General features: G+C 35.4%; 5 protein-coding genes, 2 non-coding genes and 1 pseudogene across 17 annotated transcripts; 7 read left to right on the top strand and 1 right to left on the bottom strand.

Moving 5' to 3' along the window:
* The first annotated feature begins 321 nt into the window (after nucleotides 1–321).
* LOC112774490 (transcription factor bHLH162-like) lies at nucleotides 322–1,412 on the top strand. The gene is made up of 2 exons (XM_029297387.2): nucleotides 322–663; nucleotides 1,151–1,412. The coding sequence occupies exons 1-2, from the start codon at nucleotides 433–435 to the stop codon at nucleotides 1,319–1,321; spliced, it is 402 nt and encodes a 133-aa protein (XP_029153220.1). The 5' UTR covers nucleotides 322–432; the 3' UTR covers nucleotides 1,322–1,412.
* A 22,127-nt stretch (nucleotides 1,413–23,539) lies between these two features.
* On the top strand, nucleotides 23,540–25,021 carry LOC112769856 (early nodulin-like protein 15). Its single transcript, XM_025814315.3, has 2 exons — nucleotides 23,540–23,892; nucleotides 24,540–25,021. Exons 1-2 carry the CDS (start codon nucleotides 23,562–23,564, stop codon nucleotides 24,959–24,961), a joined length of 753 nt encoding a protein of 250 aa, XP_025670100.1. The 5' UTR covers nucleotides 23,540–23,561; the 3' UTR covers nucleotides 24,962–25,021.
* Nucleotides 25,022–33,437: 8,416 nt separating this feature from the next.
* LOC112793572 (small nucleolar RNA R32/R81/Z41) lies at nucleotides 33,438–33,542 on the top strand. Its single transcript, XR_003198267.1, has one exon. It is a non-coding gene; the product is annotated as a small nucleolar RNA R32/R81/Z41 (small nucleolar RNA).
* A 111-nt stretch (nucleotides 33,543–33,653) lies between these two features.
* LOC112793589 (small nucleolar RNA snoR8a) lies at nucleotides 33,654–33,744 on the top strand. The gene has a single exon (XR_003198287.1). It is a non-coding gene; the product is annotated as a small nucleolar RNA snoR8a (small nucleolar RNA).
* Nucleotides 33,745–35,400: 1,656 nt separating this feature from the next.
* Nucleotides 35,401–39,142, top strand: LOC112789811 (probable amino acid permease 7; annotated as a pseudogene).
* Nucleotides 39,143–40,325: 1,183 nt separating this feature from the next.
* LOC112789810 (uncharacterized) lies at nucleotides 40,326–45,563 on the top strand. 11 transcript variants are annotated; one of them, XM_072232558.1, is made up of 8 exons: nucleotides 40,380–40,640; nucleotides 40,741–40,781; nucleotides 41,016–41,056; nucleotides 42,183–42,431; nucleotides 42,896–43,849; nucleotides 43,930–44,117; nucleotides 44,705–44,862; nucleotides 45,210–45,563. In XM_072232558.1, exons 6-8 carry the CDS (start codon nucleotides 43,946–43,948, stop codon nucleotides 45,315–45,317), a joined length of 438 nt encoding a protein of 145 aa, XP_072088659.1. In that variant the 5' UTR covers nucleotides 40,380–40,640; nucleotides 40,741–40,781; nucleotides 41,016–41,056; nucleotides 42,183–42,431; nucleotides 42,896–43,849; nucleotides 43,930–43,945; the 3' UTR covers nucleotides 45,318–45,563. The 11 variants fall into 11 exon arrangements, with proteins under 11 accessions (XP_072088658.1, XP_025687647.1, XP_025687646.1 ...); XM_072232557.1 differs by having other exon boundaries at nucleotides 40,326–40,781; nucleotides 43,785–43,849; XM_025831863.3 differs by lacking the exon at nucleotides 40,741–40,781 and having other exon boundaries at nucleotides 40,357–40,640; nucleotides 43,785–43,849.
* A 668-nt stretch (nucleotides 45,564–46,231) lies between these two features.
* Nucleotides 46,232–49,211, top strand: LOC112789809 (probable amino acid permease 7). The gene is made up of 6 exons (XM_029296481.2): nucleotides 46,232–46,481; nucleotides 46,939–47,032; nucleotides 47,113–47,327; nucleotides 47,417–47,550; nucleotides 47,624–47,851; nucleotides 48,704–49,211. Exons 1-6 carry the CDS (start codon nucleotides 46,403–46,405, stop codon nucleotides 48,977–48,979), a joined length of 1,026 nt encoding a protein of 341 aa, XP_029152314.1. The 5' UTR covers nucleotides 46,232–46,402; the 3' UTR covers nucleotides 48,980–49,211.
* Nucleotides 49,212–50,280: 1,069 nt separating this feature from the next.
* LOC140183329 (acylamino-acid-releasing enzyme 2-like) lies at nucleotides 50,281–50,607 on the bottom strand. The gene has a single exon (XM_072231664.1). It carries the CDS (start codon nucleotides 50,605–50,607, stop codon nucleotides 50,281–50,283), a length of 327 nt encoding a protein of 108 aa, XP_072087765.1.
* Between the last annotated feature and the right edge of the window lie 21,482 nt (nucleotides 50,608–72,089).

Raw genomic sequence — 72,089 nt, 5'->3', positions numbered from 1 at the left:
GGATGCTCTACTCCAAACTCAACTCTCTTCTCTCTATGGACCACAACTCCATTAGTCTCAAGGTATATTCTCTGTCTCTTTCTCTTCTCTCTAGCTACTAATTTTATTTAAAGAAGTGTTAAGAAATCAACAAATTTTATGATTTATAATATATATTAATTAATTATTATTAATATTTTTAATAATGTAAAATTATATTTAATAATATAAAATTATTAATTTTTTTTACTGATTAAATACACATCAAATTTTAATAAAAATATTAATTTTTAGACTTTATTTTTATTTATAATAATCATTATTATAAAATAAATGTAAAAGGAAGCGCTGCCATTGGCTGATCGATCAAGTGGATAAGGCCATAAACTATATAAAAAATTTAGAGGAGAAGGTGAAGATGGCTAAGGAGAAGAGAGAGAGAGCTTGTTAGGAATGGGAAGAAACAGGACACGTGGCGCTGGCGGCCTTCGTGATCTCTCGAAACCGCCACAGCTAATGGTTCATGAAATGGGTTCATATCTTCAAATTGTAATGACATGTGGATTAGATTCCCAGTTCATATTCTCTGAAATCATTCGTATTCTGAATGAAGAGAACATTGATGTCAAGAGTGTCAAATCCTCACTCGTCGAAAATTCCATGCACCATGTTGTTCATGCAGAGGTATACTTACATACATTTATACAAACTGTAGAATTATTTTGGGTTTATTTGTATATTTTGACTATTTTAAATTAATTAGATTTTAACATAAGTGCTTCTAATAAATCCGAAATTAAATCTTATTAATTAAGGGGTAGATATTGCTGGTTAAGAATTTTACAACAAGAAATGTATTAAAATTTTATTTTATTTATCCCGGACCAAACATTCTTTTTAATAACCTTTAATTAATTAATTAATTCGCATAATATATAAAAATTCTTAAAATATAATACCACTAATTTGTTTTCCAAGATAGGACCAAACCTGAAATCATTTTTATTTTTGCCAAATAATTTAAACTCTCTATTAGCTTGATGTTCTTGATGTTATGTTACGTAGCAATACACATGGTCCTTATTAAATAACTAGAGAAATTCTTTTAATGCTTTTTAGTTTCTCTTTATAAACTACTTAATTGATTAATTATTTGTGGACTTTTGTGCAGATTTCACAATTTTTGCTTCAGTTGGGTGCAACTAAAGTAAGTGAGAGATTGAAAAGGTTTGTGAATGAACCAACCAGTGAAATTGAATTACAATCTGATCATCAGTTATTGGATTTTGAGATTGATACTGATGAATTAGCGGAGCTTCTAGATTTTTTAGAAGAGAAATGATGAGGAGAATACTTTTTATTAACATTGGCCAAGACCGTGTTAATACTTTATTTTTATGTTATTAGAATTTAGAATTTAAGATTTATAAAAATATTTTATTGATCAAATATTGACAAAATTAAAAATAATTTTTTTAGTTACCTAACATGTTTTTCTTAGAATAAGCAATGATTTGCTCTGATTATGTTTTTGCATAATGGGATTGTTTTGGTTGAAGAACGAAAACTTTTACTAAATTTGTGAAGAATATGCATGTATATTACCCTTCCATAACGTCTAATGAGATAAAGAGAAAAAAAAGAGGAAAAGAGAGAACGTGAAAAAAAATAGTTGGGTAAAATTTAATTTTAAAATAAATTGGTTAAAATCAACTTATTATAAATAGTTGGTTTTTTATTTAGTTGGACTTTATTCAATTCTTCTAAATAAAAATACATGAAAAGACAAGATTTGTGCATGGTTAGATTATGTTTCAAGTATAAAATAAATTTAAACAGATATGTATTTATCTACTCAACAATGTATTCCTTAACAAATTTCTTTGTTTATATACAGAGTGTATTAAGTATTCTTAAGTTTTTTTTAAATTAATTTGAGTTAGTTGAGTAGTCAACTCGTTTGTTTGCAACAAATTTTTAAATGAAATTCAGATCCATAATAAATTAATTTTTGACCTATCAAAATATTCTTAAATTTTTTAAATTCAATAATCACTTCATGATATATAACTCTTACTTAAGCAGAAGAAAGAGAAAGAAGAAAAATTATAAGGAGCTAAGATTTAGTGACAGATTACTATATTTACATGATCTTCACTTCGTCATCATTCCGTAAGTATATTATAATTATGTGTTTTAATTAAGTCTCGACATTCATACGTCATAGAATAATAATGCACATAAATACAAAAAAGGACAAATTAAAGACACAAAATTTTCTTAAACATTGTATCTGATCAAACTTAATTAGGAAAAAGTGAATACAACTTTTTTTCGGCTTCCTTAGCTTGTTTCTGGATTTGTATATGTTTGCTGTAAGAATCGCGGTTAATTAACCGCCTAATTAGTTAATTAATAATGTTTAAATTAAGTTTTAAAAATTTAGAATGAGAATTTGAGAATTTAAATATGATTTTTGGACTCAACAGATTTTTCTGAGTCAGAAAATGTATTTTCTATGAAAAATAAAAAAAATTGCGAATCAGCAGTTGAACCGGTTGAACTAGTTCAAGTCTGCTCGGTACTGCGCAAAAAAAAATTGAAAGCAGTCAAAAACCTTAGAAAAATATTAAAAATGAAAAACCGGACATTAATTTTAAAGGTTTGGCCCGAAGTTGAGCAGACAGGTTAAAAACACTAACAAGTTAGATCGGATCCAAGTTGAGCACAAACCCAACATATATATAGGTTCATTTAATGAACCCACTTCACACAAACATTTGAAACATAGCACCACCAGCTGATAAGAGAAGAAGGAGAAGAAGCTCCATTATCACTATTCACATAGAGCTTCACAAGCTCATATCTTAAGCTACAGAACTCCGATCGCAGCACTGTTTGCGGCTACGCGTTCCTTGTGAAGAGCTCTACAAAACCCATCCACGAAACTAGTGAGGTAACCACGAAATCTTTTCAGTTCTTCTAATCAAAATTTTGAAAATTTAGGGCTTTTGATTAAGTGAAATTTTGTGATTTTGGGTGTTTAGGTGCACTCTAGCCATTGATTGGCATTGGATTTGGCATCCGAATCTGTTGAATAAGGTGAGTTGTTCTTGAATCCTTGTGAAATTTTAATTATGATGAGTCCTAGGTTGATTAGTGATGATTTGTGTGTATATAGCTTGATTACTGTGAGTTTGGAACCTATTGGAACTTGTTGGTTCTTGTTGGAGTGGAAGTGGAGGCTTGCTTGTGGTTGAAAACTTGAGTTGTGCTCATTTTGGGGTTTTGGTTCATATTGGAAATCGGCCAATGTATGGTTTCGGTTTCATCTATGTAGTATATAATATTCATGGACACTTAAACTAGTGACCTATAGGATAAGTTTGATTTGATGTGGTTGTTGATGATGGTTGGTTGATGAGGTATGATGAATTGAATTTGTTAATGTTGATAATGAGAATTTATAGTGATGGAATGATGATTGGTGAATGTGTTGATGGAGGATTAATTTTAATATTAAATATAATTGATGTTGATGGTTGAGAATAGTGAAATGTGATGAAAAATTGTATAAATGGTAAATTGTGACACAAGAGGGTAGATTGTGCTATAAATGAAAGTTTGATATTGATTTAGTTGGATGTGGCTTGAGAATTTGGAAAATTGAGTACTTGTGGAATTTGCTAAAAAGGGGATTTTGGTGAACTTTGTCTGATCATAACTCATGCCTCAGTTTTCAAAATTTATTGAAATTTGTTTAAAATTAAAGTCCATTGAAAACTCTTCAAATTGATATAAAGTTTGTAAAATTTGGATTTTTGTGGAGGAAGTTATGATCATTCAAACTTTGTTGTAAAAATTTGAAATTCTGCAGAGTTGCAGAATTTTGTGATTTATGGTATGTGCGCACGCACAGCCTTGTGCGCACGCACAGCCTTGTGCGCACGCACAACCTTGTGAAATTTTAGACCTGTGCGCACGCACAGACCTGTGCGTACACACACACAGGGGAAGGCTTACAGTTCACAGTGCAAACACAGCTTGTGCGCACACATACCCAATGAGGATTTACAACCTGTGCGTACGCACAGCCCTGTGCGCACGCACACGTTGGAAAGGTCTATTGAGTGCGCTAGCACAGCTTATGCGAGCGAACAGGATTGTGAAATTTTGTACCTGTGCGTACACACACCTCTATGCGTACGCACACTTTTTAAAACTTCTCCTGGGCGTGCGCACTTTCATCCCTGTGCGTGCGCACACGCCCTGTTTCTCAAATTTAAACTTTGTTTTTCACTATTTTACCTTCCTAACAAGATTGTAAGCTTCTGTGACACCATTTTAAGACCCTTGGACATATTTTTGGGTATGAGAACACGGTAAAGAACCTCAGAGATTTAGTTGATGTTATTTTGAAAAATTAGAAAATGGAGGCTTAGGTTTTGGGTGTATGATGCGTGAGCATCTTTCCTATCTTTTCCTAGTGAATTTGCATCTAATTTGTTGAGTTTAAAAAATAATTAATTATCTTTTAGCCAATATGGATGCTACTTTGGGTCTTTTGCAATTTTGTTTATTTTAGGTAGCATTCGACTGGATTTGATGGAGTTTCTACAGCACAAGAATCAAAGGAGATGGCAGCGAGGAGCGACGCGTACGCGTGACTTGGAGCTTTTCATGGAGACGCGTGCGCGTGTTTGACGCGTACGCGTGAATTGAAGAATTGCACAGCGACGCGTACACGTGACCAACGCGTCCGCGTGACTTGCGGAAAAGACCATCGACGCGTACGCGTGACTGACACGTACGCGTGACATGCGCCACGTGCAGAAAACGCAGAAACCGCTGGGAGGTGATTTCTGGGCCCCGTTTTAGCACCCAAGTTAGGCGCAGATCCAGTAAAGCCAAGTGGTCCCCACGTTACAAGACACGGAGTAATTAGTTAATTCTGATTTAAATTCAAATTTGATTTTAAATCTTATCTATTAGGAAAAGATATTATCTTAATTTTAGATATTAGATTTTAAATTAATTAGGATTAGTTTTAAAAAGGGGAGACTTCTCTTCTATTATGACATTCTATTAGGGGGATTCCTTAGGGAACTCTGTACATTTAGACACGGTACTTTTTTACCAGAACCCTTATTTTTCTTCTCTGAACCATGAGCAACTAATCCTCCATTGTTAAGGTTAGGAGCTCTGTCTATTTGTATGGATTTATTCGTTTGATCTTTCTACTTTAATCCATGTTTAGATTTATATTTCAATAATTGTTTTCGCTCTTTATTTTATGAATATTGGGTGGAACGGAAGTATGACCCATGTTCTAATTGAGTTCTTGTAAAACTTGGAAAAACTCTTTACTTGAACAACAGCTTGAAAACATATTATACTGAATTTCTAATTGTTTGTATTTAACGGGATACGTGACATATAATCCCCTTATTTTTTGATAATTAGGATTTTTTTGGCATATAAACTAGAAATTGATCATCACCCTCTAATTGGTATTAATTGACCAAGGAATTGGCAGTTGATGAATTTTAGAGGAGACTAGGAAGGTCTAAGAAATTAGGGTCTAGTCACATATAGTTTGCCATGAAATTAAATATTGCATGATTAAAATAGTTAGTAAGAAAAATAAATCCAGAAAAATAGATAACTCTGAAACCTTAACTGCTTTCTCAATTATTTTATTCCCAACTCATCGCTGCTTGCTTTCTGAAACTCTTAATTTACTGTTTAATGCTTTTTGAATACCAAAACACTCTTTTCTGCTTGTCTAACTAATCCTATCAAACGCTATTATTGCTTAATCCATCAATCCTCGTGGGATCGACCCTTACTCATGTAAGGTATTACTTGGTACGACCCGGTGCACTTGCCAGTTAGTGGTGTGGGTTGTAAAATACCACACCAGTGTATTGAGAATGGTTTGATGGCGTGTGAAGGTAGACTGGTATGTGAAATGAGAACTATTGAACTGTTGAGTTCGGAACTGAAATGTGAATTGACAGTGGTTGAGATGAGTCAAGGACTCTGAATGAGATGATGGATCCATGTTATACTGAAAATGTTTTCTGAAAACCACTGATGTACTCCTTTATACTAAGATTATGAGACGTTATGCGCTTGGCAGGGACGGTGGTTAATCCCGCCTGTCGAGGTAGCGGCAGCGGCGTAAGGACAGTGGTTAATCCCACTTACGTTGAGATGTGAGGTCTGTGGTAAGAGTATCCCGCTCGCATCCCTTCGGATTAATAGAGTGTGCAGGCACAAAATTCTGAACGGTGATTTGAGCACCATATCTTGGGGGTTCCCAAATGATGATTCCGAAGGACGACATCTCCATGGAGATGTGTCGGGTTGGCAGTTGAACCGACAATGTGATATCACAGCCAATAGGACAAGTATTCATCATATGTATTTTCTATCTGTTTGTTTGCTTTTCCGACTTGTTATTGTATGCCTAATTGAATAACATGTCTAATTGCTTACTTGAATTACTTGCCTTATATGCTTCTACTTGTGTTTTACTTGCATTGAAATTATCTGTGTTTTTTGCTGGGATTGAGGAGGTTAGGAAGGCGGTGGCGATGGGATCGCATGGAGGATATGTTGGTGAAGGCTGTGGGACTGTAAACCCCGGTTAAATTAGTTAATAAATTAGTTTTTAATAAGGAGGATTAGAAATGTGAATATTATATTAAATTAGGATAGAGCTCATCGAAACGAGAATTTTGACACCAATTTCGAAGAAAACGGTCCAAAATTAGACCGAACGGGCCGAACCGGTTGAACCGGGTCCGAACCGGGCTGTCGGTCCAACCGGACCCACACTTTTAATGAGCCCGAAAGCCCTTCTTCTCCATTTCACCAGCTGCAGCGTGAAAATGCCCAGGGAGGAGAAAAACACTCCCGAACCTTTACGGTAACCTTCCAGCCCTCGTAATTTCTCCGTCCGAGCTCCGATTGCCGCACCGTTTGCGGTCACGCGTCCACCGCGTCGAGCTCTACATTTCTACCGGAACAATTTCACTGGTAACTTGTTTAATCACTCTCAGCTTCATCTTCCCCCAATTTTCGAATTTTAAGTGGGAATATTGAATTTCTTTGATTTCTGATGTTTTAGGATCCAATTAGCTTGAGAGAAACGTTCACTCTTGCTTATGTGAAGCTTGGGTAAGGTGAGGATACGATAATTATATTTTATTTTCATTGAATTTGAGCTTTGAGTATTAAATTATATATATATATATGTGTTATGAATGTGTATTAGGTTGTGAATAAATAATTGGAGCTTGAAATTGTGAATACTGGAACTTGGAGGAAGCGGATTAGTTGAGTTTTGAGGGGCTGTCTTGGTTTTGAATAAATAGCTTTGGTCGTTACGTGGAAATCGGCTAAGGTATGGTTTAGGTTTCTTGCATTTAATATATAATGTTCTGTGAAAACTTAGGCTAGACGGCCATAGGATAAGTTGGAATGCAGGTGTATGTTTAATGTTTAGTAATTTATCGATGAATACATTTGGTTGAAGTTTATTGGATAATTAGTTATTAATCTTGGATGGTGAATATTATTGTTGATGAACAAGGTTGGTTTAGTGCTAATGATTTGGTGAATTATTGATTTGAGATATTTTGTGTTAGAAGCCTAGGATTAGTGAACTATGATCCTTAGTTGAATTTTGGTTGTTGGATTTAAATATTGTATGAATATAATTGCTAATCTGAAGTAGATTTATTGTGGTGACTGTTATGATGATGAGGAAGGGTATGTTGAATTGAAAAGAAAGCATGTTTGGACCCGAAAAGGGTGGCAAAGTCCAAGTTTTAGAGGAGATGCTGTCAAAATTTTATAAAAATTAGAGATTTTGTTTATATGATTATCTAAAAAGATTTAGATTCAAAGGTTATATGATTTGATTTAGAGTTATAAGAAAATGAGCATGTTTTAAGTTTGATTCATTTAGAAAAGAATGAATTATGTTTTGAATTGGAACTATTGATAGACGGAATGGGAGGTGTGATAATGAAGGATAAGGATTGAATATGATTGACGTATAATGATGAATGAGAAGCAATTGAGAATGATGTGGATGTTGATGAATTATAATTGAATTATTTATATGGCTTATGAATTTGAATAATCTGAGATACGAGATTCCCTGGGTTAAGTGCCGTGGCTTGCCACCACGTGTACCAGGTTGAAAACTCGATACTCTGTTGACCCTACGATGTAAGTGTGACCGGACACTATATAAATTCTCAGGAATGTTACCCCCATTGAGCAATATTGATTATTTGAGAAAAAGCTATGCATAGACTCTTGGGGATGCACGTCGGGGGACAGTCTAAGTACAATTCAGACTTGTCGGGTTGGCTGGATAACCGACAGATGAGCCTCATCAGCCATAGGACAGGCATGCATCATATGCATATTACTTGAATTACTTGCTTGTGCTTTAATTGGGTGTGTCTAAATGTACTTGCCATGTTAAATGTGTATTTGTTACCTGCAGTATTTGTAACCTTCTTGTGCTTGCTTTTATCTATTTATTTGTCTGTGAAAATGCATGATGGAATTGGAGGTATGGAGGAATGGCAGTATGAGACTTAGATTTTAAGGTTAAGTTAAGTTAGGTTTAAATGTTCTTAGAAAACCACCTTCTATGGCTTATGTTTAATACTTTAAGCTCTATAATCTGAGTGTCGGTGTTCTAGGATTGCCTCTGGCATTCCCAGGACCTTATATATTATGTGTGTGGCACCTTTACCATACTGAGAACCTCCGGTTCTCATTCCATACTATGTTGTTGTTTTTCAGATGCAGGTCGAGAGGCATCTCGTTAGGCGTCTGGACTTTTGAAGCGGAGTGGTTACTGGGATATTTTGTTATGCTATGGTGATATATATGTACTTAGCTTTCTCTCCGCATGACTTATTCTTTTTGATCCTCTTAGAGGTTTATGGAGAGGCAGGATTGTGTATATGTACTTTTGGGTTTGGATATGTATGTATATATGTGTAAATACTCTCCGGCCAGTCTTGACTTCGCAGGCTGAGTTAGGAGCTTGTTATTTTGTATCCTTGGTATTCTACTCCTACTTCTGTTATCTTGTGTTTAATAGTTATGGTTTTCTTAGCACACAGGTTAACTCGTTCCTTGAGCGTTGCGCTTTTATTTCGCGATTTTTGTTTCCTCTATTCTTCAAGGCTCTTAGCATATTATAATTCTTCTGCTATTATATGTACTTATTTTATTCAGAGGTCGTAATACCACACCACCTCTGTTTTACGACTTAAGCGTAATACTTAGTGTGGTAGGGTGTTACATTATGGTATCAGAGCAGTTCGTTCCTATAGAGCCTGAAAGACGGACTGATTGTGCTTCTGTGCATTCTCTGTATATGTGTTTATGTGCTATTAGGATATCTGACTGATATATATATGGCATAAACGTTTGTGAGCATGCATTTGGAACTTAAAGCATTAGACCTGCGATATTGAGACTGATCAACTTAATATCACTTGTTTGGTGTGTATAGGGACTAGATGTCGACTCGCGGACGCGGTCGAGGGCGAGGTAGAGGTAGGACAGGCACCGTTACTCCTGCTCCCATAGGGACTAATCCAGTAGACTTTATGGCTGCCCTAGGAAATATGGCTGCAGCTATGCAGGCGACAGCCGAGGCACTGGGGAATCAGATAAATCAGGGAAATCATGGGAACAATAATGATGAGGGCGGTCCAATGACACTTGCTACATTTCTGAAAGTTCACCCTCCGACTTTTAGGGGAACCTCAAATCCCACTGACGCAGATAATTGGATTCAGGCTATGGAAAGGGCGTTACAGGCACAACAGGTTCCTGAAGAGCAATGGGTTGAATTTGGAACTTATCAGTTGCAAGGTGAAGCTCAGTATTGGTGGCAGGGAACACGACGTATCCTGCATCCTGATGGTGCTGCGATTCCTTGGGAGGTTTTCTGGACAGAGTTCTATAAGAAATATTTTCCTAATTCAGCCCGAAATGCCAAGGAACTTGAATTAATGCAGTTAAAGCAGGGACAGATGACTGTTGCTGAGTATACTAGTAAGTTTGAGGAGTTGTGTCGCTTTTCTCGTATCTGTCAAGGTGCGCCTGAAGATTTTGCTGAATGGAAGTGTATTAAATATGAAGGAGGTCTTCGGAGTGATATTCTGAGCTTCGTTGTCCCAATGGAGATCAGGGTATTTTCTGAATTGGTGAATAAGAGTAGGGTGGCTGAGGATTGTGTGAGGAAGGTGGCAGCAGAGAAAGGAAGTTTGAGGGTGCCTTTTCAGAGGCCTTCTGGGAGGAACTTTGCTCCGAGAGGTAGAAATTTCAAGCGTGGAGGTTTTGTTCCGCAGCAGACTCAGGATCAAGGTAATTATAGAAGGCCGAATACCAATGCTAGTCAAGGAAAAAGGTTTGGGAAGCAGCCACAGCAAGATCTGAACTGTCAGAAGTGCGGAAGGTATCACCCTGGAGTTCCGTGCAGATTCGGACTTGGAGTATGCTATTCTTGTGGACAGCCCGGGCATATGGCCACCAATTGCCCAGAGAAGAAGAAGTATGAGACTGGTAGGGTGCAGCAGCCAGGGAGAGTATACACCACTTCTACAATTGGTGCTGAGGGATCTGAGACACTGATTAGAGGTAATTGTAAAATGGCTGGTAAAATCTTAAATGCTTTATTTGATTCAGGAGCAAGTCATTCATTTATTGCATTTGAAAAGGCCCATGAGTTAAGATTGAGAATGGTGGTTTTAGGTTATGATTTGAAAGTATATAATGCTACCCATGAAGCTATGGTGACTAGGATAGGATGTCCACAAGTTTCCTTTCGAGTACAACAGCGTGAATTTGTGCATGATTTGATTTGTTTGCCTATGACTGGTCTTGATCTCATTTTGGGATTGGATTGGTTATCCAAGAATCATGTTTTGCTTGATTGTTCTGAGAAGTCAGTACAGTTTATGCCGGAAGGGTCAGAAGCACCGGTTGTGGTGAATAGTTACTATTTAAATTCTATGATAGTAACCTGTTCTGGAACTGAATGTCAGGGTATTATGTTATTAACTACGGGAGTATCAGGTGATGATCAGAGTTTAGAGCAGATTCCGGTTGTATGTGAATTTCCATATGTGTTTCCGGATGATATTAATGAATTCCCACCTAACCGAGAGGTTGAATTTGCAATCGAGTTGGTACCTGGATCCGGTCCAATTTCGATTACTCCTTATAGGATGTCACCTTTAGAAATGGCTGAATTGAAAGCTCAGCTGGAAGATTTGTTGGGTAAGCATTTTATCCGACCAAGTGTTTCTCCGTGGGGAGCGCCAGTGTTACTGGTAAAGAAGAAGGATGGGAGTATGCGGCTGTGTGTCGACTATCTGCAATTGAATAAAATCACTGTGAAGAATAAATATCCGTTGCCTAGAATCGATGATCTAATGGATCAGTTACAGGGTGCCGGTGTGTTTTCTAAGATTGATCTGCGATCCGGTTATCATCAGATAAGGGTTAGAGACGAGGATATTCCGAAAACCGCTTTCAGAACCCGTTATGGTCATTATGAATATACAGTAATGTCTTTTGAGTTAACTAATGCCTCGACAGTATTTATGGATTATATGAACAGGATTTTCCGACCGTATCTGGACAAGTTTGTTATTGTCTTCATTGATGACATTCTTGTTTATTCTAAGACTGAAGAGGAACATACTGATCACTTGCGAACTGTGCTGCAAATTCTGAGAGACAGGAAGTTGTACGCTAAGTTATCTAAATGCGAGTTCTGGAAGAGTGAGGTGAAGTTTCTCGGCCACGTGGTGAGTAAGCAGGGAATAATTGTGGATCCTGCTAAGGTTGAAGCAGTGATGAATTGGGAGCGACCAACTTCAGTGACAGAGATCAGGAGTTTCTTAGGTTTGGCGGGATATTATCGCAGATTCATTAAGAAATTTTCACAGCTCGCTTTACCTTTAACTAAATTGACTAGGAAGGATACGCCTTTTATCTGGACTCCAGAGTGTGAGGAGAGTTTTCAAGAATTGAAGCACAGATTGACTACTGCACCCGTATTGGTATTGCCCAAACCAAGTGAACCATTTGAAGTGTATTGTGATGCATCTCTGAAGGGTTTAGGGTGCGTTCTGATGCAGCACCAGAATGTTGAGGCGTACGCCTCACGGCAGTTAAGGCCGCATAAGATGAACTATCTGACACATGATTTAGAACTTGCTGTTGTTGTGTTTGCTTTAAAGATCTGGAGGCACTACCTCTATGGCGTTAAGTTTCATGTTTTCTTAGACCATAAGAGTTTGAAGTATCTTTTTGAGCAGAAAGAGTTAAATATGCGTCAGAGGAGGTGGATGGAGCTTCTGAAAGATTATGATTTTGAATTGAATTATCATCCAGGAAAAGCGAATGTTGTGGCGGACGCTTTGAGTCGGAAGTCTTTATATGCAGCTTGGATGATGCTACAGGAGGAAGAATTACTAAGGGCATTTCATGATTTGAATTTGGGAATTAGAGAAGAATCTGGAATCCTGTGTTTGAGTCAGTTGCAGATTTCAAGTGATTTTAAATTAGAACTTTTGAAGGCTCATCGAGATACTGAAGCGTTACGTAAGGTATTACCAGCAGTTGAACAGGAAAAACAGTGGAGAGTGTCAAAAGGTCAGGATGGTTTATGGAGGTTCAAGAATCGGATTATTGTGCCTAATATTGGAGACCTGCGACAAAGTATCTTGAAGGAAGCTCATAAGAGTGGGTTCTCAATTCATCCAGGGAGTACTAAAATGTATCAGGATTTGAAAGCGATGTTCTGGTGGCCAGGGATGAAGAATGATGTGGCATTACATGTATCTAAATGTTTAACATGTCAGAGGGTTAAGATTGAGCATTAGAGACCATCAGGAACCCTTCAGCCTTTAGAGATTCCACAATGGAAATGGGAGAGTATCGCAATGGATTTTGTGATAGGTTTGCCTAGAACCCGATCTGGTTGTGATGCTATTTGGGTGGTTGTGGATCGACTGACAAAATCAGCTCACTTTCTTCCTATCCGAATAAGTTGTTCAATGGAAGAATCAGCTCGAATGTATATTAAAGAGATTGTCAGGTTGCATGGTGTGCCTTCTACCATTATATCTGACAGGGATCCTCGCTTTACATCAAGGTTTTGGGGAGCTTTTCAGCGTGCATTTGGAACTCAGCTAAGCTTGAGTACTGCGTATCACCCTCAGATAGATGGTCAGTCAGAAAGAACTATTCAGACCTTGGAGGATATGCTAAGGACTTGTGTTTTGGACCAGCCTGCGAGCTGGGATCGGTATATGCCATTAATTGAATTTGCTTATAATAATAGCTATCATGCGAGCATCGGAATGGCTCCATATGAGGCTCTGTATGGCAGAAAATGTCAGTCTCCACTGTGTTGGTATGAAACTGGAGAAAGAAGTTTGTTAGGGCCTGAGATGATAGCTGAAACTACTGAACAGATAAAGAAAATTCGTAGTCGAATGCTTATAGCCCAAAGTCGCCAGAAGAGCTATGCTGATCAGAGGCGAAAGCCTTTGGAGTTTGAAGAAGGAGAACATGTCTTTTTGAAAGTTACACCAACCACTGGAGTGGGAAAAGCTATTAAGACTAAGAAACTGAATCCCCGTTATATTGGACCGTTTGAGATTCTGAAGAGAATTGGACCAATGGCTTATAGAATTGCCTTACCGCCGTACCTTTCGAATTTGCACGATGTATTTCATGTATCACAGCTTCGGAAGTATACTCCTGATGCAAGTCATGTTCTAGAACCAGAACCAATCCAAGTGAGAGAAGATCTAACACTCCCAGTAATTCCGGTGAGGATTGATGACACCAGTGTTAAACGATTACGAGGAAGGGAAGTATCATTGGTAAAAGTAGCTTGGAGACGAACTGGTATCGAGGAACATACCTGGGAACTCGAATCAGATATGCGAAAGGACTATCCACATCTATTTTCAGGTAACTAGATTTGAATTTTGAGGGCAAAATTCTTTATTAGGTGGGTAGGATGTAAACCCCGGTTAAATTAGTTAATAAATTAGTTTTTAATAAGGAGGATTAGAAATGTGAATATTATATTAAATTAGGATAGAGCTCATCGAAACGAGAATTTTGACACCAATTTCGAAAAAAACGGTCCAAAATTAGACCGAACGGGCCGAACCGGTTGAACCGGGTCCGAACCGGGCTGTCGGTCCAACCGGACCCACACTTTTAATGAGCCCGAAAGCCCTTCTTCTCCATTTCACCAGCTGCAGCGTGAAAATGCCCAGGGAGGAGAAAAACACTCCCGAACCTTTACGGTAACCTTCCAGCCCTCGTAATTTCTCCGTCCGAGCTCCGATTGCCGCACCGTTTGCGGTCACGCGTCCACCGCGTCGAGCTCTACATTTCTACCGGAACAATTTCACTGGTAACTTGTTTAATCACTCTCAGCTTCATCTTCCCCCAATTTTCGAATTTTAAGTGGGAATATTGAATTTCTTTGATTTCTGATGTTTTAGGATCCAATTAGCTTGAGAGAAACGTTCACTCTTGCTTATGTGAAGCTTGGGTAAGGTGAGGATACGATAATTCTATTTTATTTTCATTGAATTTGAGCTTTGAGTATTAAATTATATATATATGTGTTATGAATGTGTATTAGGTTGTGAATAAATAATTGGAGCTTGAAATTGTGAATACTGGAACTTGGAGGAAGCGGATTAGTTGAGTTTTGAGGGGCTGTCTTGGTTTTGAATAAATAGCTTTGGTCGTTACGTGGAAATCGGCTAAGGTATGGTTTAGGTTTCTTGCATTTAATATATAATGTTCTGTGAAAACTTAGGCTAGACGGCCATAGGATAAGTTGGAATGCAGGTGTATGTTTAATGTTTAGTAATTTATCGATGAATACATTTGGTTGAAGTTTATTGGATAATTAGTTATTAATCTTGGATGGTGAATATTATTGTTGATGAACATGGTTGGTTTAGTGCTAATGATTTGGTGAATTATTGATTTGAGATATTTTGTGTTAGAAGCCTAGGATTAGTGAACTATGATCCTTAGTTGAATTTTGGTTGTTGGATTTGAATATTGTATGAATATAATTGCTAATCTGAAGTAGATTTATTGTGGTGACTGTTATGATGATGAGGAAGGATATGTTGAATTGAAAAGAAAGCAGGTTTGGACCCGAAAAGGGTGGCAACGTCCAAGTTTTAGAGGAGATGCTGTCAAAATTTTATAAAAATTAGAGATTTTGTTTATATGATTATCTAAAAAGATTTAGATTCAAATGTTATATGATTTGATTTAGAGTTATAAGAAAATGAGCATGTTTTAAGTTTGATTCATTTAGAAAAGAATGAATTATGTTTTGAATTGGAACTATTGATAGACGGAGTGGGAGGTGTGATAATGAAGGATAAGGATTGAATATGATTGACGTATAATGATGAATGAGAAGCAATTGAGAATGATGTGGATGTTGATGAATTATAATTGAATTATTTATATGGCTTATGAATTTGAATGATCTGAGATACGAGATTCCCTGGGTTAAGTGCCGTGGCTTGCCACCACGTGTACCAGGTTGAAAACTCGATACTCTGTTGACCCTACGATGTAAGTGTGACCGGGCACTATATAAATTCCCGGGAATGTTACCCCCATTGAGCAATATTGATTATTTGAGAAAAAGCTATGCATAGACTCTTGGGGATGCACGTCGGGGGACAGTCTAAGTACAATTCAGACTTGTCGGGTTGGCTGGATAACCGACAGATGAGCCTCATCAGCCATAGGACAGGCATGCATCATATGCATATTACTTGAATTACTTGCTTGTGCTTTAATTGGGTGTGTCTAAATGTACTTGCCATGTTAAATGTGTATTTGTTACCTGCAGTATTTGTAACCTTCTTGTGCTTGCTTTTATCTGTTTATTTGTCTGTGAAAATGCATGATGGAATTGGAGGTATGGAGGAATGGCAGTATGAGACTTAGATTTTAAGGTTAAGTTAAGTTAGGTTTAAATGTTCTTAGAAAACCACCTTCTATGGCTTATGTTTAATACTTTAAGCTCTATAATCTGAGTGTCGGTGTTCTAGGATTGCCTCTGGCATTCCCAGGACCTTATATATTATGTGTGTGGCACCTTTACCATACTGAGAACCTCCGGTTCTCATTCCATACTATGTTGTTGTTTTTCAGATGCAGGTCGAAAGGCATCTCGTTAGGCGTCTGGACTTTTGAAGCGGAGTGGTTATTCTTTTTGATCCTCTTAGAGGTTTATGGAGAGGCAGGATTGTGTATATGTACTTTTGGGTTTGGATATATATGTATATATGTGTAAATATTCTCCGGCCAGTCTTGACTTCGCAGGCTGAGTTAGGAGCTTGTTATTTTGTATCCTTGGTATTCTACTCCTACTTCTGTTATCTTGTGTTTAATAGTTATGGTTTTCTTAGCACGCAGGTTAACTCGTTCCTTGAGTGTTGCGCTTTTATTTCGCGATTTTTGTTTCCTCTATTCTTCAAGGCTCCTAGAATACTATAATTCTTCTGCTATTATATGTACTTATTTTATTCAGAGGTCGTAATACCACACCACCTCTGTTTTACGACTTAAGCGTAATACTTAGTGTGGTAGGGTGTTACAGGGACAGCGGAGAACTGTAAGACTAGAAAATCCCTTAAGTTAGATTACCCTTTATATGTTGTTAAGGTTTTAAGTTATGTTAAGGTTTTATATATGCCTTACTGTTTTAGTTATGCCTTGAGAGGAATTTTGTGATGGATATGAAGTCTAGGATTGCCTTTGGCATCCCGAGGTCTTATATCTTACATCACTGGGCACTGTTACTATACTGAAAACTTCCGGTTCTCATACCATATTCTGTTGTTATTTTTCAGATGCAGGTCGCAGCCCACCTCGGTGAGTTGTTTTGGATGGTGACAGAAGCAGAGGATCCTGTTACTCTTGGAGTCTTTTTGATTTATTTTGTACATGTCTCTCATCTTTTGTATTTTGCTTTTGCCTAGAGGCTTGTATTGAGAGAGAAAAACTTGTATAAGTTATTTTAACCTTTAAATTCTGTTTTGTCTGTATATATGGTAGCCGGCTTAAACTCCACGAGCCGTGGCTAGATTCGTATACTATTATATACTTAGCTTTTGTTATATTACATCTGTTTCTTGTACTTTAAGTTAGAAGCTTCGCGAGTATGTTTTGTGCTTTTAAATCCTGTTTTTGAGCTATATCCTTCATCGGGCTTCTAGATTATATTAATTCTTTCTATATATTATATGTATGAGTTTAGAACTGTCATAATCTTTGATTGACCTTTGCTTTACAACGCGAGGTAAAGCTTAGGCAAATTAGGGTGTTACATTTGTCCAGCCATTGCCTTAACTTTATATATATATATATATATATATATATATATATATATATATATATATATATATTGGTGACTTGCCTTAACTAATATATAATACTACGACTAGGTATCCATTTAAAATTATCTATTTTATGGCTATTTTTTTTACAAAAATTTAAATAAAAAATAGAGAAAAATAAATAGGTCTTTGACCTTTTGATCTGCAGACATTTAAGTCTTTTGAGAATTTGAAAATACATTTAAGTCCTAGATTAATAAAACAAAATCTAAACCTTTTTTAATATTTAAAATTTAAATTCAAAAATTTCAAAAATTAGTTTGTTTAAAACTAAGTTAAAAAATTAAAATTATAATCCAGACATATTTGAAATCACGAAAAACAACATCAAAATCAAATTTAACAAAAAAAATTCAAATCCTAAACTCTAAATTCTAAATCCTAAACAATAAAATCCTAAATTCTAAACAGTAAACAATAAAAACTTAAATCATAAATTCTAAAGTCCAAAAACTTTAAACTTTAAATCCTAAATCTCAAACTATAAACTCTAAAATCCAAAACAACAAAATCCTAAACCTTATAAATAAAATTCTAAATGTTAAATCCTAAAATGCTAAAACCCACGATTGATTAATAAGCTGCCTTTTAGGGTTTCAGTTGTACTCTACTAGGGTTTGCAGAAGCTATTAGCTTCTGAGTGTTTTTCACATTTTTCAACATTTTTTCTATAGAGTTTAATCATGACAGCACCTACTATGTCTAGTAGTCAGAGAGGAAATGAGGATATTAATGAAGAAGAATAGATCATTCACTTTGGAGATGAAGAAGTGAAAGAAGGGCTGCAAATTTGTTCGTACAGTCTGATCGGGCGTCTATTGGCTGATCGCCAATTTAGTTCAAGTACGCTAGAAGCTGTATTATATTCCATTTGGAGACAATCGGAGGATTTTAAGGTGAAAGATTATGGAGGGAATCCCTTCCAGATCTTCTTTGGCAATGAACTGGATTTAATTAGGGTGAAGAAAACTGCCCTATGGACATTCAAAAGCTATATCTTGAATCTTATGAGGTGGCATGAGGATATTCAAATTTCTAAAGGTGAATTTTCTCATGTACTTATTTGGATTCAAATATGGGATTTGTCGGAGTACTGCAAAACTAAGGAACTTGGGAGGAAGGTAGGTAAAATGATCGGGGAGGTGATTGACATTGGTTTCTTCTTTGTGAAGGGCATTGAAGAGAGGATTATCAAAATTCAGATTAATATAAATGTCACTAAACCACTATAGAGGATGTTGAAGAATGCGAGAAAAAATAAAAAAATGATTGAATTGCAAATCAAATATAAGAGAATTGAAATTTTCTGCAATTACTATGGTCATCTGGTCGTGAGATTCGAAACTGCTATAGATAACTGGAAGACTTGGCTAAGGGTTAGATGAAGGAGGAGAGATAGGGGTTTTGGCTAAAATCAGAGAAATTTGGAAGAAGAATGGATGGAGAAAATGAGAATAATAATTCAAATGTTCCCCAACGAACTGCTGGGTGGGCTAATCGTCCAAAAAAGCCAACATCAATAAGTTTTATTAAGGCGCTTGTTGGAATATCAGTACAAGAGAAAGAGTAGGAATGAAGCCTTGAACAACAGCACATAATCACAAGGGGTGATTTAGGAGGTTCGGAGGTAGCTAGTAGGGTCGTTTTGGAAGATCAAACAAACGTTCAAGCTTTGCAGGTGTTCGGGGGATTTATTATGGGAGTTAAAGAGGGGGAGAAGCAAGGCAACAAAAGTAAACAAAGGTGAAGGTTGTGGTAGGATTAGAGAAGGGGGGTTGAATCTATGCCTTCCTTTTAGTTGCTGTTATGACCTTTTAAAACAAACTTTCAATTCTGATTCTATTTGTACTCAGCAGCGGAAATTTATGAGACAATTTATTTTTGTCTCATGAATATCAGAAAACAGAACACAGCAGAGAAGAGAAAAGCTAACACCAGCATGTATCATGGTTCGGTTGCCTTGTGCAATGCAACCTACGTCCAGTCTCCTCCACAATTATGGAAGAATTTTACTATAGTTAAAAGTATTACATACACAAATTCCACAAGATTGACCCAATCCTTTCACACTCAAGTTCTAACCTAACTTGACATTGGCAATGCTAATACCTAACTCTTCACTTTTAGTGCTAACTCAACTAAGAAAGGGATACCTCACTGGTACAAGATACAAGACATAGACATGCCTAAAGAAATATGAAAATAACTCTAGACTTTTCTCTCAAGTGTATCTCTCAGCCTTTTTTTCAGTCTTAGCTTTTACTTGAGCTTTCTCACTTATGCCTTTTCTCACAAGAAACTACAGAAAGATAAACATAGAAAAGTACATCACAATCTGTAAAATATGAAAGAGATTGACTTCATCAATAGCCTCTTTGCTATGTGAAAAACCAGCTTTGCAAACTTCTGATTTAGTTCTTTAGTATTGGTCGAATGCTTCTTTGATAGAAATCATTATCCAAGTAGAGGAACTTCTTCACAGAACACAACTCACCAAACTCTGGTTTTCTCTCCTTGGTTCTGAATGAGCAGAAGGTCTTCTTTTATCTCCTTGCATGTTGCTGAGTTCTTCTTCTAAGGTCAACTCCTTGAGTACTGAGCTTCACCAACCCAGCCGTTCACTTTTTCTCATTAAACATCAAAGTAGAAACTTTGCTTCTGACTTCTCCATCTTAGCCGAAAGCCATAAAACAGCAACCACACAAGTCTTTCAATGGTAACCCGAATCTAAACCATTGAGAAGCTACTTGGTCCCCAAGAATCACTTGTGACCGTAGATACACAGCAGATTAGGGCAGAAAATAACTTTGCCTTGTATTCTATTTTCGGGCTTGCAGAGAGTTAGGAAGAAGAAAAGAAGATCTGATGCATGCAAGAGGAAATGGGTTACCTTTAACCTAAGCTTGATTTAGTTTGAACTTGCTGATTTGACCTCTGCCTTTCAAGCTTAATCTCTCTCTCTCTTGTTTCTTTGGTAATTTGCTTAAGGAAGAAGCTCTTTCTCTTTCTTCTGTGATTTGACTGAGACAGAGAAGTGTTCGTTGCTTTTGGTTGAATCACATGGAAGGAGTTTGAACTGAGTGAAGTACTAGGGCTTGGGTCGGATTACTTCATTTTGCCCATTTTGATTTTTCCAGCCTTGTTTCCTTATGGGCTTCGTTTATATTATTGACCCACCAGCCTTGCTATATTATTTTCATTCCAATTGGGCTGCTAAACTAAGTTTTGGTTTGCAACATATTTATAAATAATTAGTAACGTACAATTATTAATTAATCAACACTAATTTTATCTTGCCCAATAATGTTTGTCATCACTAATTTATTTAGTTAATTTCTTAACTCAACAAAAGGCTTAAGCAATTGGCTAGAAGAAGCAGATATTGTAATTCTTTAACGGGAATCAAAAGGAGGTCGGGAGATACAGAGAGTAGTGTAGAATCAAAGAAGCAATGCCACGACGAACCATCATGTGTTGAAAGGGAAAGGGTGCCACCCAACAATTGGCACCCAAGGATCCATAAAGATGATGGTGTGGAATTGTTGGGGTCTTAGGAAGTCCTTGACAATTCACAGTATCAAAGGCTGCGTTTGTTTATAGGGACGGGACACTAAAATAGGGACACTACACTGAGACACAAATCATGTTTGACATATGTGACTTAGACAGAGATATTATGTCCAGAGATATTAAATTGGTGTATTTTGTGTCCTTCTCTCCTTCTCTTTTTCTGAGTGTCTACTTCTCTATCCGAGTCCCTGCTTCTCTCTCTTTCTGAAGGTGTGAGTGAGAAGAAGAACATAACGGGGTTGCGATGGAGATGATGATACCGAGGGTATAATTGTTTGAAGGAGGGTTTTAAAATCAAGTTAAACTTAGGGACGAATGCAAAAAAAGGATTGGAGATGAATAAAATTTTTGGCCTAAATCTTAAGGATCAAAATCATATTTAACCGTATATGTAATTACAACCTGGATCAGTGAATATAATTTGATGGGGGATTTGATAGATGTGATGCATTTTAAATGATTTTACAGCAAAAGACAATCGTATTGTAACTTGTAGCTTAAAAGGATTATTTTTTATGAAAAATAAAAAAGTACATTCTTCTTCTACAAAGTAATCAAGAAAGAATAACAAATTAAAAAAATTAAATAAAATATTTTGATTCTTAAACCTATACTCAAACTATAATAAAAAATCACTATATATAACCTTTAGTAGCATGCAATTAATTATAAAAATTAATTATTGATATCAATATCAATTTGATACTATATGATACACACGTGCATTAGAGTAAATATTAATAAAACTATTAACAATTTTGCTCATATTTATATCTAATTATATTTTATCAAAAATTATATTTAATAATTAAAAATTAAAATAATTGGCAATTAGTATAATTAGAATGATTGATAATTAGTATAATTATTTATTAAATATTAATTTTATATAAAAAAATTTAGAAGAGAGAGACACCAATAAAATGTCCATTGATTTTCTTTTTCTTTTGGGAAATGATAATGAGATTGTATGAAATTTGTAATTTTTAAAGTGTTGTTTTGTCAAGGTAGATGTGGTAAAAGTTTTTAACAAAGGCTTGATAGAGAGGGCAAGCCCTTTATACTATGTTTAGTTTGATGGAAAATGAAGGGAAAGAAAATGAATGAAAAGAAAATAGGAAGGAAAGAAAATTTTTGTGTGAGTCCCACTAAAAAAAATTTTCTTTCCATTACAAGCAAAAAAATAAAAAGAAAAGTGCTATAATTTTGAATTTCCAATACTACTTTAGTTATAGTAAATAAAAATATTTATAGTTTATTTTATAATAAAGTATTAATGTAATTTTATACTATTATGATTTTTTTCTCTTTTTTCTTTCCATCCAAACAAAAAAAATTTCTTTATTTTCTTTCTATCTATTTTCTATTTATCCAAACAACATATAAATAATTTAACTTTTTTTTTATTTTTTTTTTCTCTTAGTTTCTTTCTTTCTATTTTTTTTATAAAATCTAAATAAAGTGTTAGAGGTGGAAGAACTAACTAACGAGAAATGACCAAATGCAAGGAGATAATTATTGTAACATTTTCTACGCCGATTATTCACAAGAAAACGCACGTGTCCATCTTATAATAATATGTTGTTACCTTTACTTTTATTGTCATTTTTGTTTTTTTTAAATATTATTTATATATTAAAATCAATCATTAAAATTAATTATTTATATATAAATATTAAATATATATGTAATTTAATTATTTTTAATATATATTTATATTTTAATATATATTTTATACTAATAATTAATTTTAATGATTAATTTTAGTCTATGCAAAACGTAATTCTTTATATGCTTTCAAACAACCGGAAAACAAGATTGAAATTTGAAAGTCTCTTTGTTATAATGTTGTCATCACTGAGCTAATTATATTAACGCGTTAACCAATATTAATGGTGCCAACTAATTTTGATTTGTCTTGGAGCTCCAGACTCCCCCTCTCTCCCTCTCTTTCCGTGTTACTAAAATATCTCTCTTATGAGTTTAATTTTAATATTGTAAATAATTTATGCAATTATTTAATTACATTTATTTTTTTAAATAATTATTTACATAATTAATATAAAAATAGTATTTTTATTTATATAATATTATATGATATAATTATATGCATATATAAATTATTTTATATTAGTAATATTAAAAAAATAATATCTAAAATTATTTTATATAATATAATATTTATAACTTCATACACATAATATCTACAATTACATATTTATTATATCTCAAATTATACAAATATTCTAACAATAATTAATAAATAGTAAATAAGACAATTTAAAATATTTTGACTGATTTTTTTATTGTTTTTCAAATATTATTATTTTTATATTTATAATGTATCAAAATTAAAATTACTAAGTGTTTCAAAAATTTATTTATATGTCAATGTGATGACGCTACACAAAATTAAATCAAAGAAATAAGAAGAGACTCGTTTGAAACGGCCTAAGCGAGTTTTATGACACTATTTGTTGCACTATAATGCCATTGCCAGCCAAAGTTTTCAGAAACAAGTTTCATGTGATACAATACAACGGTTATCCCCTCGTAATTCTCATTTCCTTAATTATATTAATTATATGTATTAACTTCAATATTCATACTACAACTTTAGTACTAATTCCAGAAGTGTTTCATGTAATTATGACATTTCTTGGTCTTCTCCTTTTACCGTTGCTTCTTAGCTTCTTATCATCTCAAGCATTAGCAAGGAAATTTGATGTTGGTGGCAGAGATGGTTGGGTTGTGAAACCTTATGAAAACTACAATCATTGGGCACAGAGGAATAGATTTCAAGTAAATGACACTCTTCGTAAGTACTCTTAATCCACCTTTTCCTTCTCTTAACACAATGATATTATAAATTTTTATAACATTTAGAAAAAAAAATTACATTTCAATATATTATTTTCTTTTGACATATAGTATATTCTTTTTGGAAATAGATATAAATATAGAGTATCAAAATTACATATTTATTGATGTCTTTTTAAAAAAAACAAATTTAATAAGTTTGAATGTTAATTAAGATGACATGTAACGTAATTATATTCAACTATTAGATTGATATGAATTTTATAATGAAATATAAAGTAATACAATGTAGTGCGCTTAATATAACATAATTCAATAATTTGATTAAATTTATTTTTCAACTAGTTAGTTAAAGTTGGCTTCACTCCTAATTAGTTCTCTAACAGAATCGTTATAATAAATAGATATCAACCCTATTTTCATACTAAAATATGTATTGATTTCATGCCTATATTATTCAACATTTATCGTAAAAATAAAAAATCTAAAACAATTATTTTTCTAAGATGATCACAAATATTTTTCTTCCATTTTTACATATTGCTTCAATTATATATATAATAAATTTTGTTTCAAAGAACAGGAGGTCAATTAATGTTGCTTTTGATTGGGGTTGGGTGTGTTTTTGTTTTTTTGATGATGCAGATTTCAAATATATAGAAGGGTCTGATTCAGTGTTGGCAGTGAAAGAGGAGGACTACAATTCTTGCAACACCAATAGTCCCATGGAAAAGATGGATGATGGGGACTCCATTTTTCATTTGAACAATTCAGGTCCATTTTTCTTTATTAGTGGCAACACTCAAAACTGTCAGAATGGCCAAAAGCTTTTCATCATCGTTATGGCTGTTAGACACCATAATCCTTCACCACCCACTCCGGTTGCGCCGTCATCCGAGGCACCGAGCTTGCCACCTCAGCAAATTGACCCATTCAGCTTCAGTTCCCCTGTTCCTTCTCCCTCTAATGAACCATCAAGCTCTACAAGATTTGGTGGTTTTAGTACAAGTGTGGGAGTGGGAGTTTGGGTGATTTTGATATTCACTAGCTTTATAGAGCTAGTTTAGTTTTTAATATGCTATTATGTGACTTATGATTCCATATTAAATAAATATCTTCCTTTAATCTATTTTCTTAATGATTTAAGTTTAATAAGTATAAACCTTTGGTCATGATTTATATTTTGCTTTCTGGGTATTTTATCTGTATTTTTTTAAATATTTTTTCTAAAATTTAAATAAAAAGATTTATATTAGTCTTAACAATTTAAAAAAAAATTAAAATATGCGTTAAAAGTGAAAAAGTACATTCTAACTTCTTGAAAATTTTAATTTTTGGTTTGACTAATTTTTTTCTTTATGAGCACAAAGTGATTTTATACTCAAAACCATATAGTCACAAAAAAAATATTCAAAATCACGTTTACAAAAAGTAACAATTCTTAACTTTTGCATTTTACTAACCACTTTTAGTTATTCACATTCAACATTTATTTTCTTTTTATCGATTTTATCATTTATACATGTTATTCTATTATTTATGAAATTCTTATTATTTCTCTTTGTCTGAATTTTTTTATCTATTGTTTATTATTTTTTTTATTAACTTTTTATTTGATTTTATACAATTTTATAATTATAATTGTGATTTTTGTGTATTATATTTATTATTATTTTTTTATAATACGATTTATTGATCCCATTAGGTAAAATAAATTAAACAAAAAAAATTGACTATAAATAATAATAATAGTAAAAAATTATAGCGTATTAAAAAAATATTAAAAATATACTATATAAAAAATGTACCAGAAAAAAGTATCAAAAAAAATTAAATATGCATACAAAAATAACATTATAATTTAATGTGATATTCTTTTTAGTAATTATCTATCTAAAAATAATTTTAACTAATATTATCTAAATAATATTTATTTTATCAAAATTAATTTTACTATAGAGTTACTAAACATAAATCATGTTGACACAAACTTACTTCTACTCAAAATCAATTCTATAAAATTATTTTCATTCAAAGGACAATTCAAACACACACTAAGTTGCATATACTTTTTTTTTTCAAATTGGAGTTACCAAATTATTGATAATAAAGTCCAAACGTTACTATTTTATTCCAAATAAAAAAATAAGTGACTATTCACATAAAAATATATTTGTGTAATGATAATAACTAAAACGTAAAAATTTATATATAATTATTTTTATGTAAAATTGATAGTTAAAATTGTTAGATAAAAATTTAATTTTTTTTTTGGATGAGAAAGGAGGGTAAAAAACCCAAAAAAATAAGACAACTAACTAAATCCTCTCATGAGGGGAACACCAAAAGCATCTAACAAAAGAGAATTAAAAATATCACGAGGAGCAACTTCAAACACATGATAGCCAAAGGGTATATCACGCCCTTTCTTAGCAAGGATGTCAGCCACTGAATTAACTTCACGTAAGGTATGAGACTATTGAATGTCCAGTCAAAATGCGAATGTCAGCTATAAGAGGAGCACAAGGGTGTGTAGTTGGGCAACCATTCTTAGTAAAATTAATAGTTGCAGTAGAGTCAGATTCAACCATTAAGCAAGTGAAATTGTTAGCTAAGGCAATTTAAAGTCCACGAATAATTTCTCAGAGCTCGGCATGCGTAATGGAGCAACTCCCCAAGTTGCAAGTGAATTCCTTAACAAATTGGCCAAGATGATTTCGAAAAACTCCATCACAGACAGTACTGTTAACTTGAGAGAGAAAGAACTGTCAATATTCAGTTTGATACACCCTTTCACAGGGGAGCTCTAATTAATAACTTGCTTCTGAAAATTGTGGTTATGATTAGGAATGGTTGGCGTTTTGATGACTTTGACAATCTCATTGCACCGCACTTTCACCTGTTCAACTCTTCTCCGAACCACAGTACTATCTCCTTCGAAAATGAATCTATTCCTGAAGTACCAAATGGAGGAGATAGTAATCCCGAACATGCAGGGCCAATCCCCTTTGGTAGTAAGGTTCTGAATTAACCAGTCAAACAGATTGAGCCCAAAAAAGTTATTGTAACCCGCATCTTTAATAAGAAGAAGCCATGTATTAGCAGCATAAACACAATCTCGAAGTACATAAAGAATGGTTTCATCATGCCCGGAACATCTTGGGCACCTGGTTGTAGTTGTAAGGTGACGTCTTCTCCTTTCAACATTTGTAAGGATGGCTTCTTGTGAAATCAGCCAGAGAAAAGTGCGAATGCGCTCCGAACCTCTCAATCTCCAAATAAGAGTGTATAGTCTTTCAGGATTATATGGCTCTTCATTCAAATTCTGGTATGCTGTCTTCATTTCAAAGGTCCCGTCCGACAATAAGCTCCACGCTATTAGGTTAGCGTTCGTCCAAAGGGAGGGAGGAGAAATAGCTACAATTTTCTTGATTAGCTCCTTTGGCAGTCAGATTTTCAGCTTCCTTTTGTCCCAGTTGCCTGAAACATTAAGGAAATCAGTTAGAGAACTATTTGCATCTATTGGAGCACTTACCTGATTAGCATGTTGGCTCAAGCAGCCCACATCTGGGACCCAATTATGGTTCCAGAAGTTTATCCTCGAACCATCTCCTATCCACCAAATGTAGTTTTGTTGGACATTAGGCCACGCTTTACATATGCCTTTCTATAAGTTGGATTCACTCCTCCTTCTCTTTACCTTGGGAATTATATCATTCCCTCTTTCGTATTTGGATCGGAGAACCCTAACCCAAAGGCAGTCCTTTCTCTCAATGAGGCCCCCACCCTGCTTTCATCATAAAGGCATGGTTCACTTTGCTAGTGTATTAAATCCCAACTAACTAGGTGAATCTTCTTTGAATTTTTAGTGTTACCCCAGAGAAAGTTTCTGCATTTATGATCAATAACATTATAAGTAGACGAAGGTAAAAGAGCATATTGCATAGTATAATAAGAGATAGTGGAGAGGACAGATTTTACCAAAATACATCTCTCGACAAGGGAGAGAGAAGAAGCTTTCCACAAGTTGAGTCTGGTATCGATCTTGTTAATTATATCATGGTAGGTATGTCCAGAGACTTTGGAATGGAGAATCGGAACTCCCAGATATTTACCAAGGTCATCAGTTTGAGCAAACCCCAAAGCTTCACTAATATCTCTTCGCACATTATTTCCAACATTCTTAGAGAAGAAAATTCTAGTCTTATCCTAGTTAACTTTTTGACCGAAGCTTTCACAGAATGCATTAAGACATTTATTAATAACTTCAGCTTGATTAAGACTAACCTCTGCGAACAAGATTAAGTCATCAGCAAAGTACGGATGAGATATCTCAGGAGAATCTCTCTTAATGCGAATAGGTTTGCAGAACCCATGGTGGACAGCCGCATTAATAAGATGGGATAAGTACTCAATACACAAGACGAAGATGTACGGCGATATCGGGTCACCCTGCCAAATACCTCTAGTAGGAAAAAATTCATCAAGCTCTTCACCATTCCACAACACCCTCATCTTGGCAGTCAAAATACAAGAAAAAATAAGATCAATAATATTATTAGGGAGTCCAATCCCTGTCAGAGTATCCTTAATAAAATTCTATTTGAGCCTATCGTATGCTTTCTCAATGTCGATCTTAATTGCCATCCAAACTTTAGAGACCTTCTTATTTCTCATTGAGTGGATAATTTTTTGAGAAATGATAATATTATCAGTACTCTGTTTACCAGGAACAAAACTGCATTGGGCCGGTGTAACCAACTTTTCCATTAGTCTCCTTAGATGATTAGCTAAGATCTTTGTAATGACTTTATAGGGAACATTACAAAGACTTATCGGGCGCATTTGTTTAAGACTAGTGACCGGATCAGTCTTCGGGATTAGGGTTATCAGGGTTTCATTTAACTCTTTGACTCTATCAGGATTGGCAAAGATTTGTTGAACAAGAAAGAATAGATCAGTCTCCACTATCTCCCATTGGCTTTGAAGGAAAATTGCTTAAAGGCCATCCCTTCCAAGAACTTTAAAGCTTGCCATATGGAACACAGCTTCTTTAATCTCTGAGTCCAAGATATTCCTGCCAATATCATTATACTCTTTAGAATTAAGATGAGGAAAAGCATTGTTAAGAATAAAGGAATATCAAGCATAGCATCATGGTATAATTCAACAAAAAAATCATACGCCATATTTTTCAAAATATTATTATCAGTAACAAGATTCTAATTTGGGTCAAGGAGCGAGGTCACCTTGTTCTTCCTTCTTCTTATCATGGTGGAGCTGTGAAAGTACTAGTGTTGCAGTCACCAAACTCAATCTATTTACTTCTAGATTTTTAGTACCACAACAGCTCCTCTTGAGCAAGTATATTTTCATAGTCTCTCCAAAGTTCAATTTGAAGATTCTCCAAAAAGTCATTTCTACTCTGTTCGAGGCTAGATGCGATACCCTGAAGTCTCCTGAGAAGAGTTTTTTTTTTCCGCTTGAAAATATCCCCAAACACATTTGAGTTCCAATCCTTCAAAGAATTCTTGAAATTATTAATGCCTTCAATCCAAGAGTTCTACATATTCCAAGAATTATTAACCATGTTTTCAAAATTTGGGTGAGAGAGTCAAGCAGCAACAAAATAAAAAGGCCTTCTTTGCCTATTATGTGATCCAACATTACTAAGTTGAAGACAAAGGAGTGAATGATCTGACTTAAACATAGACAAGTGTTTTAAAACAGCTTCTGGAAAAGCAAGCTGCCAATTCAAATTACTTAGACCTCTATCAAGTCTTTCAACAAGATTATCTTTCTTCCACGTATAAGGCCAACCCATAAAGCCTAAGTCAACGAGCCCGCAATCAAAGACACAGCTTTGGAAATCAGAGCAAGCTCTTCCTTCAACCCTGCTTGAACCACCCTTCCTTTCATAGTCATGTAAAATAGCATTAAAATCTTCTAAGATACACCAAAAAAAAATTAACACTATCAGACAAACTGCGAATGTTATTCCAGAGAATTTTCCTAGTTAGTTGTTGGGGACTACCATAAACGGCTGAAAGCAACCAAGAATCATAGTTATTACCAGTCACTTTGAGATGAACAATTTATCCATTGTGCTCAATAACATCAATCTTCCAGGTAGAAGAGTCCCACAAATACCATATTCCACCCGAATGACCAATCCCCTCTACCACGAAGGAACTATCCAACCCAATTTTAGTCCTGACAGATTCATCTTTAGTACCGCTAATATGCATCTCTGGGAGAATAAGAAAATTTGCATTATATTCTCTTTTGATTAGGAGTGAAAATAGGCCAGGTTCTTAACAGGCCTGATATGTCATGTAGTCAATTGGCCTGAGCCTGGTATGCTGCTATAAACTTTTTTTTTAAAAAAAATACTAAACCTGGCCTGGCCTAAAGCCTATTAAAAGGTTTGATGAATTTTTTTATAAAAATAAAAATATTATTTAAAAAATATTTTTTAATAAATATATTTATATTTAATATGATATATTTAATATTTATAAAAAATTTAAATTTTAAAGTATTTAAAATATACAAAATTATTTATAATTAAATATAATAAATTTAAAATATCTCATAATTTTGTTAATAATAAAAAAATTATTTATATAGGTAATTATGTATTAACAAGTCCAAGCAGGCCTGACAGACCAATAAAACTAATTAGTGAGTTTGAGTCTAGCCTATTAATATAATAAGACTTTTATAAGAGCCTGAACTTATGTCTATTTTATAACATGCCAGGTTAAACACAGACTAAGCTACAGGCTCCTAGCAGGCCGCCTAGCCTTTTTCTATCCCTATTTCTGATGTCACAAATCAAAGTCGGAAAAGTTCTACCACCTGCACCCTGTAATTCCAACTTATAATATTCATAAAAAACAAGAAATAGAAGAGATGCCACAAGAAACAGAGGAGAAGCCACAAAAAATAGTGACTAATTCAAGGCTGAAGCCTGGGCTGCTTCGTTCACTGGTGCAAGGGAAAGTTCCCTGATCCTTACATTCCCATCCCCCGAATATACCAACACCACATTAGGTGGTCTCCCTATAGTGGTCTTGAGCCTGTGCCCTAATTCAAGATGGGGAATGGAGGAAGGAGACGAAGGAGGATCAGTCATGGGATTATCACAAACAACGTAATCTCCGAGGGATGAACTCACACCTTTCGTTGCAATGAAGTCTTTCGTATTGATCCCTTATAATTTGATGCATGTACTCTATGACTACTCCTTCCATAGCTTCCGTGTCCAGATTTTTCTTTTTGGGGGGAGAGGTGGGTGTGACCTTAATTGTTGCTACTGTTAAGGAGGATGGCTTCCCAATTACTTTTGGGTTGGGTTTGGTCCCTCTAACATTCTAATTAGGCCCAGTTTTAGTGGAGAGAGATTTTTTTTCCTAGTTGAGGATTCTTGCCCGCACCATGCCTTAGTACTTTCTTTTGGATGGGTTGTTCTATTTCTTTTTCCTCACGGGCCTTGGAAATGTCAAGCCTAGCATTAGTGGCCTCTATAGATTCCTCATTCCCATGCAATTCACTATCATGCATGATTAACGCACCTCCTTCATGCAATGCATTAAAACGAGATCTATTATCAACTAGGCAAGGATCACCACTAATAAATATCTCCTGATTTGTATTCAATGTTCCTTGATTTTTTCCACCAAATCCATGATTGGTTGATCATTTTTTTCTTTCGAATTGGACGTTTAACCATCATCCATGGCCCAAAATTTGGTGGTGCTTGATCATAACTCGATTGATGCTGATTTTCAGGTTTTTATTTTAAATTTCCTTTTTGACAATCATCTTCTTCAAGATTCTGATTACTTTAACTGGTGGCTACCCCTCCGGTGGCCTCACTTTCTTGATTATCTGTTTGTTTCTCTAGTAGTTCGGTGCACTGTTTCGATCAGTGCCTATATTTGGCACAAGAAAAATATATTTGATGAGCCCTTCATATTCAACGTTCAACACAGTCCTAAAAACTGAAATTTTGGGGATTAAATTTTTTGTAAGGTCAATCTCTACACATATCCGAGCAAAGCAACCTCTAGAATGGATAGAGGTCGAACGATCTATTTTGAGCATGTGACCTAATATGGAACAAACTCTTCACAAGAACCGATGATTGTATAATTCAATAGGGAGATTCGGGATGCGAATCCAAGCTGCGATCTTTCTGACTGCCTTCTCTGACTCTAAAAAGAAGGGTCTCCAACGTTGAACAACCAAATAATGTCCTGCTACCATCCAAGTCCTTCCATCAGCAAATGTGAGTAATCCGCTTCATCTGTAAAATGAACAAAAAAATAGTTATGATCCATATCAATCACATTAATCTTACCTTTGATAGTCCAGTCTCTTCTGAGTCATTGCTCTATAAAATCAAGGCCAACTCTCTTTCCCAACACTTTAACGATGAGTGCAGTTTTTCACGGTTTGCACCAATCCTCAAACTCTTCTTGAGAAACTGGAATCTTGGGACATGGGTCAAAAGGTTTTTTCTCTTGATCTTCCTTATCCGCATCATCGTACCATCGGTCCTCAGGATTAGGTTCATCTTCATTAATAGGATCACCTTCCGAGTTATCTCCGGGAGAATTAGGTCCTGCCGGTGTGAGAAGTGATTCCATGTATGACACTTTGATAATGTCTTGCGAAGCCCCTTCACATGGATCAACAATTTCCATGTTCTCAATAGGTTCATTGAGATTAACATACTCTCTAGTTTTAACTTTTTTAGTACTCCGTTCAACCAAGTCTTCAACTTATCTCGTAACCCTAGTAGAGCTTTCTTTGATCGTTTCTTTTTGTTTTAAAATTGTTCACACTTAAAACACTTTTTTAGTGTTTTAAATCCTCAATTTACATAGATAACAATTTAGTTAAACATATTAAATCCTCTATTAGTTTTTAATTATCAATTTCATTAATTATATGTGAGACTTTATATAACCAAAAATTATTAAATTTTCTATTAGTTTTTAATTATCAACTTTATTAATTATATGTGAGACTTTATATAACCAAAAATTATTAGATAAGTTAATATATTGGACCAAAATATTCAATATAATACGTTACCTTAAATAACATCTTCACATGAATATAAATATTCATCAAATAAATAAGTAAAAGCTCTAACTCTACTATCACTAAATTTTTTTTAATCATTTTCTCTTTTTCTTTTGGGTCGAGATGGTTACGTATTTTGCAGACCTTTTCAAAGCCCATCAGTACTTTTGACCAGCCCAACAACCCATTACGGATCCCCAACGACCCTAACCGAATAGCTGAGATACATTCACTCGTATTAGGGTTTGTTCGCTCAGCCGCCACAATTTTCTTTCTATAAAATCATCGTCTCTCTTATTTGCATCTCCTCCCTCACCTCCTCCTTATTGCAGTGTGTCTGAATTTTTTTCTTCCTCTTTATTTTCTTCTTATATCGCGCGACGTTATGGTTGCGGTTATTGGAGTAGTCTCTTAATTTTATTTTACTCTCACAGTTAGAAGAGGGAAGGCGAAAAATGATGAATCCAAATTATATCATTTGGGTGATCATCAAATATTTCATTTATTTGATATGATCAGAAATTTTACCGCTACGTTCTTTCTGATTCCTCTTCCCATTAGTTCTAGTCACCTTATTACATTTGTTTTTGTTGTTTTCGTCTATGAAATTCCGATAACTGATTTTTGAATCGCATGAGTGGTAGTAGAAAACAAAAAAGGGGGTTTGTTGCGATGATTATAAAAATAATTCCTCGTTCTGAATGCTATTGTCATGGCATGAGAGACACGTTTACACCCATAGAATATGAGCACAAGTCCCTTTATTATATCAACTCTATGATGCATTGAATTTTTTTTAAGGGAGTTGAAGTCTTTTTATTTGCAAAGCAGTACTTTTGATGTGGTAATTGCTTTGTGTATAGACAACTCCTCAAATTGATAATGTGGTGTTTAAAGCCCTTTCCCAAATTCATTGAGGCCGGGGTTACGCACACCACAATATGTTAGTGTTATCATCATTTGTTTAATTCGGTTGATATTAACATGAATTTGTTGATTAGGTTAATTGATTTGATATTTATGTTGAGGAATATGGTTAGATTTATATAGAATATGAATCGAGCATACAAGTCTTGCAGTTCTTTGTGACATTATTTAGCATCTCTGTGGAGTGTTTGTCTCAATGATTTGTACTTTACCGATAACCCACCACTAATAAAGTAGTAATTGGCAAAAGTTAAAGCAGGTAAAATAAGATAAAAGAAAAATAAAATATTAATAACCCACTATTTTCTGTAAATATATATATATTTTAAATTCCGCAACGTGAAATGCTAAATGCTAATTGCTAACAACTAATATAGTCTAAACACAATTCAAACTAGTTTGAAAATATTTGGGAGAAACTAGTTGAAAAACTAAAATTTGAGGGAAAGATGGAGGATGTGACTAACCAACCAATTGCAAATATTAAACGGAACCTTGAAGAGAACCAACAAGAATGGCGGATGAAAAATGAGTGATTTTAAATTCTAATGAAGAATTGATTCTTAGAATTCTGTTTCTAAGACTAGTTAACCTGTGAAGAGCAACGTAGAAGATCAAACCACATATGCACAAACCTGAAACACGATATATTTGGGAGCAAATTAATCGAAGAAAAATGAAAAACAATAATATTAGGGTGGCAAATTGAAACAAATTAATTACTATATCTAGAATCAATAGTTATAAAATGAGGATTAAATTGAACTGAGCGTTATTTTAAATTTTATCTCTCTAATTATAAATTGCACAACTCGTCACCAATGTGAGACCACCCCACCGCACCAAACAATTAGTTGCCAGCACACCTTGTTGAAGTTGGTGAGTTCGAAGGAAATCGAAAGGAAGAACCTCACGAAGCTTGAAGCAGAGGAGGGTGTGTACAACTGCCACAATTCCATCACTCTTGCATTCTTTTCTGATTGCGAAAAATTACCTCCAATATTACATCATAAGCTATTTATAATAGCTTTCAAACTAAGCTGCATAACTAACTATCTCACTTGCTAATAACTAACTACCTTGCTCACTAAAGCATTTGTCCACATCAGCATTTCCTAACTAATTACTGTTATACATGACCAATTAGTTCAGGTAACACCTCTCAAAACCAGAATCGGTGACATTCACCATTCTGAGTTTGCTGCAACATTTCTGAAATAAGGTGGGAGCTAATGCCTTAGCATATCAACTGTTTGATTTGTTGTTGTGATTGGCAGCAACTTGATTACTTGTTCTTGCCATTTATCCCTTACTACATGGCAATTCATATCTATATGCTTAGATTTCTCATGAAACACCGGATTGGCTGCAATGTGCAAAGTTGATTGGCTGTCACAATTGGCTGTACACTGCAATCGGCTTGTCTTGCTTCACTTCCAAGTCTTCTAGAATGTAAGTAATCCACTGCGCTTCCCTTGTAGCCATGGCAAGGGCTTTGTATTCTGCTTCACACAATGACACTGCCAATGTATTTTGCTTCTTACTCTTCCATGACACAATAGAAATAATAGCCCGATATAAATCTCCTAGTGTCTGCGCATGTGCCCCAGTCGCTCCAAGAAACCAGTAGGCTCTAAATCTGTTTGAGGTGAGAACATCAATCCCAATGCTGGCTCATTCTTGAGATATTTGAGTACCCTTAAGGCTACTTCAAAGTGTTTGTCAGGAGCACAATCCAAAAATTGGTTTAGTCTTCCAGTGGGTTATGTAAATTGAACGGTTCGACTGGATCTGATAACAATTAGGTTTATTGTTATTGTTATAAAAAAATCGGTTTAATCTAGTTTATTAAAAAATTTAAAAATAACTAATTCATTAATACGTCCAATAATAATACGACATATAAGTCCAATAATAATACGATATATAAGTATCTTTACGAAAAGACAATTTAAGCGTGTGCACGGAGCATCTCCCAATAAACACTAAGAGTATATTTGTTGGATAAAAATCACCACAACTTGCATCATTCATATCATATCATTCCAGCCCTGAGTTTCATTTCAATATTCTACCGCGTCCATTGAAGGTTGACAATGATCATATCATTCCAGCCCTGAGTTTCATTTCAATATTCTACCGCGTCCATTGAAGGTTGACTATAGAGCATTACCTAACCATTTTTTCAACTAATAAGTCACCCACCCCTATATATATAATTCATTACTTAAAATCACAATACACTTATAATTAATTATTATTTTTAACACGGGGTTTGTTCTTTTTTTTCTGTGTGTCAGAGTAGCTTGTAACCTTGTATGTTACAGCTTTTTTAATTTTCACACACTGATTTACATCACATTAGTCCAATATGTACCCAGCACAACATAACACATGTCAAGGACAACAATACAGAGGCACACATGCATATGTTTTAGATTCATTCTCATGCAACAACACGTTCATTCAAGTGTGTTTTAAATGAGTAAAACTGTAACTTAGTGTTGCAACAAAATATACATTAGAATTCAAAACAAACCAATAATTATAAAATAGAAAGAAAGAAGAAGAAAAAGGTGGTACATGCCACCTAATTTTTCTTTGATTCGACGTTGTTTGATTCGTGTAGTCAATTAGACTTAGTAGGATAAGACTTTGTTGTTGTTGTCGTTATCGTCGTAGCTATCATAGGCTTACCCGTGAGGCTTCAAATTGCAGTGACTTTAGTAGTCTATTTTTGAGTTGAATTCTTGGATTGCAAAAATAGGAGTGCAAGATTCTCTCCAAATAACAAGAAGTGGTACTGGAACTTATGATGATGATGATGGCCATCCCAAAAGAACTAGTAAAACAAAAGATCCTCCATAGGACCATTATGTTGTAACCATTCCAATTTTCTAACTTAGGTTCTTGAGTTTGAAAAAATCCTGAATTTTTTTTTTTATTTGTCCTTGTTTGCATCAAATTCTACTATACCAGGAACTCTAAGAAGTGCAGTGGCTCATATCATCACTGCTGTGATTGGTGCTGGTGTTCTATCTCTAGCATGGAGCACTTCTCAATTAGGATGGATTGCAGGCCCAGTTTCATTGCTTCTATTTGCAATTGTCACCTATATCTCTTCATTCCTCCTTTCAGATTGTTACAGAACTCCAGATCCTGTTTCTGGCAAAAGAAACTACTCTTACATGGATGCTGTTAGAGTCTATCTTGGTATATTAGTCTTTTAACACATCAATCACTCTAATTAGCCTCAACTAAACTATGCCATCATCATAATCATACCATAATCATAATTATACCTTCTAACTCAGTTTAGTGTTAGTTTAGGTAGTAAAAGGACATACTTGGTTGGCTTCCTTCAATATTTGACCTTGTATGGGACTTGTATAGCTTATGTTATTACCACAGCAAGTTGTATAAGGTACTTACTTTAGTGTTAGATTAATTATTAGTATCTTATTATTTTGTTTTGTGTTGCTGATATAGTTTTTGTTACAAATTAATGCAGGGCTATTCTGAAATCAAATTGTTACCACAAAGAAGGGCATAAAGCTCCATGTAAATATGTAGATACATTGTATCTGATGCTATTTGGAGTTGTTCAGATTGTGATGTCATTCATACCTGATCTTCACAACATGGCATGGGTTTCAGTTGTTGCTGCCTTAATGTCCTTCACATATGCTACTATAGGACTTGGACTTGGCATCACAACAGTCATAGGTAAAAAGCTATATATATGTTATGATATTTGTTTAGAATTATAAGACTTAATATGGTTTGTGTTGTAGAAAATGGAAGAATTATGGGAAGTATAACAGGAGTAGCAGCTTCAAGTACTGCTGACAAATTGTGGTTAATCTTCTAAGCACTTTCTGATATTGCTTTTGGCTATCCATACTCAATCATACTCCTTGAGATACAGGTAATCTTAATTTCATGAAGATTCCACAAAGTTTTATGTTGGTTGATCTAATACTTGTATTTGTATTTGGGTTGAGAAAAAGACACTCTAGAGGCTCCTCCATCAGAGAACAAGACCATGAAGAAGGCCTCCATGATTGCCATATTCATCACAACATTCTTCTACCTCTGCTGTGGATGCTTTGGATATGCAGCTTTTGGAGATCAAACACCAGGAAATCTCTTAACTGGCTTTGGTTTCTATGAGCCTTATTGGCTCATTGACTTTGCCAATGCTTGCATTGTTCTTCATTTGATTGGAGGATATCAGGTACTACCAAATGTTATACATTTAGGTAGCGTTTGTTTTTAGATACTAGAATTGAGATTCGGTAACTGGAATTCAATATCGTGTTTGGTGATCAAAAATTGAAACTAAAATTTCAATCCCGAGACATAAAATTTTAGTCTCTTGAGTAACTCTAGAAAGTGGGGACGGAACTGAATTTTTTGACGGAGACTGAACTTTAATAACATTTTTTCTAAAAAATATTATCATTTAACTTTTCAAATTTCAAATCTATCCCCTCAATCTCAATATTTATCTTAAACTAAATATAATACTGAGATATAACTCAGTCGGTATATTTTATACCAAATACAATACTGAGACTTAATTTAATCTCGATCTCTAAGTCTCTGTTCCCAGTCTCAGTTTTCCTACCAAACGCAGCCTAATATATACTTCTATTTTAGCTAATTGTTTTTAAATATCTCTATATACTTATAAATATGTGATGTTTATAAATTTGGGGTATTTATTATTCATCAGATTTGTTGTCAACCAATATACAATGCTGTTGATAGATGGTGCCAAAGAAAATACCCAAACAGTGAGTTTGTGAATAAATTCTACAGAATGAAGCTACCAGCATTTCAAGTGAATCTATTCAGAATATGTTTCAGAACAACCTATGTTGTTTCCACAACTGGACTTGGAATATTATTCCTTTACTTCAATCAAGTTCTTGGAGTGTTAGGGGCCATAAGCTTTTGGCCATTGGCAATATATTTCCCAGTTGAGATGTACTTTGTGCAGAAGAAAATTGAAGCTTGGTCAAGAAAATGGATTGTTCTTAGAATATTTGGTTTTGTTTGCTTTCTTGTCCCAGTGTTTGGTCTTATTGGATCACTTGAAGGAATAATTAGTGCAAAACTTAGCTCATGAAATTAATTAAAGGTTCTTTGTTTAGCGTGTTTATGTGTCTAGTTTGTTTGCTTATATATTATTGCATTATTATATTCAACTTTCATGTAAATTCAACATACATGAAATTATATTGTTTGCTATTTATACAAGCAAGTGTAATGCTACAAAATTACTGAAAAAGAAATAAAGTACATGTGAGAAATTTGTATATAAATTTTGGATACGTATAATATTATATATATAGTATATAAAGTATTTGGGAGACGTTTAACTACCAATAAAATGATTGTACTTTTGGATATTTTACTCTTTTGAATATTTTCTCTCTATTTTAGACATTGATAGTGAACTTAAATTTGTTTAAAAATTTAACAATTCTTTTACACGTACATTTTTTTTATAATAGACACTATTTTGACATAAATATTTTTAATAATTAATAATTTTTTTTGTTTTTTAACTAAACATAATATAAATATTCAATTAACTAATAACTATGTTTTTATATAAATATCAAGCATATTTAGTATATGAATAATATTATTGAATTTTTAAATAGTGAGAAAGATATATATATATTTTTGGTGTAGTAAACAGGGCCTAGGCCCAAGAAAAAGATTACACACTAACTATGCGAGGCTATATCTTTGATGGGCTTCTAGCTGGTTTTTGGACAGGAGATTCTAACTTAACTATTAAGATCTGAAAAAAAAGCCTATTAAGAGTTTCAGAGGCCCAAAAAAAGCCTTGTAAGGGTTTGTTGTTGCGCGAGCTGAGTTGCAGCTTCACTCACAAAATCCACCCGTAGGCTGCAGCCACCTCACTCCGGCAACCTGAAACAAAATTCCAAACCATAAATATTTCAATTTTTTAAAAGGTATATCCAAGGTTCTGAAAATCGGATCGAATCGGCCAGTTCGACCGATTTAACTGCGAACCGGCGATATAAACGGTCTGGTCCTCCTATATTAACTACTGGAGAGAAAATCGGAAAAAACCAATAAATCGACTGAAAACTGATCGGTTGGGTTGGACCGATGATCGGTCGGTTCTTCTAAAAAAATAAAATGCGCCGTTTTTAATTGTTTGAAAAAAGTGGAACCCGACCCACCGACCCGGTTACCACTCGTGAACACCCTCATAGTTATCAAATTCGGCTCGATTCGGCCGGTTCGACCGAAAACCCGGTCACCTGACTAGATCGAGCCACTTGTTAAATCGTTGTGCAACAGACCCGCTTGAACCCGGTTCGACCTGACGGTTTTAACGCAAACCCGGTGACCCGGCCGGTTAATTCAGACCCACCCCGCCCCCCCTTTTTCAGTGAAATGAACCCTAACTCCCAAAGGCAACCTCGTGCCCTAGTCTCTCTGTCTCAGCTCTCTCAACTTGGCGTCGGCAACGGGCAGCCTCTCACCCTCACCTCGTCACTCTCTCGAGCACGGCCCCGGAATCCCTTCACCCTCACCTCGTCTCTCCCCTCGTTGTCAGTTCGTCACTCTCAGTCTCTGAGTATCTCACCTCGTCACGCTCTCGTTCTCTCGCTGTGAGTCCGTGACCCTACGTTCGCTTCGTCGGGTGGTGGTGGTCGTCGTCTTCTCAACTAGGTGAGCTCCAGTTTTCGATCCTGTTCTTTCTCTAGTTTAATGTTGATTTCGATGAATCTGGTTGGTGTTGAATCTGGGGGTTGTTGAATCCTCCGTTCAGCTTCTCCTTCGCCGTCAACTTCCTTCGTGCAACCCGATTTGGTGAGTTTCCCCTGGTCTTTCTGCTTCAATTTTGGTGCTGCATCAATGCACTTTGATTTTGTTGCTAAAGTAATTTGTCGCTGAAAGTTGAATGTGTTGCTGAAATTTGTTACTGATTATCATGAACCTTGAATTTGTTGTTGACATGCCAAAATAATCACTTGGCTTAAGTTTGTTCATCGCCGAAAATCATTACTGAGTTTATTGAACCTTGAATTTGGTGCTGTTTTGCAGAATAATCACTTAGTTAAGTTTTGCTTCATCTCTCTGCCCAAGTGAGTTTCAGCTTTGGCCTTGTTATTCCTCTTTCAATTTCATTGCTTTAAATTATTAGTACATCTTGAATTTATTGTTGAAAGTTGAGTTTGTTGCTGAAATTATTATTAGCTAATGTTAATTTGCTGTAAATCATATTTGGAGAATTGGAGTTTTTTTGTTGCTCCCTGAAAGTTATCATAGTTTAAGTTTTTGTTGCTGCCTGAAAGTTGTCATAGTTATCATAGCTGAATTTGTTGCTAGAATTCTAGAAGTAGAATTTGTTGTCAGCTGTAAGTTGAATTTGATACTGAACATATCATAAATGTGGTTGTTGCTGAAAGTAAAATTTGTTGCTGGATAACTGAGTTGAGTTGAATTTGTTACTGAACCTTGTTGTTGTGTTGCTTAAAAAATGCTAAATCTTTTGTTGGTGTATGTTAAAGGATAAGAGATAAGAGAGTTGGTCAGTAACAAAATTAGTTTGGTACAGTTAGTTAGGGTTTGTTATTCTGATCTCTAATCTTTCTCTCTTTTCCAACTCTGTTATAAATGAAGCTCTTGCATCCCTCTAAGAGGTATGTAGAATTGATTCATTGATGGAAGAATAAGATGAAGTTAATTTAGTTTGCTAGTTTCTTGTAGCTCTCTCTTCAAACTCTTCTTTCTTTGTTTCTGATGTTCTGCATAATGCAGTGTTTCTTATGGAAGATATAGATGCAATCAAAATGAGAAAAATGTTGATCGAGCTCCAAATTTGTCTTATGAAGATATAGATGTCGATTTTAAGATCACTTGGACTTGATTTATCGATTGTGTTATCTTTTGTTTGTTCTTGTTTATTTAAATGGTGAAAGTATTTTGTACTAGAAACTAGTTTATTATCTCTTTTTGCATCATTAGTTATGTCTAAAAATTAATATTTGATTATTATTATGTTTGTAAAGACTTGCATTTTAAGTTTTAATACTTGATTTTAATTTTATTTATATAATTTGTATTTTTTAAATTATGACCGGGTCAACCGGGTGAATCAGTGACCCACCGGTTGAACCAATGACCCGGTGACCCAGTCATATGACCGGGTTGATTGTCGGTTCGGTTCTGATAACTATGCCCCCTTCTTCCCCCATTCCCAAATCGCAGTCTCACTGTCTCAGACTCTCACTAAACCTAGCCCTCTGAAGCATTCCCAAATCCCAGCCCAGTCGCCACCGCCGTCGCCGGGGTTTTCAGGTCGTCAGCGCCACCGCCGTCGCTTCTGAAGCATTCCCAGCGTCCCCGCGGTCCTCGGGTCGTCAGCGCCACTGCCGTCGCCTGGTCCTCAGCACTGCCGCTTCGTCTTCGCTGGCCTCTCCCTTCGTCTTCGCTGGTCTTCGCTTCGTCAGCACCCAGGTGAGTGACTCCTCTGTTTCATTTTCTCTGTTTCATACTTTCATCTTCTATGTTAGAATGTATGGTATGGTTCTGATTCCAGAACGCCTAATGTTGATGTTGTATTGTTTTGGTGTTTTGCTGCTTTGCAATTTTGGTGTTTTGCTGCTTTAGAATGCCTAATGTGTCTTGCTGTTTTGGTGTTTTCCAGCCAATTGATGTTTTTGTGTTGTGTTGAATGGCTGAATGCTATAGGCACTAGGCAGAATTGTGTTGTGTTGAATGGCTGCCAATGCAATGAAAATTTGGGATCAACAGCCAATTCTGGGAACTTCGATTTCTGTTCAATTTCTTCGGTCTTCAATTTAGTGTTTTGCACTTTTGCTGCTCTGTAACTGTTAATTTGTTACCTTGTTTAATTTGTTACTTTGTAATTGTTAATTTGTTACTCTGTTTTGTTAATGCTGATGTGGATATTGAAGCAGCACAGGATGAGGTGATTGTTAGGGTGAGTTGCCCTCTTGATTCTCATCCGGTTTCAAGAGTGATCCAAACATTCCAAGAGGCACAAATCAATGTTATTGATTCAAAACTCGCAGCTGCAAATGACACCATATTTCACACCTTTGTAATTAAATCCCAACAAGGATGTGAACAGCTCACACAGATAATTTTGTTATACTGTTGGGGGATCTAAAAAGAGAAGCATTTGGAACTAGGGTAGTAGAATAATAGTTCCTATTAACTGTGTAGGACAACCAATTTATTAATGTTTGTTTATAGTATACACAGTTTATCATAAGTATTATTCCTGCAATTGTCAAATTATTTTTGGTTTTTGGTTGTTTAGTTTAATGATCATAGGGTTTATTTGTTCTGTCTTCTTTTTTCTTATATCCCATATGCCTTCTCAAATCTCAAGTTCCTATTCTTTCTTTCTTGTATTCTATCAACTTCTGTGCATAAGACATAAGAGGAAAGTAGTGATTAGTTATGTTTTTGTCACCTATAGAGAGAATCCTGTCTATATAAATTTTTATATTGTAATTAAAAGTTGTAGCATTATTATTATTACCTTGGTCTTAATGTTTAGGCCTTATGAAACATTGCAGTATATATAGTTCTTAGCCAAGCATTTGCTTCTTCTGGTTTTAATATTTAGATATGTTTTTATTACTATTTAACTTTTGAGTTTGGATTTTGATAAGATCATATGTATTTGGTTGATGATATTTTATGTAGTGTTTTAAATTTCGAAGATATTTTAAGATTTATATTAGACTATAATTATATTTTAGGATGTGTATTTATAATTTATTTATTATTCTATTCTAAAACGGTTTTTCCGGTTGAACTACCGGTTGGACCGGTTAGACCAGTGAATTAGTAAACCAGTGACTAGAGCGGTTTGATGACCGGTCCGGTTTTCTGAACCTTGGGTATATCTCTTCGCTTCTCTTCAATTATGAGCATGAAATGAAATGAACTAATTAATCAACCAAATCGATCATTGTTGCAGAGGCCACGTGGCAGTGATGTATTTGTCGAGAACGTTTGGGCGAACACTGTTCGCCGCAGCTGCTAGATCCAGAACATATGCTTCCTCCGCCGGAACCGCCACTGCTGCCGGCGACAAACCCCGCAACCCTCTTGAGGAGTTCTTCGAGGTTGACAGGGACATGGAAAGTGATAAACCTATTGTATATGGTATCCACTTTGCACTTCTTTCTCTTCCTTCATTTCCATTGTTATAAATAACTTAGGGTTTTTGTTTGTTTTCCAAGTTGGTTCTAGCTATAGAATTTAATTCCCACCATAGGTAACTTTCACTTGTTTTTGTGGTTAGTTAGCTCACTAAATTGTATCCAAATCAAAGCTTATATCTACTAATTATTGTGCTAATTGGCCTAAACCTAAACTTGCATATAGAATACTCCTGAATTACTATAATTATTTAAAATTGTGGTTGCTGTAGCAATTATTGTGTTTTTTCGGAAAATCATAGCTGTTTGGGATGTAATTGCTATTGTGATTGCATTGCAGAATGCACCACAATAGCAATATTGCTGCGCAATTGCAGTTGCAGACTGCAAGTTAAGATCAAATGACCAATGATAATAACAAAATTCGAAAATGTTAACCGAAAGTACATGATTTCACTTTGTGTTTGGATGTTCATTTTTGTTGCTAGTGTGTTATGAATGTGGTTTTCTTATTTGCAGCTAAAAGAGGTACCAATTATGCTCTAGTGATGGGTTTGTTGGTTAGTTACTTGGTTTATCTGCTGTTGTTAGGTCGGGGTTGGAAGGCCTCCGAATTGCGTTTGAAGTCTTGGGATGATCTTCATAAGTTATGGTATGTGTTGTTGAAGGAGAAAAACATGCTCATGACTCAACGCCAGATGCTCAATTCCCAGAACCTACGATTTCCTAACCCAGAACGCATCCCCAAGGTATACATATACATATATATGATTTCTCTACTTGTTTACATTATATGTGGATACTTCATAGAACAATGGTTATGGTGATACTTTTGTGGTTTGAGTTTAATTTTCATGCACTGTGTAATTTTTTTTGCTAATATGACGTTATGTGATTGGATGCCCGTGTAAAATGGTTTTATCTTGTCAGTACATCAAAATTAAATGGTTTTCTCCTAAGAAATGCTTGCATAGGACAGAATACAGATTAGAGAGAAACCTAATGTTTACTGTTAAACTCTGTTATTGGAGTGGGAAAGAAACACTAGGTGATTAGTTTAAGTGTTTTTTGTTGAGAAGTTTGTTTGTGAAATCAGGTACGGAAGTCAATGTGCCGCATCAAGCAAGTACTTACAGAGAGAGCAATAGACGAACCGGATCCCAGGAGGTCTGCTGAGATGAAGAGAATGATAAATGCTCTCTGATGATTCACAATAGAACATTATTGAGAAGGACTTTTGTTTTTGATGGATTCTTGGTTTGCAAGCTTTGTTTTTGCAACAAGTGGTTTACATTGAGATGTACCAGAAAACTATTGAGGCTATTCAACATGAAAGATAAGCACGTATGCAGCATCTATATTCTCTGTTACATCGTTATTGGTAGTTTATCTAGGTTTTGAATTGGGAATGTCTCATATATTTTCACATATTATAGGAACTATTAAACAATCCAAGGCATTAATACTTGCATGTTCTTACTTCTTAGTTCTTAGAGCACATTAATGCGTGCTATAGGCACTAATTTACAAACTCGTTTACTTTAGGGAAAGTGTATGCAGTTTTCGGTTACATAAGCTACGATTAACACGGTGTGCTGAGTATACTTTGAATAGTTCTGGATTGATTAGTCAACGCAGATTACGTGATACTATTTCGTACTTGTGCCAAACCAATATTGTGGTTCATAGGCTTACACGTTCAGTTTTATAATTACTGAAAAAATTTGTATGGGTTATGTACTTGATAAGTATCCTCGATATTAAAAAGATAAAAATGCTAGTCTTAAAACGTTAGGAATAAACTAATATCCAGCCATCGTTGAAAAACAAATTAAATTAAATGAATAAACAAATAAGAAATGTTAAAGGGTTATCAGAATCGATTGTTTTTTGCTATAACTTTTAATCATTAACTCAATTACTTTAGTTTAATAATTTAACAACATATTTTTAATACACACTTTTAAACATCGATGGTTAATTTATGACCAAAAACAATCAATTTTGATAGTTCTCAGATATTTTTCTAAGTAAATAGCACGTTTTCCATCTATATGTTGATCATGTCATTCTCACGTTACATTAATAATACCAACAAGAAACCTCATAAAAAAAGAAGTAATAATTCATGCTCTGTTTGCTAAGGCTCTAACAACAAAAGTAGAAAACCTTAAATGCGATTCGTTATTATGCTTTTGTGAGAAGAGGCGGATATAAAGAGTCAACAACTTCTGATCTCTATTGACTATTGAGGATTGATCTCAACAAACCTTAAAAGCAACAAATTACATGGGGTTAGCAGCAGAACCAGCTTCAAGTAATGATGACAAGACACCATTGTTGCTCTCTCACCCTCTCAAAAGAACAGGTTTGTTTTTGACATATCTCCAAATCTACATGCAACGGCCGCAATTGCTGCAGAGCCAATTGCCAAGACAGTGTTGGCACTGCCGCAACAATATTGCGGCCAAAACGTAGAAGAATGAAAGAACGAATGAATGATGAATAGGGACGGCGTGGATGGCGGTGGCGCACATAGTGACAGGAGTGATAGGATCAGGAGTGCTGTCTCTGGCATGGAGCATTGGACAGCTTGGATGGATTGCAGGGCCATTCTCCATTCTCATCATTGCTTCATTCACTCTCATTTCTTCTTTCCTTCTCTCCAACACTTACCGTTCTCCACATCCTCAATTTGGACCTCACCATAGTGCCTCTTACCTCGATGCTGTTCATTCTCATCTAGATACATTCTCATCATTACTTCTCTTTATTCTTACTCTTTTTAAGTCTTTGCATCAAAATTCTTGTTGGCTGAATTACAGGACTAAAGAATGGACAGTTATGTTGCCTTCTTGTGAATATAAGCTTATATGGTTTTGGAATTGCTTATGTTATTACATCAGCTATCAGCATAAGGTGCATCATCTTAGACTTATAGACTAGTACTCTCTTGTTATATGCATGATTGCTGATATTAGTTTAGTTTGTGACTACAGAACAATCTTGGTTTCAATTTGTTACCATACCAATGAAGAAGAAGTAGCATGTGAGTTTGTAGATGCATATTATATGCTGATTTTTGGGGCTATACAAGTTGTACTTTCACAGATACCAAACTTCCATAACATTGAATGGCTTTCGGTTGTTGCTGCAATCATGTCATTTGCTTATTCTTTCATAGGAATGGCCCTTTCCATTCTGCAAATCAAAGGTATGCTCTTTAGACAGTTGCTTGATTCGTGAGGTTGCGAGCTACAATTCAACAAGCATTTAACTTTCTTACTCTACAATTTGATGCAGAAAAAGGTTATGTTGAAGGTAGCATTGAAGGAATCAGAAGCAGGAGTAGAACTGAAAAGTTATGGGTTGTTGCTCAAGCACTTGGTGACATATCATATTCCTATCCATTCTCAACAATTCTCTTGGAAATTCAGGTATATCTGTTCTATGATCATACCAGAACTTAACTACTATAGATTCTAATATAAGTTGCTTTGATTGTTGAAGGATACTCTGAAGTCACCTCCACCGGAAAACCAAACTATGAAGAAGGCCTCCGTGATATCGGTGGCGATCACAACGTTCTTCTACCTTGGTTGTGGAGGAGCTGGATATGCAGCTTTTGGTAATGATACACCAGGAAACCTCTTAACAGGTTTTGGATCCTCCAAGTATTATTGGCTTGTTAACTTTGCCAATGTTTGTATTGTGGTTCACCTTGTTGGTGCATATCAGGTACACAAATACAACATAGTCTTAGTATATATATCAAACTTTAAATTTTAAAGTAATGCTACAGATCTAAGTCTTTTTATGAACCAAGTTCAACTAAATTAAACAATAAGACTTAGAATAATTTTAGTCATAATTATTTTTTTGTTATGTTAGACCAACTTGGTTAGACTTAATTAACAAAAAAACTTGGATAAATGATACATGTTTCAAATGTTCGAGATATGAAGAGTTCAAGTATTATTTAGAAGATATTAATTTATATTTTTAGAATATTTTAATTTAATTTGATGTATTTTGATTTGTATATTTAATTACTAGATTAGACCTTATATTTATAGGCTTAGAATTTTCTATATTTTAACCTAATAATAAGTTATAAATACCTTATAAACTAGGGTAGTCGTCGTATAGAATGATTTAGAGGTTTGAAAACCCTTTTTTTGGTTTCACGATGAAACTATGGTGTGGACAATTGAGATTGAGGAGTCCATCTCTTGTTGCGTCGAGGAATTGGGTAGAAAGTTGAGGAGTCCCTTCGATTCAATTTCCAAACTATGGGGTTGACAAGTTAGGTTGAAGAGTCCCTTTTATTGTTGTGTCAAAAAATTGGGTAAAAAGTAGACTAATTCTCCTTGTATTCAATTTCAACCTATCTTTTTTGTTTCTATTTCAATTTCAATGTATCTTTTTATTCAGTTTGAATCCTTATAAAGCATTAATCTAAATTTTTTATGTGGTTCTCTAATTTCACTATTGGAGTAAACTATAATAAAATAATTGTGTAGTTTATCATGTCTGCTATGACATTCTCTCTGTTTTAAAATAAGTATCTCTTTCACTTTTTTGATGCAGGTGTATAGTCAGCCACTTTTTGCCATTGTTGAGAATTGGTTCGGCTTTCAATACTCGGATAGTAAATTTGTGAATCACTCATATTTCTTGAAACCGTCATTTTTACCGAATTTTGAACTGAATTTTCTTTCCGAACCTGACATCAACCACGGTGATTGCATTGATGTTCCCTTACTTCAACCAGATTTTGGGAGTACTAGGAAGCTTAATCTTTTGGCCATTAACTATATATTTTCCAGTGGAATGTACTTAGGTCTGTCTAATACTGAAGCATAGAGTGCTAAGTGGATCATGCTTCGGAGTTTAAGCATTTTAGGCTTTGTTTTTGGTTTGTTTACTCTCATTGGTTCCATTCAGGGAATAGTAACTCAAAAATTAAGCTGAAAACAAGTCAACAAGTTCTGAGGAACTAGTCACTATTCACTTTCATGTATCATTTGGATATGTTCTACACAAATATAATACTTGTATATTTGAAATCAAAATAAATAATTTTAATCTTGAAGAAGACTCTCAACTACTAAAATATTTATCCTAACAAAAATTATTGAAACTCAACACCTATTACAATAAATAAAATAAATAATACTACGAAAAATTTCAATAATTTAAAACATTATTTATATTGCTCATTTTATATTTTTCATGATTATAGAAATCAACTTCACCAACCCTAGTATTATTAGACGAAGATAATATACCAATTAAAAATTTAAAGAAAAAAATAAACAAATCAAATACATATTTTTCAGACGAAGAATATACATAGAGATGAACAAAAAAATAATAAAAATGCATAAAGTCAATCGTTCAAAAAAAATATGTCATCCTAAGAATATATTACATAAAAAAAACTCAACAAAAACTAAAAATAAAAAAAACAACAAATACCACATAAAAAGATTAAGTTTATCAACTAAAATAAATATAAAAAAACAAATAAAAATATAACTTTATATAATTTTAATATAAAAAGTTTTTGTACTCTAAAATATTTTTGTACTCTAAAATGTTTTATAATGTTTTAAAATAAATTGAACGTTTTGTATCGAAAATTAATTGGTATTATAATGATAATTTTTTGGAACTCAATTGTTGTATAATAAAATTGATTAAAAATTTATTTATCTAATACACACATCAAAATGTTCGTTTAAAGTGACAAAAAAATCAATTTAACAATGAAAATGATTATAAAAAATTTATAAAATAAAAAAAATATTTAAAACAAATTTTTAATTTAAAATCGTTAAACACCAATTTAAATGTTTAATATAATTTTTTAAATAAGTTATTCATCTCCGATGACGCGTAGATGAAAGGTAAGGTCTAGTTTAAATAGTTTAAATATCTTTATAGTTTATCATTTCAATAAATCAACATCAATAAAATTTGTTAATTTTTTTTACAATTTTATTATCCGTACGTACTCTTTATGTACTTTTTTCGTTTTATTAGGTGAAAAAGAACAGAAAATTTGAGAGAATTAAAAGAAAAGAGAGAAATACATATTTTGGCTAAGTATTGGTGTGTCCATGCTTCGTAGGTGGTAGTACAATAAGAAACGTGTGTCATGTTCAATGTGTACAAACCTTAGAGAGGTGTGAAATAGGAGACTTGTTGTAAAAGCGAGTCAAGTGTTGTGGAGAAGGTGCTTGTGTGAAGCTATGTTTGGAGTTGGTTCCAAAAGCCTCTACATAGCACCAATCAGGGATGTCAGTTGTGCCAACCATGAGTGCAAGGTTGCAAACAGGGTTGATAGCGGCTGCGGCCACAAACTTGTCCGATGTTTGGCCGATCAAGTGGGTTGTCAAGAAGCCACCATGTGAGATACCCATCACTGATATCTTGGATGGACTAGCAACTCCAAACTTGATCACTTCATCTATTGCTGATAAAAACATCATTCACATCCTACACTTGCACCATTCATAAAAAGATATCAAGAAAAATATAACAAACTCGCCTTCCCCGTACAAGTTTAATTTTTTAAATATATAAAGGTGAATATTTATATGCAATTGTTTTCGTGTAAATTAATAAATAAGAATTGCAAGATCATTTAACAGATTTAACTAAATTATCATTTAACGATTTTTAACTATCAATTTTATACAAATACGTGAGTTTCTACCATACATAATAAATATATAGGATTCTACCGACCACACCAATATGCAGGGCCAAAAATCTTAGTTTGTTAAATTTTGAATAGAGATTAGGAATGGTCCAATCTATTTCATCAAACATAAAATAATAAAAAATTATAAAAATTTAAAATAATAAATAATATTAAAATTTTAAGAAATTTCCAAATCTAACTCTTTTTTATTTTTTTTCTAAATAAGATGATTAATTTACAAATTAAATAATTTTATTTTTTTGATTGCTTATACACCATGTTTAACAAAACTGTGTTGTAGTAATATTATTTATGTAAATCTGAAAGTGTGTATAAATACTTCATTAAACTGTATAATAATAATTCACCTTAAGTAGTCTTGAATGTTCATGAGAACTGAGAAGTTATTTAATTTCTTTTGTCAGAAATTTAAATTTAAAATTAGACAGATTTATTAAATTAAAAAATATCATGAAAAAAATTAAAAGAATTAAGTGGCACCTTATATGCCTCCTAAACAACCACATGTTCGAATTCCACAGGTGGGAAAAAGAATTCATGTAGTGTAGTATACTTGTAAAAGACCGAAACAAAAAACAGTTGCTATTTTTTTTTTCTTTAATTAAAACCTGCCACTTTGATGTTTTCATCTAACGGCGCGACAACGATATATAACATAAATTGACCCACAACCAACAATGAACCCAAATTGAATTAGGATTTATGAGTCAATGGCTAAGTAAAAAAATCTTTCGGGCCTTTCATTTTTAGATAGTGACCCATTATTATATTTAGAGTAACACGATAAATAAATTCCTAAATATTTATACGTCAGATAAATTATTTTTGAAGACTAATCTATTTAAATTATAAATTTGTAGGAACATATTTGTTATTTCAATATTATATTTAATAAGTTCTGAATTGTGAGTTGCACAAATAAAAAAGTGTAAATCCAATGGGGTGGTTGAGCACAAAGAGCTGTCTTTCTCTCAATCAACTTTAGAAAGTTTAAAATATTTTCAATACTTGATTTTAGTTTTATTTTATTTTAAATTTTATACAATATTACATAAGTATTTGTGGAAGAATATATCATAAAAATTTATTTAAAATTTAATGTAAAATTTATTATTTCAATGTTTAATTTTATTTTAATTTAACAATATTACATAATAAAATTATAATATTTATTTAATAGATTTAATAGATATATAAATGACAATATTTTACTAATTTTTTTTAAAAATTAATACGATATCTTCTTACTGAATATCAATTCAAAGATTATATCTAATATAAATTTTGATTTTAAATCAGTTCAATAAAAATCAAAACTGATATCCAAAATATAGGCTGATTATTTTAAATATGGAAAACATTATGGTGTAAACCCTGAAAATGGAATAACTGTGTGTATAACACAAAGATGGACGTGTCAGAGGGAGGCAGAACACGCAGGGGGCGTGTTGCATGAACCACGTGGGGGGCGTGGAGGCTACGTGGGTTGATATGGTTGGGCCAACATGGCAGCACGCAGGGGGCGTGCTAAGTCAGCACGCAGGGGCGTGCTGACGTGGCAATCACGGGTTGGCGCAGAAAGGGAAACACGCGGGGGGCGTGCTGAGTCAGCACGCAGGGGGCGTGCTGACGTGGCTATAGGTTGGCGGGGAAGCACGTGCGGGGCGTGGTGACGTGGCAAACAGGCATTGGTCCACGTATGCAAAACGTGGGGGGCGTGCTGAATCAGCACGTGGGGCACGTGTTAAGTTCACCTCTATATAAGGCAGAGCTCGGTGGTAGTTTGCATAGTGAAGAAGATTTGAGTGTGTTTTTAGTGTTATTTGAGGATATTGTTAGTGTAATGGAGGGAACCGCAAATTTGGTGGTGTATCGCAACGGTGAGATAATACATAATACTCATGAGGGAGTGAGGTTTGTGTCCCAGAATCCGTTTTCGTTTGTGGTTCCATGCACGATGACGTTAATGGAGTTGCAGAACGGCCTCTGTCAAAGCATGGAAAACGGTACATTAATGAGAGTGAGCAGAATTCTGTATCGAAATCCGATTGTAGTTTTTGGTGGTCTAATACAGTTTGATGTCCTTCCGATTACTGATGAAGCGAGTATGGAGAATATGTTTCAAATTCATCGGCAGACTCAGATGCGACACCCACAGATTGAGTTGTACGTTGAGTTTGAAACTGTGGAGGTTCAAAACGATATAGACATACATGACGATAGAGATGCAGTGTACGAAGGAATGAATAGTGACAGCGAAGAGGACTTCGAAGCCACTTATGAGGCCGGCGACGAAGATGAGGATGGTGACGTGGGAGTTGAGGCAGCAGCAGAGAATGTAGTGGTTCATCCGTCTAGCAGTCAACCGATGGATGTTCCACCTTTTATGCGTGAGTTGGATCTCGAGGCCATGCATGCCCCCGAGTTTCCGGAATATGCAAACATAGGTACGTGTCGACTAAATAATAACTTTTTGTTAGTTTAGACATTGCCTTTAGCAATAAATGATGATTTTGAGTTTCTGTAGGCATCGCTGATCCTGAGGACGGAGAGTTCCGGATTGGAATGGAATACAGTAGTAGAACGTCGGTCGTCGCAGCAATTAGAAATTTCACTATATCTAAAGGAGTTGACTATGAGGTCTATGAGTCTGAGCCACAGACGTTCTATGCAAAATGCAAGATGTACGGGCATGGATGTGACTGGCTTATCCGAGCTAGCTTGATACGGAAAAAAGGTTGTTGGGAGATACGAAGATACAATGGTAGGCACACGTGCACGATCGGAACGATTTCACAATATCATTCCAAGCTGGACTCAGATACAGTTGCTGATGCTATAAGGCCATTGGTCGAGACGGACCCGTCCATCAAGGTGAAATCTATAATTGCGGAAGTCCAGTCAAGGTTCAACTATACCATTAGTTACCGAAAGGCTTGGTTGGCAAAGCAGAAGTCCATAGCCAATGTTTTCGGTGGGTGGGAGGATTCTTACCAAGCCTTGCCATGGTGGCTCTCAGTCATGGTGCAGAAGATGCCTGGTTCAGTTGTCCAAATAGAAACACGACCACTGTACAACGGGAATGAGGAGGCGCAAGGTGTAAAAATACTTCATCGTGTAGTTTGGAGTTTCAATCCATGCATTAGGGCATTCAGGCATTGCAAGCCCCTGGTTCAGGTTGACGGCACACACCTATACGGAAAATACAAAGGTACACTTCTAGTTGCTGTTGCACAAGATGGAAACCAGAACATTGTGCCTATCGCCTTTGCCTTGGTGGAAGGGGAGACAGCTGATGCGTGGCACTTCTTTCTCAGGAATCTGCGAATGTATGTTGTTAGAAAAGACGGCGTGGGTATGATCTCAGACCGACATGAGTCAATAAGGGCAGTAGTAAATCGTTCCGGTGGCGACTGGCAACCTCCAAGAGCATGGTGGATGTTTTGTATAAGACACATCGGCAGTAACTTCTTAAGGGCATTCAAAGTCCCTCACTTGCAGAAGCTTGTTGTCAACATAGGGTATTCAAGAACGGTGGAGGAGTACAATATCAACTATAAGAGGTTGGAAGAGCGAGGCGAGGCATATGCCAGGTGGTGCGATGCCATTGGACTCAGACATTGGGTATTAGCATTCGACGAGGGACATCGATGGGGGCATATGACAACGAACCTTGTGGAGTGCATTAACTCAGTGTTGAAGGGTGCCCGTAATCTACCTGTGTTGGCGCTAGTCCGAGCAACATACTATAGGTTAAATGAACTTTTTACGCGGAAGAGTGCCGATGCTCACGAACGCAAGCGTGCCGGATATACGTACTCCGCATTTGCGCAACAGCGGATAGAAGCAAGTATGCAACATGCTGGGAATATAGTTGTGCACCGTTTTGATAGACGAAATGAGGTGTTTGAAGTGCGCGAAATGACTACTGAAAAGGTTCTAGTTGTTGATCTTGCGCGACGGACGTGTGACTGTGGGCACTTTCAGGTTGAACGAATACCATGTCGCCATGTTATTGCTTGCTGTGCTAACCAGCGTCTCGATTGGCAGTTGTATGTGCATGATGTGTACAAGATGACAGAGGTTCGTAAAGTATATAAGTTTGAGTTCACACCATTAGGTGATCCCGATACATGGCCTGCTTATGAGGGACCCACATTGGTCGCTAATCCCGCGCAGAGGCGAACGTCTAAAGGCAGGCCTAAACTGACCCGATACTTGAATGAAATGGACTCACGCGACATGCGAGGTTCTCGGATATGCCGTCTCTGTGGTGCTCAGGGTCATAGTCGGAGTAGGTGTCCTCATCGTGCTGGACCGAGTGGTGCTGCTTCGTAGTTTAATATTGTCATGTTTGTATTTTGTAATTTGTATTTTGTTAGTCGATGCTTTTGAAATTAGACGTCTTTATATTTTTCAATTGAAGTCTATACATTGAACTACAAATGGTACCTTAACATTGTCATTAACTGATTACATAACTTAATAAACCAAACATTAAACTGATATACAAAACAAACATTAACTGATTACATAACCTAATAAACCAAACATTAAACTGATATACAAGACAAACATTAACTGATTACATAACTTAATAAACCAAACATTAAACTGATATACAAAACAAACATTAACTGATTACATAACTTAATAAACCAAACATTAAAACACGATTCACATTAAGTTAACAACCGAAGCTCACTTCTTTCCAACAAACCAGTGCAGTCCCTTACGCATAATGCCCGTCCCTAAACGCGATGGAGTATACCTATCAGGTGGATTTCGCTCCGTCCGTAGGTCATATGGGTGACCTCGAACTGAGTCATCCACCCCCGGAGCTCCCGAACCGCCTGCCACTGTAGGAGCGGCTGATGCACCTGCATCTGTCGGATCGGCCGACCCGCCTGCATCTGTCGGAGCGGCCGACCCACCTGCATCTATCGGAGCGGATGGGCCGGGGTTGAACGTGTCAACAACTGCGTATCCCCGCTGACGCTGGATAAAACCACTATCACATGACGCACTCTCTGACGTGTGGTCAGAAGTACGACCCCGCAAAGCATGTCCCATATCTACTGATGCCCTACGTGGATCAGCCGGCACTGACGGTGAAGGGATACCACTAAAATCTGACCAGCCACCCAAACCAGCATCAGTCCAATGCTGTAGTTGCTGATCTCCGGGTCCGTCGCCAGAGAAGTCAAACCAATCATGACCGGCAGGGATGGTAAGTATGGGATCATGAGAGTGGTGGCTGTGCTCGGAATGCTGAGAGTGGTGGCTGTGCTCGGGCTGCTGAGAGTGGTGGCTGTGCTGAGAGTGGTGGCTGTGCTGAGACTGCTGAAAGTGGTGGCTGCCCTGAGTGTGATGGCTACCATGACTGTAGGCCGGCGACTGTGGTATATAATAAGGAAATGGCTCAAACGCTGCATGCTGAGGTGGCTGAGGGGGAGGTGGCTGTGGGGCAGGTGGCTGTGGTATATAATAAGGAAATGGCTCAAACACTGCATGCTGAGGTGGCTGAGGGGGAGGTGGCTGTGGGGCAGGTGGCTGTGGATGATGAGGAACGTACCCCGTCAATCTCAACAGATGTCCGTAGGAGCGCATGTACCAATCCCGGTACTCAACCGTCGGTAAAAAATCCCAGGTCGGAAGGGGGTGCAGGTCTCGCAGTCGGCTGTGTCGTCTGTTGGCCCACTCCACTATCCATGGCCCATGCAAAACAGTCCAGTCATGAAGCTGCACGCCGCGTAGAACCATGCAATGCTGGTCAACTAGAATATCCCTAGGTACCCTCGGAGGAGGTTGTACATATCCAAACTGACGCATCACTCGGTCTGCAGGGTGCCACTCGACACACTCGAAGGACAACAACGGAGAAACGATGTCACACACCTCAAGATGAACATGCAAGTCGTCGGGGATGATCAACCCGTCATAGGGTCGCCACTCAAACTGCCACAGTATTATTAGTATATTAAAACCCTAACAATAATGGTTGAAGAAACGAATCAGAAGAAACATAACTATTTACCTCCTGCATGTAGTCTATATCATGCCTGAATGTCTCTACGGTCTTCGATAACCACGCTGTGGTCCGTTCCGAATGACTCCATCTGAAACATTGTTAGTTGAAATAAATTAAATAACTCGTAATATGTCAAACATACATCATCAAAATAACACATAACTAACATAACACTTATTACCTCCTGGTAACTGGTATCTCGGCCGGTGGAAGCGTTTGTCTCGGTACGGGAGCAAGACACGGCATTTGCTCCCATGCCCAAACAAACAACAAATTCAGAGGGCCATCCATCTCCTTTGTATCATATCGTGATGCACGGCATAGTGCTCTGTAAAGATGTGCCAGACAAGCTGACCCCCAACTATAAGTATGGATCCGCTCGAAATCACGAAGCAATGGTAGATATTTCGCATGGGCATATGCGGTCGACTTGTCCGTGAATAGAGTCGACCCTAACAAACAGAAGATCTGACATCTCACATATCGCCTGATGGACTCCTCAATGTCCAACAGCTCGGCATCTCTAATACGTCGAACCCAACCCAGCTTTATATAGGACTTCGCATTTTGACTGACTGATGGCACACGACCGAATATCGCTATGCCCTGACTTTGAACGAACTCGTTACTGCTATCTGTCCATCCACTGACAGGCTCTCCATCAACGGGTAAGCCGAATATATTAGCGACATCCTCTAATGTCACTGTAACCTCACCGATCGGCAATACAAAGGTGTGGGTCTCAGGCCTCCACCTTTCAACCAGAGCAGCTAACATGGGATGAAATCCTCTTATAACTCCAATTTTAGATACGTGGTAAAATCCCGTGGCGCGTAAGTGGTTCTCTACCAACGGATTCCACGTCTGTGGCGGATCCAGTTTACGCACCAACAAATTCCTGTTAAGCTGCATCAACAAAAATATCTGTTACAATAATTAAATAATAATCCTTATAAATATATTCATAAACATTCACATATTTATTAAAATATTCAACATAGCTTATCTATTTATTTATTTATTTCTTAAAAAATTAAATTCTTTATTCCTTTATCCTACCTATAATTTTTTTTTATACTAACCGACAATTTTTTTTATTTATTGCTATAATAATATCTAATAATAATAATAACATCACGTATTATTATTATTTATTTTTCAAATTATTATATTATTTCTTCAACTTTTTTAATAACAACGTGTGTGTTGTTTTATACAATTTACACATTTAATTTATTATAATATTTATTTATTACTATACGCAATATATTATGTTTAAAAGGTAAAAAAAAATTCATTCATTCATTCCTGAATATATTTCCTAATAATAACAACATTATTAAAAAAATAATATTATTATTATTAACGTTTATTTTATAAAAATACTATTACTATATTATTAAAATATTTATAAAATACACAAATTAATATTCTCATTACAATTTATATTTACATAAAACAAACATAAATACATAAAAAAAAAATAAATACAAAAAACTATTAAAATTTGCTAACTTACGTAAATAGGATGATCCAAATAGTTGATAATATGTTCTTCGGGCGCCAAATAATTACGTACCATTTTTTTTATTGTAACCCTTAAACTAAAAAATTATTTTTACTCATTACTACTACTCACTACTACTACTCAATACTCCTTCACTCAGTCATTTTTTTCAACTCCAACTCAATATATTGAAGAACCCCTACGCGGCTGCTAACTTGCTTCTCCTCTCTCATTTCATTTCCTCAGATTCAATGGACGTTTATATAGATGAAGGAGAAGAGCTCGCTGGTTCCCGGAGAGGGGGGGCTGTCCCCTGCATGCAGGCAGCCTGCAACACGCCCCCCGCGTGGTGGAGCTGTGCCTCGGGACTCGGCGAGAATCTCTGCTGCGCTGCACGGAACACCATGCACCACGCCCCTGCGTGGTGAGTCAGCACGCCCATGGCGTGTTGAGAGAGCTGCGCCACGTCGCAGGCACCACGCCCCCGGCGTGTTGCCACGTATCCCCACCTGCTCAGCCACAACGCCCCCCTCCCCCCCCCCCGTGGTGACCCTGCTCCCATACTCCGGCAATACTCCTCTTTCCCCAATATACAGCCAATACACCACTTTATCATCCATATAAAAAATAATTTCTGCAAAATATATCCTAATAAAATTAAATTACTCTTAAAATTTCCTTTACATTTGGAAAATCTTTAAAACTGAAAATCTGTCTCTCACTCATCAAAGCATCTACAAATCCAATGAGAAATTAGTCGTCAGTCATCACCGTACTTAATCGTGGATACTCAAGTTATGAAAAAAAGGAGGGACAATTCAAAATAGTTTCTAAACATTTACAAATTACAGATATTTGTATTTTAAGAGTCAAAATGCATGTAAGAAAAAAAAAATCTCCAAACACAAATAATAGGATCATATAAAAGATATTAGAAATTAAAAGCCATCTCATTTTGTGGGTAACGTAAATTAAATAAAAAACAAAATAAAAAATTGGACAAAAGGTAGTTATTTTGTCAATAAATATGACTTCGCTGTAAATTTAAAAGTTTTAATTGAAAATTGTTGTAAAATAAATAAAAAAATATAATAATATAAATAATTTAATATAATTAGATAAGTTTAATAATAATATTCACAATGATTATTATTTCAATATAATAAGGATGATTAATATATCTATTAAGATTATATGTTGTAGTATATGAAGATATAAGATAAAAAGAACTTTGTACGTAGAGAGAGAGAAAATATTTTTGTATTTGTATTGTGTATATTTTCTTGTCTCAAATCATGTTTTTATAGGCATACATAGGTTTGTTTTTTAAACCACATTTATTTTGCTTCATCCTAAGGACTTGTTCCTTTCAATATGGAAAATGGGTTGCCCATAAATGGACATCCATTCTTATCCTATCCTAGTCACAACACTCTCTCTTGGATGTCCATTTAGGATTATGCCTCATTAAAATCTTACTAAAGAAAAATCTAATGGGAAAAAACTTTAGTGAAGGAAAAAGAGTATAAAATCCTTTGTGATGGAAACTACCTCATTAAAAACCTTGTAAAAAAACTCCAATGGGAAAAAAACCTGACCAAGGGAAAAAGAGTACAATCTCCTCCTCTTGCCGACATCATTTAATGTCTCTTAATCGGCACATCCCGATCTCATGTACCAATCTTTCAAAGGAGGATTTTGGGAGTGACTTTGTGAATAAATCTGCTAGATTGTCATTTGAGCGGATCTGTTGGAGATCAAATGTCCCTTGATTTTGAAGATCATGAGTGAAGAAGAATTTGGGAGAAATATGCTTTGTTCTATCGCCTTTGATGTATCCGCCTTTAAGTTGAGCAATGCATGCTGTATTATCTTCAAATAGGACAGTTGGAGCTATCTTATGATCAATGAGTCCACATGATGACAGAATATATTGAATTAGGCTCCTCAGCCAAAAACACTCGCGACTAGATTCATGAATCGCTAGTATTTCAGCATGATTAGAGGATGTTGCTGCTATCGTCTGTTTCGTGGACCTCCATGATATAGTTGTACCACCATATGTGAACACGTATCCTATTTGAGATATCCCTTTGTGTGGATCAGACAAGTATCCAGCATCTACATAGCCAACTAGTTGTGACTTGGATCCATATGGATAAAACAATCCTATATCAACCGTTCCATGAATATATCGAAAGATTTGTTTGATTCCACTCCAATGTCTTCTGGTTAGAGAGGAACTATATCTTGCTAGTAAATTCATAGCAAATGATATATCAGGTCGTGTATTATTAGCAAGATACATTAGTGTTCCAATGGCACTAAGATATGGTACTTCAAGACCAAGAATATCTTCATTTTCTTCTTTAGGACGGAATTGATCCTTTTCCACATCCAACGATCTTACGATCATTGGGGTACTTAATGGATGTGACTTATCCATATAAAATCTTTTCAAGATCGTTTCTGTGTATGTTGTTTGATGAATAAAGATCCAATTTTTTGTATGCTCGATCTGCAGGCCGAGACAAAATTTAGTCTTTCCAAGATCTTTCATCTCAAACTCTTCTTTTAGAGTTTTTATAATTGTTGGAATCTTTTCAGGAGTCCCAATGATATTTAAATCATCAATGTACACAGCAATAATAATGAATCCATATGCAATTTTCTTTATGAAAACACAGGGGCAGATATCATCATTCTTGAATCCGTTTTTGGCCAGATACTCAATAAGACGATTATACCACATTTGTCCAGATTACTTTAGACCATATAAAGATCTTTGTAATTTGACTGAATATAACCCTTGTGAATATTCATTGGATGGTTTAGATAGCTTTAGTCCTTCAGGGACTTTCATATAGATATCCTGATCTAATGAGCCATATAAATAGGCTGTTACCACATCCATTAAATGCATATGTAGTTAATGATATGCAGATAAACTGACCAAATAACGCAATGTTATCGCATCCACTATAGGGGAATACGTTTCTTCATAATCTATACCGGGCCTTTGTGAAAAATCTTGTGCCACAAGTCGGGCTTTATAGCGCACAACTTCATTTTTCTTATTTCGTTTTCTACCAAAATACCCACCTATATCTAACAGGTTTTACATCTTCTGGGGTACAGACTACAGGTCCAAAGACTTCACATTTTGCAAGTGAGTCTAATTCAGCCTTCATGGTTTCTTCCCATTTTGGCCAATCATTCTTTTGTCGACATTCTTTGACTAATCTTTGCTGAAGATCCTTACTTTCATGCATGATATTTAATCCCACATTGCATGCAAATATTTCATTGACAATTATCTTATTTCGGTCCCATTTCTCTCCTGTAAAGACATAATTTATCGAGATCTTGTCATTTTCATAATTTTCAGGTACCTGAATGTCTTCTGGCGTAAAGACTATATCAGAATTTTGGACAACTGCAGGTATCTCTACTATGTCTTTTTTAACAAGAATAGTATTTACCTCTCTCTTTCGAGGGTTTTTGTCTTTGGAACCGACAGGCCTGCCACGCTTCTGGCATGTATTTGCTTCGGTGGCAATTTGTCCAACTGGGACATCAATTCGAATTGGTGCATTTTCTGTCGGTATATAAGATTTGGTTATCCTCTTTGTATCAGAAAATGCATCAGGCAATTCATTTGCTATTCTTGCAAATGTATAATCTTCTGAACTTCTAGTTCACATTGCCCTGATCGAGGATCTAAATGCATCAACGATGATGCACTCCAATTAAGTTCCTTTTAGAAAACTTATTCTCTCCCTCTAATGTTGGAAATTTTGATTCATTAAAATGATAATCCGTAAACTGGGCTTTAAATACATCTCCAGTTTGTATCTTAAGAAACCTCACTATAGAGGGAGAATCATATCCGACATATACCCCCAATTTTCTTTGGGGTCCCATTTTGGTGCGATTAGGTGGTGCAATGAGAATATATATCGTACACCCAAATATTCTTAAATGGGAAATATTTGGCTGCTGGCCAAAAGCTAATTGCATAGGAGAGAACTGATGGTAACTCGTTGGCCTCAATCGAATAAGTGCTGTGGCGTATAAAATAGCATGCCCCCAAACTGAGGTTGAGAGATTTGTTCTCATAAGTAAGGGTCTAGCAATTAATTGGAGACGTTTAATAAGTGATTCTGCTAACCTATTTTGTGTGTGAACATGAGCTACTGGATGTTCAACACTTATTCCATTAGCCATACAATAAGCATCAAAAGCTTGGGAAGTAAATTCACCAGTATTATCAAGACGAATTGCTTTGATTGGATTTTCTGAAAATTGTGCTTTTAATCGAATAATTTGAGCCAGTAATCTCGCAAACGCCAGGTTGCGAGAAGATAATAAGCACACATGTGACCATCTCGAAGATGCGTCTATTAGGACCATAAAATATCTAAAAGATCCACATGGTGGATGAATAGGTCCACATATATCACCTTGAATCCTTTGTAGGAATTCAAGGACTCAAATCCAATCTTTACTGGTGATGGCCTTAAAATTAACTTTCTCTGAGAACATGCAGCACAACAAAATTTACTAGATTTAAGAATCTTCTAGTTCTTTAGTGAATGTCCATGGGAGTTTTCAATAATTCTCAGCATCATAGTTATTCCCGAAGGACCCAATTAGTCGTGCCAAGTTATGAATTCATTTGGGCTAGTAAACGTCTGGTTTACAATGGCATGTGATTCAATTGCACTAATTTTGGTATAATACAACCCAGATGAAAGTGAGGGTAACTTTTCTAATATATCTTTTTTATTTAAATCATGAGTTGTGATACATAAGTACTCATGATTTTTTTCATTTATAGTCTCAATATGATATCCATTTCGGCGAATATCTTTAAAGCTCAACAAGTTTCTTCGAGACTTGGTAGACAATAGTGCATTATTTATTATGAATTTTGTTCCTCCAAAAAACAAAATTATAGCTCTTCCGGAGCCTTCAATCACATTGCCTGAGCCAATAATAGTATTAACACATTTTTCTTTTGGCACAAGATGGGTAAAATATATATCACTTTTGAGAATAGTGTGCGAACTTGCACTATCCGCAAGGCATACATCTTCATTACATTTTCTTGCCATTCTCTTCAAAGACAAATAATAATAAGATGAGTAGTATGCACAGTTAAATTAGATACTTGATCGGAATTATTTTTCTAAGAAATACTGCACATAAAAATAATGTCATATACTAAAATTTTATTTAAAATATGACATATTTAATGATTTCAAAATTCATAAACATTAATATTTTATTATTTATATACATCATATTTGAAACTTAAATAAAACTTAACAATAAGTTCTTTACATTATTTATTTACATGAATACTTAACAATCTCACACATTAAACTATTCCATGATTGATCAAATGACCAATATTTCCTTCAAGATCCTCAAAGAAATCAGATACATCATAATGAGTGGTGGTAAAGATCGACTAGGTGCCTTGGGGTACGGCAGGTACGTGACCAATGGCCCTTTCCACCACAACGGAAACACTTATCTTCTGTTGATTTATTCTGCACGATATTTCTTTCTTTATCCCACTTCTGGTGAGATCCTCTCTTTTGAATATAATTCCTTTTTCTTCCATAATTTTTCTTGTTATTAAAACCTTGCCATTTACCTCTTCTGGGGTAATTTACCGCATTTACTTCAGGAAATGGGGCGGCGCCAGCTGGGCACGCTTCATGATTTTTCAATAGCAACTCATTGTTGCGTTCAGCAACAAGAAGGTAAGAAATTATCTCAGAATATTTTTTAAACCCTTTTTTTCGATATTGCTGCTGCAGGAGCACATTCGAGGCATGAAAGGTTGAGAAAGTTTTCTCTAATATATCATGGTCAGTTATCTTTTCGCCACATAATTTCATTCGTGAGGTGATTCGAAACATTGTAGAATTATATTCATTTATGGATTTAAAATCTTGTAAACGCAAGTGCGTCCATTCATATCAGGCTTGAGGAAGTATCACTATTTTCTTATGATTATACCTTTCTTCAAGGTCTTTCGAAAGATCTGTAGGATCTTTTAATGTGAGATATTCATTTTTCAATCCTTTGTCAAGATGACGATGAAGAAAAATCATGGCTTTGGCTTTATCCTTCTGGGATGCATTATTTTCAGCCTTAATGGTATCTCCAAGATCCATTGAATCAAGATGGATTTCAGCATCTAGTATCCATGATAAATAATTGTTTCCAGATATATCAAGAGCATTGAATTCAAGATGAGAGAGCTTTGACATAATGAAATTTGGTACTTGAGTCTTCCTAAAAATTTGATCAGAGTCTCGTGATGATAACGTGTTGTAAAATAAATAAGGAAGATGTAATAATATAAAATAATTTAATATAATTAGATAGCTTTAATAATAATATTCAGAATGATTATTATCTCAGTATAATAAGGATGATTAATATATCTACTAAAATTATATGTTGTAGTATATGAAGATATAAGATAAAAAAAAATTTGTACGTAGAGAGAGAGGAAAGATTTTTGTATTTGTATTGTGTATATTTCCTTATCTCAAATCATGCTTTTATAGGCATACATAAGTTTGTTTTCAAACCACATTTATTTTGCTTCATCCTAAGGACTTGTTCCTTTCAACATGGAAAATGGGTTGCCAATAAATGGACATCCATTCTTATCCTATCCTAGTCACAACAAAAACAAAGGTATTTTAGAAAGGGGCATGCTACACATCCATGCAACCATGTAACCAAATTGGCCCAATTCCAAATAGAGTCATGCGCATTAATGAGAGTGAAAACACGCGCCCACTCATTATGAAAAAATGTTACTTCTTCCTTAGTTCTTCTTCTTCTTCTTCTGCTAGCGTTATAGGCTTCACCGTTCTCTTCTGCTCGCGTTTTCTTTCTTGTTCTTCTTATTCTTCTCTAATCGCGTTCTTCGTTATGGATCTGGATTGACTTCAACGTAATTAGCTTTGTGGTTCTTCTTCTTCTTCGTTTTCTTCTTCAATCTGGACTTTTGAATTGAAACAATGAATGAATCAACTTCAAAATCAGTTGAATGAGTGCGATTTGGATTATTCTTCCGAAATGCATAACAATAATCTTAAACATTGAACAAAGTAAAAAGAGGCCACCGAACCGAACAACATTCATTTGGTGAACCGAAATCACAAAGGCCACTAAACTGAACAATGTACATGTGGTGAATAAATGGTAATCAATTTTCAATCAACAAGAATAGTATTTCTCCATGCAAAAGAAGTACTGAACAGAGTAACAACCAATTTCAAAACCCTAGTTACACTATCCACTGAACTGAAGAAGAAGAAGAACCTACGAGCACAAATTTGAAAGAAGAAGGAGGAGGAGGAGGAAGAGGAGGAGAAATACTATTCTTGTTAATTGAAAGTTGATCACCATTTATTCACCACATATACATTGTTCGGTTCGGTGGCCTTTGTGATTTCGGTTCACCAAATGAATGTTATTCGGTTTGGTGGCCTCCTTTTACTTTGTTCAATGTTTAAGATTATTGTGATAGCATGCAGCAATCATTCCCTAGCTGTCTCAACGTAATAACCTCATTCAACTGATTTGAAGTTGAATCATTCATTGTTTCCATTCAGAAGTGTAGATTGAAGAAGAAAACAAAGAAGAAGAAGGACAAAGCTTATTACGTTGAATTCAATGCAGATCAATAATGAAAAATGCGAGCAGAGAAGAAAAATACAAACAAAGGAAAATGATGAATTTTATTAGGTTGAAGAAGAAGAAGAAGAAGAAGAAGAAGATTTTGAAAGAAGAAGGAAGAGGAGGAGGAAGAGGAGGAGAAATACTATTCTTGTTGATTGAAAGTTGATCACCATTTATTCACCACATGTACATTGTTCGGTTCGGTGGCCTTTGTGATTTTGATTCACCAAATGAATGTTGTTCGGTTCGGTGGCCTCCTTTTACTTTGTTCAATATTTAAGATTATTGTGATAGCATGCAACAATCATTCCCTAGCTGTCTCAACGTAATAACTTCATTCAACTAATTTGAAGTTGAATCATTCATTATTTCCATTCAGAAGTGTAGATCGAAGAAGAAAATGAAGAAGAAGAACGACGGAGCTTATCATGTTGAATTTAATGCAGATCAATAATAAAGAATGCGAGTAGAGAAGAAAAACGCGAACAGAGGAGAACGACAAATTTTATTAGGTTGAAGAAGAAGAAGAAAAAAAACAAAAAATGCGATACGTTATATAAGGCGCGTGTATAACAAATGACTGTGGGGTGAGAGAATGCGTGTGTAGAGGAAGTTACTTGGATAATATCCATGTATTTTTTACATGGATATAAAACTTTTTCCTTTTAAAAATTATTTATTGTGACCAAGACAAGTTTTAATTTTTTTTTTATCTGACCACTTTATTAATAATAAATATAATTTAAATATAAGGAAATTGTCATTATTAAAATATCAGGTGACACGGTTGTAGTGTTAGTTGCAGCAATTAAATGCTTTCATTACCATATGTGGTTTTTGATCAAACACATGTCTCAAATTAAATTTAAATGTTCCAGATAGAGTTCTGGTGTCATTTCTATATCTATTCAAAAGTAAGCAAACTAAAAATTAAACAATCAAAAATTCATATATAACGATTTGTGATTTGAACTGATGCAACAATGCAAGAACATATGCTCATTCAATGATATTTTCGTTTTCGGTACACGTCATAAATTCAGACTCACAAACATGATAGATAGTTTGCATTGTGGTGTAGTATTATCCTTGTTGTACAACATATTTCTCTACATTCTATTCTTCTAGTTTTTTCTGTTTGAAGCAAATGTATTAATTAGTTGTAAGCTTTCTTATAGGAGTTATGTGAGAAAAATCGAGAATGGTTATATGTCCATTAGTCTAACTATAAAAGTAATATCTTTGAAAACAAATAACAATTTTATAAATATGATTAAATTATTTGTTTAAAATATGTATGACAGTAGTTAATGATTATAGAAAATTAAACATCTTATTATTTTAGTTATATTAAAAATTCTCATTAAGTTGAACTAAATATGCATAATTTTATTAGTATTTATTTTAAGATTTATTTTATATTTATTTTGTATTTTATTTTGTTTTTATTGTTTTGGCGATCTAGTGGGAGAGTTGGGCGGCTAGCTCCTGTTTATTGGTAGGCACCACATAGTTAATCACTTTGTCATTTGTGTATTCTCTTGCCACACATTGTATTTTCTGTATTGTTCAAACAGACTTGGTGACTAGGTGTTTTTAGAAGTCCTCATTTACCAAGCCGTTCATCAGGCACAAGCTGGCCACGGAGTCTGTGAGGTCGTCGATTTCTAAACATTCATCGTTGAAACGATCCAAGTACTTTCTCGTAGGCTCGCCAATGCATTGTATTATCCTGAAGAGATTGATCGGGTGTTTTGCCTTGGCGATTCAAGTGGTGAATTGGGCTAGAAACTTTTGAGAGATGTCTGAGAAAGTGGTTATAGAGCCTTGCGGGAGGGAGTTGAACCAACGGATTGTCAGCTCCGCTAGGGTCACGGGGAATGCCCAGCACCTGACCACGTCTTCCACGCCCTCTAGATTCATCAAGGCTTCGAAGGTCATGATGTGCTCCTGTGGGTCTTTGGTATCATCATATCTCATGTCCGTTAGCTTATCGAAATTCTTAGGTAACCGGATTCGTAGGATGGAAAAGTGAAAGGGGGTGGCGCCGATCACGACAAGGTCTCGACGCTTCCTTTTCCGCTCCTCCCTTCGTTCCCTGCTTCTCGACTTGTCTCAGGAGTGATGGAAATAGGTGCAACCATCATTCTAGCCACACCCGTCATCTTTTTCCACCCCGGGCGTTGCCGCTCTTCCGACTTCCTCTGCGGGGATCAGGTGCATGAATAGCTCGGCTGGGCCTCTACACGCAAACGAGTGTTTCGACTAGCCTTAGGATTATAGCGACCCCTCGCCGCCAACTCTTTTTCGAGGTTTTGGACCCTATAACTAAGTTCTTGCATGATCCGGGAGTTGTCACTACTTGTTCTGTTGAGTTAAGAAATTAACTAAATTAATTAATGATGACAAACATTATTTTTGGAAAATTATCTAACTAATATTAATTATTTGTGATTAAGTGTTGCAGGCCAAAATTAAAATACAAAGGCAGCCCAAATTGAATGAAAACAAAAACAAGGCTGATGGGCTACAAATAAATAGAAGCCCAAAGGAATCAAGAAAATGAAATCAGATGGGCCAAGAAAATCAAACGGGTTGCATGAATCAAAACAATCCAAGCCCGTATCCATCACTCCAAGCTAATCCCTCCAAATTGCTTTCACCCAAAGCAACGTTCACTTTTTCCTGTCTCGGTCAGAACTCTGAGAAAGAGAGAGAGAGAGAGAGAGAGAGCTTAGTTCCTAAGCTACTCAAAGAAGAAGAAAGAAAGAGAAGGTTAGGCAAGAAAGGCAGAGGTCAAATTGGCAAAATCAAACCAAATCAAGTTAAGGCAAAGGTTAAAGGTAACACATTTCCTATTGCATGCATATTGCTTTCTTTTCCTCTTTCCAACTCTCTGTCAGTCCGAAATGGGATAAATGGGAAAGATAATCTCTACTCCCACTGCTGTGCATCTACGGTCACAAGTGTGTCTTGGAGACCAAGTAGTTTCTTAATAGCCAAGATCCGGGTTTACCATTGAAGATATTTATTTCTGTTGATCTGTGTCTTTCGGTCAACAAGAGAAGGTCAGAAGCAAAGTTCCTATTTTCAGAAGTTGACCTAGAGAGAGCAACTCAGTAACATGCAAGGAGATAAAAGAAGATTTTTTTATCATTCAGAAGTCAAGGAGAGATAACCAGTGTTCTTGAGGTGTATGTTCTGAGAAAAGGTCTTTGAAGAAGTTCATCTAACTAGACAGTGTTTCCTAATCAAAGGAGCATTCCGCCAGAATGAAGAACTAAATCAGAGGCTAGCAAATCTGGTTTATCACATAGCAAAGAGGCTGTTGAAGAAGTCAATCTCCTTCATGTTTTATAGATTGTAATTTCTTTTTAATGTTTATCTTTCTGTAATTTCTTGAGTGAAAAGGCATAATGAGAGAGCTCAAGTAAAAGCCAATGAGTGGAAAAAGGCTGAGTGATACACTTGATAGAAAAGCCTAGAGTTGTTTCAGATTTCTTTAGGTAAATCTGTGTCTTGTATCTAGTACCATTGAGGTATTCCTTTCTTAGTTGGGTGAGCATTAAGAGTGAAGAGTAAGGTATTAGCATAGCCAAAGTCAAGTTAGGTTAGAACTTGAGTGTAAAAGGATTGTGTCAATCATGTGAAATTGGTGTATGTAATACTTTAACTATAGTAGAAATTCTACCACTGTTGTGGTGGAGACTGGACGTAGGTTGCATAGCACAAGGCAACCGAACCAGGATACATGATGGTGTTAGCTTTTCTCTTCTCTGCTCTATCCTGTTTTCTGATATTCATGAGACAAAATAAAATTGTCTCATAAATTTCCCGCTATTAAGTTCAAATAGATTCAGACTGCAAGTTTGGTTTAAAAGGGTCTGTTCATTAAACTAGAAGAAGGTCAAAGATTCAACTCCCCTTCTCTAAGCCTTCTATAACCTTTAATTAGTATCAGGAGCCTTAGTCTCAAGAATCAAGTTTCACGCTTGGAGCAAAGGTCCAATAGCGAACAACTTAGGCACAACCACGGTTGCCTACACTCTAACTGAAGGCCAGTTAAACAATAGGCCTCCCTTCTTCAACGGGAAGAACTATGCCTATTGGAAAGAGAGGATGAGGATCTTCATCCAATCCATTGACTACAACATACGGAAGATTGTTCTGAGCGGTCCCAAGATTCCAACAAAAATAAGTGCTGATGGAGTGGTTACTCCAAAAGAAGAAGCTGGGTGGAATGAAGACGATAAGAAGAAGATGAAGCTGAATGCTAAAACAATCAACCTTCTTCACTGTGCTATCAGCTTTGAAGAGTACCAAAATGTGTCTAGATGCAAGACAGCCAAAGAAATCTGAGAGAAACTCTAGGTTACACATAAAGGCACTAAACAGGTCAAAGAAACGAGGATTGATATGCTGCGAAAAGAGTACGAGATGTTTAATATGAAGGATAGAGAAATCATTGATGAAGTATTTGAGAGATTCTCAATCATAATCAACAACCTTGATGCTATAGGTACAAACTACTCAAAACAAACCCTAGTGAGAAAACTCCTTAGAAGCCTCACAATGGGAAACCACTGCCACTGTCCTAGCCGAGAGCAATAACCTAAGCCCTATAACCTATGATGAGCTGAGAGAAAAACTCCTTGCCTATGAAACCACACACACAAACCCAGACTCAAAGAAAAAGGGAATAGCCCTCAAGTCAAAAATAGAATCAATAGAGAGCGAGTCTAGTAATGGTATTTCAGATGATGACTTATGTTTTTTGTTAGGAGATTTAGAAGGATGATGAAGAACAAGGGTAAATACAAGGGTTCAACCTCAAATGAATACAAAATGAACTTGAGCAAGGTGACGTGTCATCATTACAAGGAGGCTGGACATTTCAAGCTAAACTGTCCAAAACTCAAGAAAGAGAACAAAGGAAAGAAAGAAAAGAAGAAAGTGCTCATGACAGCTTGGGAGGATCTTGAGAACGACTCCAATGAGGAAGAAGATTCTGAAGGTGAAGATAAAGACTGCTTCATGGCTGGAAATAATAATCTTGATGAGGTAAATTACTATGACTTGTCTATAGATGATTTACATGCTATTATTAATGATCTTACCCTAAACACCTCAAAACTGTTAGATAAGTACAATAAATGCAGATTTGAAAAAGATGTGTTAAAAATTGAAAATGATTTTTTAAAAGAAAAAGTGAAGAAAACTGAATGTGCTTTGGACATTATTGAAGAAAACATATTTCTAAAATCTGAACTTGAAAAATTAAAAGGAAAGCACATTGTGGATCCTTCTCAAGAGTTAATTGCTGAAAATGAAAGATTAAATGATATGATTAAAAGGTTGAATGGTGACTTAGCAAAATTTGCTCAAAGTTCTAGTAACTTGGACAAATTACTTGCAAGCCAAAGATCATTGTTTGAAAAATCTGGTTTAGGCTATATAACCAAGAAAAGTGTAGTTTTTAATTATTCCTCTATGAAATTTGTGGCTTCTTCATCAAATACTAAATTAACATCCAACAAATCTGGTATTAGATATGTTCCCACATTTGAGGAGAAATTTGATGAAGTTTACACAAGTGAAACTGAGCCTTCACCAAGAACCGAACCTACTTCAAATAGGTCAGGTTTGGGGTACACTTCGAAAAATGAGGTTGCGTTCAAGAAACCACTATTTTACAACAAAAACTCATATTCGAAAAGTCCAAAAGTTCTAAAAAATTCTGGTGAAAATACTTTTTGTAAAGAGGAACAATTATAATAAAAAATCAGTTTGTCAAAAGAAATGCACCTCTTCCAAAAACCAGAAAATTTCAGCCTTTTCATCATTTCCAGCATGGTAGCTCATCTCAATTTTAGCAACATGCATCAGAAAATCATTGTTTTAATTACAAAAAATTTGGTCATTCATATTCACAATGCTTCATTGAAAAAAGAATTGTAGGAAACCAAATTTACAATGTTGTGTGTGATTT

This window comes from Arachis hypogaea, chromosome 3 (genome assembly GCF_003086295.3).
Source record: "Arachis hypogaea cultivar Tifrunner chromosome 3, arahy.Tifrunner.gnm2.J5K5, whole genome shotgun sequence".
Classification (NCBI taxonomy): Eukaryota; Viridiplantae; Streptophyta; class Magnoliopsida; order Fabales; family Fabaceae; genus Arachis; species Arachis hypogaea.
Note: the sequence above shows the minus strand (reverse complement) of the source record. Positions and strands in the feature narration are given on the sequence as shown.

Coding starts and splice junctions, on each gene's coding strand:
- LOC112789810 (XM_072232553.1), top strand. CDS start 43,946: ATGTATTTGTCGAGAACGTTTGGGCGAACACTGTTCGCCGCAGCTGCT. Junction 44,118..44,632: donor TGATAAACCTATTGTATATG/GTATCCACTTTG, acceptor TCTTATTTGCAG/CTAAAAGAGGTACCAATTAT. Junction 44,863..45,209: donor ACCCAGAACGCATCCCCAAG/GTATACATATAC, acceptor TTGTGAAATCAG/GTACGGAAGTCAATGTGCCG.
- LOC140183329 (XM_072231664.1), bottom strand. CDS start 50,607: ATGTTTTTATCAGCAATAGATGAAGTGATCAAGTTTGGAGTTGCTAGT.
- LOC112789809 (XM_029296481.2), top strand. CDS start 46,403: ATGGGGTTAGCAGCAGAACCAGCTTCAAGTAATGATGACAAGACACCA. Junction 46,482..46,938: donor TCACCCTCTCAAAAGAACAG/GTTTGTTTTTGA, acceptor GCTGAATTACAG/GACTAAAGAATGGACAGTTA. Junction 47,033..47,112: donor ACATCAGCTATCAGCATAAG/GTGCATCATCTT, acceptor TTGTGACTACAG/AACAATCTTGGTTTCAATTT.
- LOC112774490 (XM_029297387.2), top strand. CDS start 433: ATGGGAAGAAACAGGACACGTGGCGCTGGCGGCCTTCGTGATCTCTCG. Junction 664..1,150: donor ACCATGTTGTTCATGCAGAG/GTATACTTACAT, acceptor ACTTTTGTGCAG/ATTTCACAATTTTTGCTTCA.
- LOC112769856 (XM_025814315.3), top strand. CDS start 23,562: ATGCCATTGCCAGCCAAAGTTTTCAGAAACAAGTTTCATGTGATACAA. Junction 23,893..24,539: donor TCAAGTAAATGACACTCTTC/GTAAGTACTCTT, acceptor TTGATGATGCAG/ATTTCAAATATATAGAAGGG.